This window comes from Pinus tabuliformis, chromosome 5_2 (assembly GCF_031772625.1).
Source record: "Pinus tabuliformis cultivar Carrire ecotype Pingquan chromosome 5_2, CPIR1, whole genome shotgun sequence".
NCBI classification, from domain to species: domain Eukaryota; kingdom Viridiplantae; phylum Streptophyta; class Pinopsida; order Pinales; family Pinaceae; genus Pinus; species Pinus tabuliformis.
In genome coordinates, this window is record NC_142306.1 from 1,051,686,220 (window position 1) to 1,051,758,308 (window position 72,089).

Below are 72,089 nucleotides of genomic sequence, written 5' to 3' on the forward strand. Positions count from 1 at the left end.
TTTGTCACATTGTAATATCGACTTTTTTCATCACATGGCAACGTTAATATTGTTAATCACATTACAACATCAAATTACTTGACCATGTTTGACCTTGTTTTAGCTTCTTTGTCCATGGTTAGCTATGGTCAACCATGGGTGACTATGGGAGACATTAGTGATTTCCAATTATTAACGACAAATGAATATGGTTAACCATGATTGTCAATGCTTAACTATAGATGGATATCGTTGACCATTGTTGAGAAAAGTAACGTTGGTTTAAAATTATTGAGTTGTTCTAGCCATGGTTGACCATGACAATTATGGTGGATTACGTTGACCATGGTGACCATGGTTAATCATGATTGACGACTATTGATTTGGTTTGACCATGGATGAACCTATTGACCATCTTGTACCAAGGTTCTCCATCGTGAGCATGTTTTACCATGGTTTAGTTTGTTCAACCATAATTAATTATGGACAACCATGGATTCCTATGGGTGTACATAATCGACCATGGTAATCAATGTTTAGCTATAGATGAAGTTAATGGGTTTTTCAACTTAGTAAACCTAGTAAGCCACTTTATTAATGTGGTTTCCATCATAGTAAGCCTAGGTGAACCAAGTTAATCAAATAAACCTAGTAAAACGTAGCTCAACCTAGTAAACCTAGGTCAACCTAGTAAACTAATAAACCTAACAAACCGAGGCTAATTTGTAAAGTTAGGTCAACCTACCTAGGTCGAATTTGTAAAGCTAGGTCAACCTAGTAAATCTACTTAACCTAGTAAAGCTAGTAACCCTAGGTCAACCTAATAAACCTAATAAACATAGGCCAACCTAGAAAACTAGTAAGCCCAATAAATCTAGGTGAGCCTAATAAACATAGGTCAATCTAATAAACCGAGTAAGTAAACCTAGTAAACCTAGGTGATCCTAGTAAACTAGTAAACCTAATAAACGTAGGTCAACCTAGTAAACCATAAGTTAACCTAATAAAATAGGATAACTTAGTAAACCCACTAAACCCAGTAAACCAAAGAAAGATAGGTCAACCTATTCAACCTAACAAACCAAGGTCAACCTAGTAAACATAGGTCAACGTTCTCACATTACAACATTGTTTGTTTTTCCATTGTGGTGGGATGTCATTTCTTTTTTTTCAAATTTTGACTTAGTAAACATAGGTCAACATAGTAAACCTAGGTCAACTTAGTAAACTTAGGTCAACCCAGTTAACCATAGGTCAACCTAGTAGACCTACATCAACCTAATAAACCTAGATCATCCTAGTGAATCTACTAAATCTAGGTCAACCTAGTAAACCATAAGTTAACCTCGTAAACCTAAATCAACATAGTAAACTTAATAAATCTAATAAACTTAGCTCAACCTATTCAACTTGATAAACCTAGGTCAAACTAGTAAATGTAGGTCAACAATATCGTATTATGACATTGTTTGTTGTTCCTCACATTGCAATGTCATTTCTTGATCATCAAATTGCAACATTGTTTCTTGTTCATTAGATTGTGACGCTATTATTTTGTCTAGTTCCAATGTTAATTTTTGTTCATAATAGTGAAAAATCGTTCTTTGTTTGTCATATACAACTTCATTTGTTGTTCATCACATTGTGTTGTTTTTTGGTTGTCACGTTCGAAACAATATTAAAATTAATGCAAATGATGACTGTGGTTCTCCATGGAACCTATGTTAACTATGGTTGACGTTGATGTTCATGTTGACTATGGCACCCATTTAACTATGGTTGATTTTTTGTTATGAATTTCAAGTTTTTATTTCTTGCTAGCATGGGCTATAAATTATATGTGATACAGGTCACCATTAGATAGTTCGAACCAAATACAAAAATTCAAACTTTTCAAAAGAGCCTTTTTCCAAAATCTAACCCTCTCAACTAAATCAAAAGTCTAAAAATAGTAGCTAATCCTCAAGAGCCTGTAGTAAATGGATACATATAGAAATGATGCATGAAATTTAACAAAAATAATGGTAAACCTGTAGAAATTATATGTAGATTCAATACTACTCATGTAATTTAGTAAAATAGAAAACTTGAATCTACACTACTCATATGCGGAAAGAAATTCATGATTGAGAAAGGAAATCATAAACATGTGACATGTTTCAAAATACATATACAAATATTTATCTAGGGCAAGAAAATTCTCAAAACCCCTTCCTATCTGTATTGAATTAATCAAGGAATCTAGATGAATACAATATGTTTTTGAAGCTTGAGCACAACCTACAAGTGTGTCATCTATCCTACTTCAACAGTGACTAACTCTGGTTAATACTTAACCAATTTTTTAGCATTCCAAGCTCCTATTTTCTTGCGTTGTTCCTTGAGGAATCAAGCCCCTATTAATTATAAATTCCTCAATCTAGATTACATAGTTCATCTAGGCTGATCCTCTGACTACATGCACCACCTGTACAACTTGGAATAGTTTACAATTGATAGTACATTTCCCTTGAAATCCAATCTCAACTAGGTAACTCATATTCTCTACATGCATGAGTTAATCTAGGTTGATTGATGAGCTAACTAGTTGATCACTGAGTTGTGATTAACTACACACCCCACGAGTAGATCCTTCCATTGGTTCCTCCAATAGTTGGAACTAGTTTAACTGACCATAACTCAATCTAACTAATTTAAATTGTTACAACTGAAATTAACTCAACCTAGGCTCCTAAAATTTAGGAATCACTTCACATAATTGATGTACATGCCCCTAACTTGAATTAACTAAACTAATTGAGTGATAACAATAATGTCACCTTAGTTAACTCATCCAAGTTGTCTGTTGATGTGGAATTTTCAATTTTTTCTCTAGTTTAACCAAGGGAAGTCAAAATGAGATTTTCTTGCTGCATTTTTCAACACTCCCTCTTAGCAAGAAATGGATTCATATCTACCCCCATCAAACACATTTGGAATGTATTTCATGAAAAACTTAACTATGTTTCCGTTGCTATTACAAAATCTACAACTAAGAAGCATAAATAAAAGTAAAAATATTCATTGAATTAATCCACAACTGTTTATTATGAAAATTGTGTTGTTGTTGTCTCTACTATGGAGCCTCCTCCTCTACTATCAACACTACTCTACACTCCTTAATATATGACTACAATTGATCCTCCTGATACTAAACACTGTGGGAACCTGCAGAAGGGATAATGATCCATGAGGAGGACACCTCAATGGACCCTACCCAAATTTACGAAACTCTTGGACTAAGGCTTCACATCACCCCACCTCACACCTAGAGGTATGGCTGCATATGCTCCCTCTTCCCACTTGGCCCGAACTCTCCCCCTACTAGAGGTATCTACTTTAGAGGATGTCTCCACTTTGCCTCCTTTCTACTTCTCCATTTGTGGCTGCTCCACAACTTCTTGAGGCTCCTTTTGAGGCTCCATTGTGAGAGGTAAATCATGCTCCCTCTCAACCACCAAGTCTCTAACCTTTTCCTTGCTCCTAAAATATTTGCATGCATCTTATACCTCAATTGCATACATGTTCTTGACTCGAGCACCGACCTTCGTCACCTGTCCCATGGCTATGTGTCTTGAGAAAACATTGCTTTCGCTGAAGATCACATCGTAACCATGATCTTCCAAAACTACAACGGAGATTAGATTCTTCTTTAGATCCAGACAAACACCACTTCCTTGAGCGTGAGAGGGGAGTTTGACTCCCTCTAAAAGGTTATTTACTAATCCCAGTAGAATTTTACCTTCTGTTGTCTCCAAACTCAATGTTCCTTTGAGATCTTTCTCCTCCAAGTCACTAAAAAGTATCTATTCCTTGTCATGTGGAATGAGGCTCCACTATCCAAGTACCACCCACTACCCATCATTATGCTCTCCATAGATGTGATGAGGTTGAAATCAAGATGGAACTGTGAAGCCAAAGATTTGACCATTGCTTCTACTGCAGGCTCATTCTTTCTCTCCTTCTTTTGTGGACACTTATGGCATAGTTCTTGAACTCATGATAGTTGAAACACCTGATTTTGGACAATTCCTTCTTCTTGCCCTCTTGGCTAGAATATACCTCACCTTGGGAATTATTCCCCTTGCCCTTCATTCCTTTGCTGGCTAATGCAAAGTCCTCTTCCACTTCTTTGGATGAGGTCCCATCTCTATTATTCTCCCTTATCTCCTCTTGTATCAAATCCGACTAGAGGCATTCTCAATTTGATAGCTTCTCCCTCCCATTCACCAAATCCTAGTAGTTGTACCAGCTCTTGGGAAGGCCTAGAAGGGCTAGGCTCATGAGAACATCCTCCCCAAAAGTAAACCCAACTCCTCTAAGCTCATCACGACATTGTGTGAACTGACTCAAGTACTGTTGAATAGATTCAGTCTTCGACATCTTGATATTCTGAATCTTTCCCTTAAGTGTCAATTTCTTGTGGTCACTACTATTCTTGAAAAAATATGTCAGTGCTTGCCAAATTGGATACGAATTTTCTTTCCCATGGAGAGTGTAGACTATGTGATCCATCACACTTTCCAATATGATTCTCCTTAACTCGTCTACACACTTATTCCATTCTGCTAGATCTTGAACATCAATTGTTGGTGGTTTCAGGATCTCAATATCTATGAATTCCTTTAACCATTATCTTCCAGCAATGCCTCCATCTTGTCCTTCCATGAAATGTGATTCCGGATACCCTCAAGGGCATACTTGAGTATCAGTCCATAGAAAGGCAACTTTCTAGCTCTGAAGAATTGATCATGCAAATTCGCTCCTCCTGTAAAGATAACTTCAAATTTTTTTCTCTATTGTGAATCCTTCTCTGATACCATGTTAGAAATTTATGTAGATTCAATATTTCTCATGTAATTTACTAAAACATAAAACTTGAATATACTCTAATCATCTATGGAAATAAATTCACAATCCAGAAAGGAAATCATAAACATGTGACATGATTCAACACACAAACACAAATCCTTATCTAGGGGAAAGCAACTGCTCAAAACCCCTTCCTATCCATATTGCATCAATAAAGGAATATCGATGAATACAATATGCTTGCTCAATCTTGAGCACAACCTACAAGTGTATCTTCTATACTTCTAGAACATTGGCTGAGTCTGGTCAATACTTAACCAAATTCTCAGCCTGCCAAGCTCTTATTTCCTTGCATTGTTCCTTGAGGAATTAGGCCCCTATTAATTAGGAATTCTCAATCTAGATTGTGCAGATCATCTAGGCTGATCCTCTGACTGCATGCAGCACCTTTACAACTTGGAATAGTTTACAACTTATAGTACATTGCCCTTGAACTCCAATCTCAACTGGGTAACTTGTATTCTCTAAATGCATGAGTTAATTTAGGCCGATTGATCAGTTAACTGGTTGATCACTGAGTTGTGACTGACTACACACCCCACTACTAGACCCTCCACTAGTTCCTCCAACTATTGGAAGTAGTTTAACTCACCATAACTCAATTTAATTGATATAAATTGTTACAGCTGAAATTAACTCAACCTAGTATCCTAAAATCTAGGAATCAATGCACACAACTAAAATTCATGCCCCTAACTTGAATTAAATAATTTAATGGAGTGATAAGAACCATGTCACCTTAGTTAACTCTTCCAAGCTATCTATTTATGTAGAATTTCAAATATTCTCTCTAGTTTGACCAAGGAAAGTCAAACTAAGATTCTCTTGATGCATTTTCAATAAAACCATGAGGAAGAATGATAAGAGTCAATGGGTCATTCTATCCAAATGTTCACAAGGAAACCTCTCTCAATGTTCCTAAGCCTTTTGTCTCTGGATGTCAGTTTCCTTTGCATGTGGTCTAAGGAATGTATATGTCTTCTCTCGTGGAATTTATATCAAGGAGCACCCTTCTAATGATGAATTTAAGTTTCCAATAGAAACCCAAAATATACATATATTTATTTAATCTTCCCCTGGTATGGCCTTTTGAGAGACCCACATTGAAAATTTAGATAACACTTTCAAGTGAGTAAGTGTGTGTCATTTATTTTCCGAATCATTTTCCACTTGAGTTATTTAATATTGAATGGGATGTTAGGTGAGTTCTCAAACCTTGACCATGAACCTTTCAACTTGCAATTGGGCCTGGATTTGTCTACACTCCTAGTAATAAGCTGCAACCTAACAAACCCGTGCTCATTAATACAACATAGTTACCTACTCAAGTTAAGGAAGGAGTGCTACAAAGTAAACATAAATGACCAAACCGGGGTCAAATATCTTGGAGACATCGGAGAAAGGAAGTGGGAGGATAAGGGGTTGAGCCCCCCACCTTGAAAGTGAAGTCTATGAGTGGCGAGGGGCTTTCAATCTCACACTCATGGGAGAACCTGACACTAAATCGATAGGAGACAGCTATAGAGCACATGAAAATAAGCAAAAAAATCAGTGAAAGGAATATGATAGGGGGATATACCATAAACCCGTGAAAAGAACCATGAACTTGCTTCATTGTTGGCATGGAGAGTGTGAAGAGGGAGGAAAAATAATATGCTCATGTAGTTGTTTCCTTCCATGTTCAAATAGTGAAGGAGAAGGAGTTTACCATGAGTGAGATACTTTAGGAAACCATAAAGGATGGCTAGTGATGCCAACCTATGAAGTTCAATTCATTACCATATAATATGTAGGTCCAAATTGTACAAAAAGCACCTAGCCATAACATCATAATAATTAAATACTTCTACACAAAATAAATATCATAGAGCCAAGGATAAGTGTTTCCCTTAAAATATGCTAGAGTGTGGAGAATGATTGAGAGACCACCTGAAAAAACACATAATTCATGCCTAGAGTGGGGTGATAGTGCGAAATGGTTTGGCAAATCCAAGAATGAGAACCACATTAATTAGGTTGAGCGACATGATAGATCTTATGAATGAGTTTAGCACCATGGCGGATACCCAATCAGTCAAGAGGAATGAACTTTTCATCAAAAAATGAGTGGCGAAGTGAGGATAGGCTCCCAACATGTGAATTAACATTCAACTGCCTTTCATGGCCTTTCAAACCACAAGTGGGGCATGTGCCTAGGTGGAACGGTGATATCCTGCCCAACCGCCCTTGTTTGTCTGACACCCCATTGAGGGAAACTTGGCTAACTTTAATGCTCATGTTGATGTTGATTTTTTATTTTCCATATTGCGATGTTGATTTTTTCTTTACTATATTACGACATTGATTTTTTCGTCACAACATAGTGAAGATTTTTTGGACAATTTTTGTTCTTCACATCAGGACACCAATGTTTGTTCATTAGATTGTGATATTGATTTTTGTTGAATACATTGTGACATTAACATTTATTTGTCATAACGCAATGCCAATTTTTGAACATGGCTGTCTATTTTCAATTGCAGTTAACTATGGGTGAGCATTATTGACAATGGTTGTCAATTTTTTACTACAAATGAATATGGTTGACCATGTTAACCAAAATTTGAGTTTATTTGAAAATATTGAATATGGTTCCACTATTGAAAAATGTTACAAAAGTATTACCAGTATTATTAAACTTTTTTAACCTCAACAATGGTTAACTGACTATTGTTAACCATTGTTGACTTAGTCTGACTATGGTTCAATGTAGTTAACTACGGTTGAATATAGTTGAATATGGGTGTATTGGGCATGGTGTTTATGGTTAAATATAATCATGTTGAACATAATTCCTACCATTAATCATGTCTAAACATGACACCCATCTTCACCATGGTTGACAAAGTCAATCATGATAAACATGCTTGATTATGGGTGAACATTGTTGACAATGGTTCTCAACGTTTAACTGTAGTGAATATGGTTCACCATCTTGATGATGGTTCACCATGCTAACCATGGGTGACCATGGTGACCATTGTGACAATGGTGACCGTGGTTAACCATAGTTGACCTAGTTTGACCATGGTTGAATATGGGTGCCTTATTGAAAAAAGTTATAAAAGTAGTATTATTATTATCATTGTTATTAAATCTTTTTAAACATTGAATATCGTTGAGTATGGTTGACAAAGGTTGAGAATGTGTACGTTGGACATAATTTCTATGGTTAATTATAGGCATGTTGACCCAATGCCTATAATTAATAATGATGAACATTATGTCCATGTTAACGATGATTGACAAAGTCAATCATAGTTAACATGTATGATTGATATTATTAATAAATGTTAGATGTTATTAATAAATCATTATTACAACTTAATATTAATATTAATATTAATAACATTATTAATACATACATTAATATCATTGATTTTAATATTATTATTAAAATAAGATATTGACATTAATGTTAATAAGATTAATAATAAGATTGAAGTAAAATATTAATAATATTAATGTTAATATAATTTTAATATTTAAATTTATTTCACTAATTTTAATATTAAATATTAACATTAAGCTAAAAGATATCTTTGAGTGAAAATGATTTGCATGGAAAAATGGTTATTTATTTGCAAATCAAGGTGATTATAATATATCTATGCATGGTTTTCAATGTGCTAGTTTGATAACTCATTATTTAAATTCATAAAAATATAGAATAATAGTTTTAGGATTAAATAATTGAGTTGTTTTTAGTGCAATTTTTTGGACTTTCTCGTGTTGGAATTTGGTGGAAAATTTTGAGGTAAAATTTTGATTTGTGTTATTTAAACTGATTTTTTGACTATACACATGGTTTCAGCGCCTGAAAAACACCTATGGCACTTCTATTGTGCAAAGGTTACCCATCAAACTTATGATTTCAATAACTTCATGTGAATTTTAGAGAAATTAAACCAGTTAACCCACCATAAAACTTCCAACATGTATCACCGAAAACAACTCGTTAAATAATTTGTACCTATTTAGTCAATGTGAAAAGCCTCCCATTTTGTATGATATAAATATCGCAGTGATATATGTTACCGAATTCAGTATATACCACATAGTTAAGGTTATTACCACCCGCACATGAAAAAATGTGCAATTTTTCATAATGGTATAAAAGCACGAGCAACTAATATATAGTAATCTTCCTGTGACTACATTTCGCACATTTTTTCATAATGGTATCAAAGCACGAGCAACCAATATATACTAATATTTGTGTGACCACATTTCACACCTAGTTGGCAGCACCAAAATAGGTCAATCCTAATTACTTTTGAATTAATCCATGTGCTGAAAAAATACGCATTACTCACCATACTCAGAATTAGATGAATGTAATGAATAACATAGACATTTGAATAATAATGCCGCCTATTGACATAACAATATTATATGGAGAGAACAATACATCAAAAAAAATCTGATAGCATGGAAATAACATCAAACTAATAAAACCCCACCCAGGTTGTAGAGTTTCGCCATACAAGTTTAAAATACCAATATATACCACAAAACATAAGATAAGATAAATCTCAACCCTCATACAATCACTAATGTGATGGAAGTGGACTCAGAAGTGAACCGGGACCATCCAACTAATGCTTTTTTTTCCTGAAAACAAAATTAAAATAAAATTATGAAAAACCATATTATTTAACGGAGAAAGTTCTAGTAAAGCCGTCGATGAGTTTGATATGTATTTGTTAGGGTTTTTCTCATTCGGTTATGTAGGAATGGAGAGTATGACAATTCTTATGTTATAAATAGAAAGAGAGAAAAATTACACAGAACACAAATGATTTCATATTTTTATTGATTATAAAGGTTACATATACATAAGATACAAATTACTCATTTCCACAAATCTAGATCCTAAGAAAATGGATCTATGACTTAGACATAACACGACTCCAACTCATAACATATGAATCAACAACTTTTAGATTGATACCCCAGGACACACAATGATAACCTATAGATCACATCATACACATGGAAGCCTTACTTCCAAGACCCTTCCTCAATACCTACATGAAAAATATAGAAAACACATATTACAACAACAAGGATAATCTCTATCTGACTGGTCTTCATCAGCACTCACACCCACTTTGGAATCTCGCAAACACCTCTTTTTCATCACCACATTTTCGAGTTATCACTTGACCTCCATTTAAAACGTAACTGCCTCTAACCATCATTGATTAAATTTGCAAGATCAACAATATTGACGCATCGGCTCGTTGGGGCTCCCACAATAAGAGCCATCAAGTAATGAATGATCCTATGAACCAACCACCAGCGGTCGGATATTTCTCTTTCAGGTACCCGTAAGTTGCTACAATGGAGGTTTGGATACTAAATGTGTTCAAAAATTGATCAAACAACTTGACCTTACTAACACACAAGCATTGATGTATATTTGAAATAAATATAAAACTACTTGACAAGGGAATATCACAACTACAAACTCAATAATCATCAAACTATTAGCTGTCATCCAAGCATAGACAAGTCACCAAGCCCCTCCTAAACACATGTAAAACGTTTTTCATATGGTTCAATCTTTATCTTGGAGTTTTCTTGTCGTCAGAAAGCATTTGTTAGAGTGGTGAATTCCAACAAACTTACACTCACATATTGAGTTGACAAGAATCAATATGTTTAAAATGTGATTCCATAATTTGAGATCGGAACAAGATTGCAACAAAAACATCTAACATAGAGATCAAAGTAAAAAATTATTGGATTTTGAAAATTGTTTATTGAGAATATTTTTTTGTTTGTTTGTTTTTTTAGCATATTTTTGACATTTTAAAATTTTTTTATGTATTAAATATGGATTTCTTTTTAAAATAATAGTAATTTTCATGGTGATTTTCAAAAGTGTTGATGTAGCATCAACCCTTTTTTTAGATGGTTTATTTTTGACAGTAGAAATTCTCTAATGTATTAAGTATGAATATTTATTTTAAATGTTGGTGATTTTCATGGGGATTTTGGAAAACATCAACAATTTTTTTTAAGGCATATTTTTGACAATTTAAATTGTTTTATATGTATTCACATTTCCTTTGAAATGTTTTAACCATTTTTCAAGTTGACTTATTAATACTTCAATACACATAAAATAATAATTGTAAACACTGGACCAAAACAATGTTAGAATTAATGGAGATTAGGTGATTCTTGTTACGCAGTTGTTATTCTACTTTTCTTAGTCATTTTGTTCCTATCATTCAAGGATATGATTTGTTGTCCCTAACAAATTGTATCTATTTAATATTGGAGTTCAATGTGAAGTCGTAGCGGTGTATTTGCTTGTAGGAGCTCCTAGTGATCCGCACCTCTGAGCTCCTCTTGTGTTGTTTGTCAATTCATGTCTTCTGTGTACAACTCTTGACATGGTATGGTATCGGAGCTGCAGGAAGGAGGAGCCTGTACGTTGAGTTGAGGATTATAAAAATGCGACATCGTCGCTTGGAAACTGAAGAGTAATTGCGTCGATACTCTTGGAGACTACTCAAATTTTTTATTTTGTGCATCGTCATAGGTTTTTAGTATACACTTGCAACTAGTCGTGAACCCGAGGTGAATAGCCGCGACAATTGTTTTGCTGGCTACGTTTTTCTTGGCTGTGTGTGCCTAGAATCTGCGTGTGGCTGGTGGTTGCGTGTGGCTTGTAGCTGGTGTTGAAAGCTTGCGGTTCTTGCATGTTCAGACTATTCCTTCTAATCGATTGAGTGGATGTTTGGTGTGGTGAGCATGGAAAACAATGGTTGCGGTGGGTTAAAAGCTGCAATTTCTTTTAAGGAGGTTGCATGTATATGGGGGAGCTCACCCCAACCTTGCCACATGAAGGAGCCAGTCGAGGAGCCCAGCCTTGCCACGTGAAGGAGCCAGTTAAGGAGCCCAGCCTTGCCATGTAAAGGAGCCAGCCGAGGAGCCCAACCTTGCTGCATGGAAGTAAATAGAGGCTGTGTGGACATGGCCAGCTGGACCTACGTCGAGAAGGAGGCCTGATGACCGGTGGAGGCTAATCGAGGCTGCATGGAGGTCAATAGAGGCTGCATGGAGGCTGACTGTGGCTGGTGTGGTCAGTAAACCTCATTACATTAATTACATCAAAGGAATTGTTAATTGTGTCCGACTGTTGTCTGTCTGGAGCGCGAAGAGAGTAAACCAAGTGTGTTGGTTGTTTGATGTTGGTTTGTTGTTTGAAGCTGGTTGTGCCAGTGTAAGAAGAAGAAATAATTTGTCTTGTGCATACCTGCTGTTGTGGCCCCTTGCAATTATGGTTCAGATAATTAAGGTTTTTTTTACTTGAAGTTTTTTTTTCAAAGCTTTAATTAAAAAAAAATATAAAAAAAATTTGGAGTTCTTTTGATTGAAGGGCTACTATTATTTTGAAGGAATTATTATTTGATATTGAGGGGGCGGTTTTTTTTTTAAAAGAGAAAATTTGGGGTCAACATTTTTTTTGTAAAGGAGATCTAGGGTTTATTTAAATTATTGAAGGTTTATTCATTCAAGATTAATAATAAAATCGCTGAAGCTTATCTTAATGACAGTAATAAGCTTGATGGTTCCAATTACACAAATTGGAAATTTAAGCTCTAGACTTTGCTTGAGGGACAGAATGCCTATGGCATTGCCACCGATGATGAGGTCAAGCCAACTACTGCAACTGGTGGATTGAATAAAACGATTCAAGGTTGGGAGAAAAGGGAGATGAAGGCAAAAGTTCTCCTCAAGTTATCAGTCAAAGATTGCATCATCCCTCACATTCGGGATTGCAAGACAACGAATGACATATGGACGATTTTCAAAGAGATGTACGAGATCAAGAACACTAGTCAAACCTTGTACCTCAAGAAGAAGATTCTCTCAATCAAGATGGAGGATAATGAGTTTGTTTCTTCATTCATATCCCGGATAAAGGAAGTTAAAGATAAACTAGTTGATATTGGTCAGACCGTGGCAAATGATGATCTGGTGACAATTACCATGAACAACATGATGGATGATTATCATATGTTTATAACGGAATTGAATGAAAGAGAAAAGCCTCCAGGCTTTGAAGAGCTCAGTGGGATTTTGCTACAAGAAGAGGAAAGGAGGTTATCTCTCAAAACTCAAAATACAGATCTTACATTGATGACAAAATTCAAGTCAAAGGGGAAAGCAATGGCTGATCACAGGAAAGGCAGTGCATCACGGAAAAGGACACCACAATGTATGACCTCGCATAAATATGACCATGCTCCTAAATGTTTTTGTTGTGGTAAGATAGGCCATATTGCTAAATTTTTCCATAAGAAAAAGGCAGATGGAGAGAGGTACAAGCAGAGAAGACATGCAGGTCATTTGGCTGATGCAGATGCAGATCAAAATTAGGATGTCAGATTGTTTATGGCTAAGGCTGAGACTACTTTAGCTATTGAGGAGGATGAATCAGAGATTTGGTTCGTAGATTCTGGAGCCTTCTCACATATGACAGATGAAAAGAAATGATTCAGAAATTTTAGAGAATCCAACACTGGAGTAAAAGTATACCTTGGAGATAATAGAGGGTATGAGATCAAGGGACATGGAGGTGTCCTTGTTACTTTGCATGATGGAAAGATCAGGAATATATTTGATGTGTGGTATGTTCTTGGTATTAAGAAGAACTTGATTTCTGTATCAAAAATTACAGATCAAGATCTCAAGGTAGAATTCTTTAAATCTCATTGTATTATTAAAGACTTGTTGGAACAGATGAAGCCTATTGCTATAGGTATTTGCATAGGAGGACTCTACAAATTGGATGTGAAGAGTACGCCACAGCAAACATTGATGTCATCGGATAAGTCTGCTGAAAATTTGTGGCATCAACGACTTGGGCACATCAATTTCAGTGACCTTCTTCTGTTGCAGAACAAAGGTATGGTATATGGTCTTCCTGTTTTGAAAAAGTTGCATATTGATTGTGAAACATGTGCATTTAGTAAACAACATAGAGATGAATTTCCTGCTGTTAAAGAGAGGAAAAAGAGGGATATAATTGAACTTGTACACACTGATTTATGGGGCCCTATGTAGACAAGATCGTTAGGTGGGGCCTACTACTTTCTAATCTTTGTTGATGATTGTACAAGATTCACCTGGCTATATTTTCTTAGACAGAAGAGTCATGCCTTTGAGTATTTCAAGGAGTTTAGGAACATGATCAAGAAGCAAACAGGAAACTTCATCAGGATTCTTTGATTAGATCAAGGTGGAGAATTCAAGAAAGAGGATTTCAACAAATACTGTAAAGAGCATGGGATACAGTAGCAGTTTACAATACCTTACACACCTTAGTAGAATGGAGTAGCTGAGAGGAAAAATAGAACACTGGTGGAGTGTGCTCGCAGTATGTTGAAAGGTAAGAATCTAACTAATGGTTTTTGGGCAGAAGCTGTCAATACTGCAGTGTATTTGAAGAATAGGAGTCCCACTAAAAGTCTTGATTATAAATCTCCTTTTGAAGCATTTTTTGGCTTCAAGCTTGCAGTAAGTCATCTTAGATTATTTGGTTGTAAATCTTTTGCACATGTTCCCAAAGAAAATAGGAAGAAGTTAGATTCAAAGGCCATTAAATGTACCTTCATTAGATACTGTAGTGAGTATAAGGCTTATAAATTGTTTGATCCTTCTACTCACAAGGTGTTTGTTAGTAGAGACGTAGTATTCCATGAACAGGTTGATGATGGAAATCCTATTCAAGGTAATGAAGAATGGCATGTATCCTTACTTTTAGATGAGGATGTTGAAACAGGGATCAGTCAACAACAACAGCAGCAACAGCAATAGCAGTAGGATAAAGAGGAGGAAATTGAGTTCAATCCACAAAGAGAAGAACATAGCAGAATAATTGAACCCCCACCACTTAGGAGATCTAGCAGGCTGAAATAGTTACCAGCTCGATATAGGGATTGTGCGCTCATGACTGGTATGTTAAACATTATAGAACCTTCTAATTTTGATGAAGCAAGTAAGAGTTCTAAATGGAAGGAAGCAATGAAGGAGGAATATGAATCTATTATTAAGAACAATACTTGGGATCTAGTAAAACTTCCTCATGGTAAACAACCCATAGGTTGCAGATGGTTATTTAAGTTGAAATTTAAAGCAGATGGGTCTATTGATAAGCATAAAGCAAGGTTGGTTGCAAAGGGGTATTCCCAGAAAGAAGGTACTGATTTTGAGGAAGCATTTGCCCCTGTTGCAAAATTAAATAGTATTAGATTGATTATTGCTTTAGCCACTAAGCATCATTGGAAAATACATCAATTAGATGTTAAATTTGTTTTCTTAAATGGTGATTTAAAAGAAGAAGTATACTTAGTGCAGTTTGAGGGGTTTGTTAAGAAGGAATAAGAGCACTTAGTATGTAGATTAAAAAAATCTTTATATGGTTTAAAGTAGGCTCCTAGATCTTGATATGAAAAAATTGATTCATTTTTCCTCTTGCATGCTTATAAATGGAGCAGAAATGATCCTAATTTGTATACTGTGTTTAATGATAAGGGGTAGATAGTGTTGATTTCTTTATATGTAGATGACCTGATCATGACAGGGAGTGCAGACAAGATCATTGAAGAAATCAAGCAGCAGTTATCATAGAAATTTGAGATGAAGGACCTTGGAGAAATGCATTAGTGTTTGGGTCTAGAAGTTTGGAGAGATTCAAGCCAAACTTTCTTGTCCCAGGGTAAGTATGCTAAGAGTTTGTTGACTAAATTCAAAGTGGATGAGTGCAAGGCTACATTTGTGCCTTTACAGTAGAACAACGAAATTCAAGTGGATGATGGTTTGAAATATGCAGATGCAACATTGTATAGACAGTTGGTTGGTAGTCTTATCTACTTGACTACAACGAGACCAGATCTAGCTTATGCAGTGAGTGTTTTGAGTCAGTTCATGACTCGGCCTCATGAGAACCATTGGATTGAAGCAAAAGAAATACTGAGGTATCTGCAAGGAACTCGAGACTTTGGTATTTTGTATTCTGACTCATTTGATCTTAGTTTAACAGCTTATACAGACTCTGATTGGGCGGAACATTTAGATGATAGAAGATCAGTTACAAGTTACACCTTCAGAATTGGGTCCGGGTCATCTCTTGGTGCAACAAGAAGTAGCATACTCTAGCCTTATTCTTAGCAGAAGCAGAATATCGAGCTATGTGTGCAGCAACATGTGAGGAAATTTGGTTGCACAGACTTCTCCAAGATGCAGGGGAAGAACAGACAGAATTTATGGTTATCAATTGTAATAATCAAAGTTCCATCAAACTAGCCTACAATCCCGTGTTTCATAAAAACACTAAGCACATAGACACTCAATTTCATTTTCTTAGGGAAAAGGTGCAGTCCAAAGACATTTGTGTTGAATATTGTAATTCTTATGATAATATGGTTGATATATTTACTAAGCCTCTAGGAAGACTAAAGTTTGAGTTGTTTAGGGACACATTAGGTGTGTTTAGTAACCCATTCTCCATTAAGGGGGAGTGTTAGAATTAATGGAGATTAGGTGATTCTTGTTACGTAGTTGTTAGTCTACTTTTCTTAGTCATTCTGTTCCTATCATTCAAGGATATGATTTGTTGTCACTAACAAATTGTATCTATTTAATATTGGAGTTTAATGTGAAGTAGTAGTGGCGTAGTTGCTTGTAGGAGCTCCTAGTGATTTGCACCTGTGAGATCCTCTTGTGTTGTTTGTAAATTCATGTCTTCTGTGTGAAACTCTTGACAAAAAACACATTTTGCATATATATAATTAAAAAACATGTATTTTCTATGACTTTTCACTAAAAATGACATGTTAAATAAAATATTTTTATGAAAAAATTGAATAAGAATAGTTGGAATAATAACAAATTTCATGAAATTTTTAGGAAATTTTTTCCAAAGATGATGACATTTATTATTTTTTTACTTTTTTTTTCCAAAAAAATTCATTGGGATAAAATTTTAAGTAAAAATAACAAAAAAAGCATACAATTAAAAAAAAAACAAAATCCTTACAAGTAAAAATGAAAAACATAAATACTTGATGATGATGGTGATGATTAACGCCCTTTAAGACCAATGCGGTTTATCAGCCCTAAATAAAAGAAAAAGAAAAAGAAAAATATTGTAATGGGGATTATTCAAAATCTTGTTTCTATGATAAAAAAGAAGGGAAAGAAGAGCTCCAAAATTGATATAGTTCGGTTGACTTAATAAGTCAAGAAGATTGTAAGTGTGGTAGATATTAGAGAATTGAGAGCGAATGTGAGTAACAGAAGATCCATCTAAAAGGAAGTGTTTTACATATTCCACCATCTTAGTATCAAAAATATGATAGATTATATTTTTCCAAGGAATCTTGGGAGTAGACCATCACCCAATTTCACTTCGAATTTCATGATATTTAGTTCTTATCCTAGTGATGTTCATTTTTTTCTTAGTGCTGGTCAACACAAAGAGATAATTCTGGTTATCGAGGGTGGGGTTGATCACCTCCTTATAGTATCTTATCTTCCTTTTACCCATCAACTCCTTATCATCCCATAACTTGTCCTTATAATTGAAGGTAATAACATATTTAACACTATCTTTTCTTCCCATGAAGATCTCCTCCTTAATCCCTCAATGGTTGAGCCAAGGTTGGCATCCTTATGCCACCCGCACTTGAGGAGAAGGTGGGGGTTTTGACTAGAGTTAGAAGCAATCATTGGGAGCCTCTTATATTACATGTTGTAAATCTCCGTTTTATACATAATATATCTAAACATAGTCGTACTTTCAATGGGGGATAAACCAACTTCAATCAAGAGGATAGGATTGAGACTATTTCCCTTGATCTTGAGGTTGTAGGTGATGAATTGATTTTGAATCATCTGATTTTTTCTCCAAGACTCTTTGGATATGCTGCAACCCCAAACTTCACATCCATATAAGACAACAAGGGTGGCGAGAGTCTCAGAGAGGAACCTTTTCTTACTCCAAATGCAAAGATCGGTCGACTTACAGTTGTTTTTAAGTTCATAATAAGCTCTCCATCCTCCAATAATCCTTTTCACGATGTTGTAATTCTAGTTGAGCTGATGAGGAAAGTCAATACCCAAATATTTATAAGACAAAAATTTCTCTAAGCAATGGTTATCATAGATGAAAATACCATGGGTGATATTTTTTGGATTTAATGATCATGACTTTAGTTTTGTCGGTATTAAATGTCATACCCATCTTGGAGTAGTAGATATGGAGACTCTTAAGCTACTTGTTTTGGTCATCATGGAATTTTTCAAGAAGAATGATATCATCAAAGTAAAGGAGAAGAGTAATTAGCATACCAGGAAGCTCGATGCCCTTGCATCCCGTAGTTTTCAGACACTCCTCTAGCTTATCGATGTAAATGAAAAAAAGGGTAGCGTGTAGGGGACACCCTTTCTTAACTCTGATATTGCATTTAATATCTTTAGACCACCCTTGGTTGGTCTTAAGCTTGGCAATGACAGTCTCGTAGAGGCAGATCACAACAATCCTTAGTTTAGGAGGAACCATTATCTTTTCAAGTCTCTCACAATTCTTATCTCGAGGAACAATGATGAAATTTATTCTAAAGTCCACAAAAAAACATAAGAGATCGAATTTACTATTACGAATTCCTCTGCAATGATCTAGAGAGTGACAAGGAGGTCGATAGTCGAGTGATGTCTCTAAAAACCAGCTTGCCCTTTAGCTCATTTACCATGATTTTTGAGCCAAAGATTAAGCTTCTTTTCCAAATTGATCCCATATAGCTTAGATAGGATGTGGCTAATCATAATGGTCGTGTAGTTAGAGGAAATGTTTTTCTCCCCATTTTTAAAGATAGAAACAATAAGGCTTCACATCCAATGCTTAGGGAAGCCATGCTTTACAACCAAATTGAGAAGCTTGTGGAGATGAATAATGAGGATAAATCTTGCCATTTTAAATATCTCAACTAGGTATCCGTCAATATTTTTAGCTTTCTCATTAGCGAGCTTATTAATCCCAAACTCAACATCTTCGAGAGAAAATATATCTTCTTTAATAGGAATGTTTAAGATGGTGTCCATGGTGTCTAGAGAGTGATACAAATTCTTAAGATAGTTGTCCCAATTTTCTAAGGGGATAGAATGATTATCTTTCGTTTTACGAACAAGTACATTTTGAAAGAACTTTCTAGGTGCAAGTTTAGAAAGGTGGAGAAGATGCTCATTAAAAAAAACTAAATTAAAAAAGAAGTTGAAAAATAAAAAACATCAAAAATAATAAAAAACATTAAAAACAAAACAAAACATTAAAACATATTTTTTGAAATAAAAGCAAAAAATACTAAATTGAAAAAATAACATTAAAAAAAGTACAAGGTTCCTCAAGCCCTAGGTTGGGCAAGGACGATGGCCAAGCCTCACCTAAGGCTAGTGGGGTTGGGACCCTGGGCGAGGCTTGGCCATGACCTATTTGATTCATCTTCTCAGACTTGGCCACATTCGTGAAATTGTGCAAAGCAGGGATCACCATATTAAATGTGCCTGATACCCTTGCATGCGGTGGGAGGAATGCAAGTTATGATATTTCTGTCAAAAAATTCTACAATTACATCTTTGGCACCCCTCAAACTAGCCCATTCGAGGATTTTATTTATAATATTTCTGTCAAAAAATTCTACAATTACATCTTTGGCACCCTTCAAACTAGCCCATTCAAGAATTGGACTATCTTGATGTGGAAGTGAGAAGGTTCGTGAAACTTAAATGCTTCTCCTAGTTAACTCTCTTCAATGACATACTCACTTAGGAAAACTTGATGAAAAGGGGACTAATTGGTCTGGTTGTATGCCTTATGTGAGGTGTTGCCTTTGAAGACTGCGCACACCTATTCTTGAAGTGCCCTTTTGCCTTTTGCTAGAGAAATTAGGTGTACAGTTGCTGATGTGATGCAGATTATGGTAGATAGTGATGCAGAAGTATTCGAGTGAAGAGGCGACAACTGGGAGATGTTTTTTATTTTCATTTTATTTTGACAGATAGAGAGGAAAACACTTCAATTTTCTGTTTCATTTTGTTTCATTTAAAATTAAGGCTGACTTAGCCATTGTTAGTTTTTAAATTAGACAAAATAGGATTAGTTAGGAACTTGTTTTAAGAAACTGTTTAGCAACTGAAAAGTAACTAAGAAGCAGTTCCTCAAACTGTAAAGGAACTGCTAATAATGTATTGAAAAGGAAAAATTAGGGGGGATGGAAAGGCTACCATCCAGAAAGGAGAGAGAGCCCAAAAGTTGTAACCCAAAATTATTTGAATTTCTATAATAGTTAGTAATTCAAAATCTGTCATTTAATAAAGTAGATTAAATTTCATTATGTTCTCTGTGCATAGATGTTTTAGGCATCAAAATGAAAGCAAGATAGTGAAACAATTATTTCCAAAAGATTCGAACAGACATCGACAAGCATTATGTAACAAGTAGCATTTCAAGACCGAGAACCAAATAGAGGTACACCACAATATAGATTTTTTTTTCAATAAAACAAACCCCAGGTACTATTACATTCTGCATTTAAACAAAAAGCATTTCCTGTACATGGTTTCATTTTTTCGTTCAATTAAAATTCGCTATACAAAATCTTTAATCTGGAAATCGTGGAGGGTTCCAAACCCATGAAACCAAAACACATTACAGCCCACAGGCTAGGCCTAAATCTAATAGCAAGGGCATGAACACCTCAAAGATCACATACAAACACAAAGGACCCAAAACCTCAAGGGTATAGCTGAATTATAGACAATAGCAAGCGACAGAATAACTGCAAACTAGTCGCACAACAAAGCAAGCAAAAAAACACTACAGCCATGGAAAGACCCTACCCAGGTTTCCCTAAGCCCGCGAACAGTCCCGAGGATGAAGCTGTGGAGCAACGCTTCCCTGGAAGGGCCTGTACACCACCACAGAGTAGGGCAATGGTCAGTTTGAGCCACGAAAGTAAAAAAACAACATTGAATAGCCAACTGGAAGGGGAACGATGACTTTACCTAGAGAAGAACTGATTTCATGACAGAGGACGAGAGCAGAGACCCAAAATAGAGGGTTTACACCAGTGGAAGAGCCATGGACACGTTTTGCCTGGCACCAAGGAGCCAGAGTGTTAGGACCTTTAAAAACATGGAATGAAATTAAAATCGGAAGGCGGAGCTTACATGAGACTGAGGGCGTCGAGTCATCCTGTGTAGCAGCCAAGCAGGGACCTGAGATTTACAGAGCCGAACCATAACCAGATCCAGCATCAACAAACAAATCACCACAAACAGAGTAAAGGCGAGCTTGAAGCAAATAACAGAGACAAACAGACTTGCGAGAGGAAGAAGACCTGAAACCCTCCAAACACTAGAGTAGTGAGTTGCTACAGAGAACGAGCAGAGGCACAACAAAGACAGACCATAGAGAATGAGCAGAGGCACAACACCAATAAACCACAGAGAACTAACAAAGCATAGTAAACCGCCATACGAAGCAAACAAGACATGATACTTACCGTCCATCGCAAATACCAGGTGAAAACACATAGCACCCGTAGAGCCAAACCATCGAAAAGGAGAAATGACTCCCAAACACCCTCTGTGAAAGTCATAACCTATAGTGGCAAGCCCGAGGTTAGTACAGAGGGCAGACAACAAACATTAAACCGCAATAAAGTCACACACCAAAAACCCTGTCACCAAACTTAATTTGGAACCGAAGAATTAAACAGTCACATCCATGTGTCCCTCCTCGGGATCGCCACCAGATAGGGAATGCCCATCCATTATTTCATGTCTCAGATACTAGCCAATGAAACATAAACCCTTCAGAACTGTCCCTTTGTATTTGCTCGGACGATCTCGAGAATCAGGAATGCAACTATATTTGAGGGAAGAATTAATTTTTGATGCACACTCCACAGGTCTTAAAATTGTTGGGCACTTTCTAGTGATTGGCCCTTGGGTGCCCAAATCCCTAAGGGCCCTGTAATTTTCAAGGATTTAGGAGACTCATATCTATTAGGATTCTTTGATGGTGCCTTGAAGAGAGGCAGATCTAGATGCGAAACACTCATCAATGGAAGAGCTCATCAATGTTATGGAGGAGAGGGGACAAATTACAGTTTGAGATTGTTACACTATGGGGATCCTAGAGTGTGCAAAATGACTTGCCATTAAATTTATCAATTTTGCTGGGACTCAAAATCGATAATTAAGAGGGTGTAGGGAAATAAATCCCTTGAGATCCCTCCATCACTAGATGGAGAACATTGTTCCGCTCACTCACTCTTTCTTTTGATGAGATATCTTTTATTCATATATACCGTGAAAAAAAATAAGGTGGAGGATGCCCTATCCAAACATGGGGTTTCCTTCTATTGTGGAAAGATGTTTTCTGAATCAATGATTAATGCCTCTGCCTGTGAGGAGGGTTTCTTCAAATTCCTATTTGAATGCCTGGGTTTCTTCAAATTCCAATTTGAATGCCTCCTGTGCATGGTTTTTTTAACCCTAAGCCAACTATTTGTTACTGTTCTATTTTTTTCCCTCTGTCCGATGTCAATTTTGAATTCCTTGGATTGTAAGCACACAAAGTACGATCGGGTTCATTTTCTAATTTTTTTGGGAAATGTGCAACACCGATGTAGCAATATTATTCTTAACCTATAGCAGTATTGTTCTCAACCTATAGGCTATCTAACAAAGGAATTTATCCTCCCAACATCTGTGAAACTCCTCTTATTATATAAAGAATGCTATGTTTTCTTCCTCTGAAAAAATTAAATGCCTGCATATTGTTTCAACCCGAGTTCTGTGTTGCTCCAATCAACCAAAAAAATATAACGAATAAATTATTCACTTCTAAATCCAAACAATAAAAATAAAAATTACATAGATTGAATCAAATATCCAAAAACAAAAGAAAAAGGAAAGCACTATGAAACTTTGTCGCCTACTCTGCTTTTTTACAATGGAATTTTATCGTTTTCGTTTTTGAAATTTACTGGTTGAAACTTGGTCAGCCAGCGTGGAGACTAGGCCTTTATTTGTTTTTAAAAACTGGTCATAATTCCAGAACAAACCATGCCAAGCCAACCGTCAACATGCAATTTGGCATGTCAACGACAATTTCTAACAAGTGGCAAAATAATTGGGTTTTAAATTAAATTTCTTAGGATTTCAAACTCAAAATTTGTTTACTTTTCATATTGGTAGATTATGGAAAAGAATTTTTTTTTTTTTTTTTTTTTTAAAATCAAATCCTATAAAACCATTTATTTAAAAATCAAAAGTCTTCAAATCTAATTTCAATATAGATGAAGCCTACAGCATAATTAAAATATATAAAAAATGAAAACAAAAAAATCAACATTATTATAATAAAATTAAGTCCTCATAATTTCCACACTGAAATTGTACATTAGATATTTACTACAAAAAAATATCGCTTAAAATGTTTTTCATATCTGTGAAAAAAGAAGTTAGAGAATAAGCAACACTTTCTTATAGAATATCTTAAGTATATTTGTGTCAAAATTTTAAAATATAGTAGTTAATTTATTAATTTCCTTAAGATTTTGAGCACAAAAATGATTTCTTAAAGTAAATAAAATATTTCCTTATGTTCCTAAACACTTGATAAAACAACTTAAATAAACATTTAACTATCATCATAATCATCAAAACTCTAGTAAATTTATATATTCTATATTTATAAATATATATTTTTAATAATAATTTTTTCCCGTGTTAATTTTTCTTTTTCTTTATTTTCAAATTTTATTTTAAATGGTATATCTGACCATCACTTATAATTTGTCTTATTAGATGTACAGAATAACACTTGTATGGCTTTGCAGAAACATTATTATTATCACACTACTCACTCTGCATCATCTATGTGAAAACGTTGCTTTCTATTTATATTAACTGGACTCCAACAATCTAGTGGGTGGTTATAAAAGGATTTTCCTTTCTTCTTTATTATTAGTTACCTACATGAAGGTTAGTTTTAGCGGTTATTTTAATTTGTTGAATCCTGATGTTGTAAGCAGAACTTCAGCTAATATCACATGAGGAAAGAGCTTTGTTGACGCGTTTCGGATCAACTAGTGTGTTTCATCGTCACGGCAAGTTGAAGCAACAGGTCCAGCTATGCAAGTTAAAACGCTGGATCTGTTTAACTATTTAACTTGCATAGCTGGATCTGTTTCTTCAACTTGTCTGAGGATGAACCACACTAATTGGTTCCGACAAAGGTCTTTCCTCATGTGATTTTTGCCAAAATTCTGCTTACAACTATTATGGATTACAAAAGCCTCAATTCAATAATCCTGATATTGTTAATAATGCGATAACAAAGTTCAAATTTAGATCAACCCTCTTCAAATATTAACGGTCTTGTCTTTGATTTAAGGAATGAGTTAATAACTTGAAGGTTCAAATTTAGATGAACCCTCTTAAAATATTAACAGTGGTGTCCTCGATGTAGGGAATGATACTTCTGACAGTAACGGTCTCAGTGCCATCTCTGAGACCGCCGAAGTGCCAATTGAACTCCAGCTCGTGTCAGAAAGCTTCGGAACACCAGATCGCGATTTTCTATATTGCGTTGTACGTTATTGCTTTCGGTGCTGGCGGTACAAAGCCCAACATCTCTACAATCGGTGCAGATCAGTTCGATGAATTTGATCCCAAGGAGAAGCTTCAGAAGGCCTCCTTCTTCAATTGGTGGATATTTTTTTCCTTTTCTGGAATGCTGGTTGCGTTGAGCTTTCTCATATACGTCCAGGACCAGGTCGGATTCGGTGTGGGTTACGGGATTATGACCACGGGATTGATCATATCGTTAGTAATTTTCTTGATAGGGACTCCATTTTACAGACACAAAGTTCAGAAAGGGAATCCATTCAATCGCATGGCACAGGTGCTTGTTGCATCAGCTCGGAAATGGAGAGTGAAGGTACCTTCTGATCCCAACCAACTCTACGAAGTGGATGTTAAAGAGTATATTGCTAAAGGAAGATTCCCCATTACTCATACTCCGACCTTAAGGTGAGTTCGAAACCAATTTTCCTATTTAAATTACTGTTTGGAAACCAATCAATATGAGGAACGAACCACGTAGATATGAATAGATTGCATGAGTGGATTAGCGAGTTGGGAAATAATGCAGATTTCTAGTGATTTTTTTGGAAGTTTTTTTTTGGGTTTTTTTGGTCAAAATTTCGCAGCAATTTATTGGAATCACAAGTTTGATCCAAATATGCAATTAAAAAACCATTTTAAATAATACAAATCAAGATTTAACCTCAATTTTTTCCACAGGATTCCGTTGTTGGGTATTTTTAAAGGGGAAAAATACCAAAACCAACAAAATAACCACCACAGAGACAATGCTCTGTTTCCTCTGTTCCAGGATCATTTGCAGAGAACCTCTTTTAAAAAATAACTCAGACCACAGCATTACACAGTCACAAAAACACTTCTATTGATTTAAAACAAAAATTGTTACACACATCATCCTCTGCGCAGAGAGGGATTTACCAAAATTACCTTCAGCCAAAACTCTGTTTTCACCTGAGAAATTATTGTGCTGGGTTTACTGCAGTAAAACCCTTTTTTTTATATTTACTGTATAAAACTATTTTTACACATACTGCTGTAAAAATATTTTACACATACTACTGTAAAAAAAACTTTTACATATGTAGCTCCAAAAAAAACGTTATGTGCTTCTGCACATTACAACATCTCACAAAATGCTTTCAAATACAATACCAAAGAATTGGCTTCATCTTACGCTGCATTTCTGGTTTTAAAAAAAAATCAACACTGATTTCTTTATACCCTCCTTGCTTCACACTACACACTGCTGTGCCTAAACTTCTATTTCATTTTGCTGCACACGGAGCTCTCACACTACATACTGCTGTGCCTAAACTTCTATTTCATTTTTGCTGCACACAGAGCTCTCACACTACATACCTTTTTTTATCACAATGAGAAGACTGGTTTTAAGTCACTTCAGCTCCCACACGCTCTCATTCTTTTTACAAAATGGTCAACATTTCTTTTTTTAAAACATAACACATATATAAAAACATATATGTATATAAATTAAAACGTGCCCCATGCCCATATTAAAAGGGCCTTCACCAAACACTACGTAAAACATTAAAGGCCATAACTTCATCACTTACGGCGGTCAACACTCCACGCGACGCATTGAATTGACGCAGGCCCGTGCACCTTCAAGGATCGACGGCTGACAACACGCAACCAGATCGGACGGCGGAGGTGAATATCGGAAGCCATACAACTGCTGAGGTTTACCTCCCGAGAACGTGACGTTGCGTTACGTCAGGTCAGAAACACGTGGCGGCTCCAAATTTTCTCGGGTTGAAGAGTACGGAGATTCCCTTCCCCGGAAACTGGCCCGAGAACTCTCCGGCGGGTTTGCTCGACGGTTTCTGGCGTCTGCGTTGAAATTACGATTTCAACACTCCCCTTTAATTTCAACTGCTGGGCATTCAAACATACCCAAGCACTTCCTCACATGGAGGGATTCCCCAACACTGCTGTTACAAAGATATCTTCCTCACATAGAGGGATTCACCAACTGCTTCTGATGCAGCTCCACAAACAAACAAAGTTGTCTTCCTCTTAGTAGAGGGATTAACCTGAAACTGTGCTTAAGAGCACCTTCCTCATGACAGAGGGATTCACCATAACAATGTGCTGAAGAGCACCTTCCTCTTTAATAGAGGGTTTCACCAAATGACTGCTTCAAATGCAGTTCCAAAACAAACAATCATTGCACTGCTGTGTGTGCAAACTCATTACAATGTTCTTTTATGCTGCTGCATATTCTCTGCTGCACTGTTGTGCCATCTTCTTTACTGTGTCTATCCCACACCGCTGTGTCTACACTTGCACTGCTTCTGCACTTTTCAAAGAAAAAATACTCTGTCTTTCTTGGAACAATTACGCTGTCCCAATTTACAAATTTACACTGCTGTGTGTAAACATTTCTTACACTCACTGCTGTTGCATATATTGCATTTCAACTCAATGAACAACAAATTCATTACATTTACCTTTACTGCTGTAAGGAAAATTTCTTTTGCATGTGCTGCTGTTCGAAACTTCTTGCTGCTGCATTTTTCACATTTGCATTGCTGTGTGCTTCTCCTTCTTCACGATGGGAAAACTTTTCTTCAAGCTGCTGCTGTCCATACACTTGCTGCTGCAATTTTTTTTATATTCACTGCTGTCCATACCCATAACCATAGACTGTCATCCCTGGGTTTTATTTGCTGCTGCGTTGCCTCTCCAATTTGCACTGTGGCTGCCTTTTGTTTTATCATACTGCTGTGTGCCCATACTCTTGGCACTTCATTCTCCACAAAAAAAAATAACACAGGCTGCTGCCTTTTCTTATGCACCCTTGCTTCACACAATCTTAGTCTTCATTTTTTTACACAATGCACTAGTGTGAAATTCCTTTGGCTTTCTGCTGCCACATACATTCTCATTCACCCATGTGCATTAACAATCTGCTGTCCCTGTTTTTCTTTATGCATTTCTTTGCATGCTGCATTGCATAAAAAAAATTAAACTGCTGTTCATTCTAATCCATGTGCCAAAAAAAATTTCCAAACTGCTGTCTTATGCTCTATTTTCCCACTGCTGTGAGGGTCTCCATACTTTGCATTTTTCTCTTATCTTGCTGCTGCTCTTTACATTTCAGCGCTACCATCTTTTCTTCTTTATGCATTTCTGTGCATATTGCATAAAAACAAAACAAAAAAAAAAAAAACATTGCTGATTTCATCACTGCTGCATATTACCTTTCAGAGGGATTAACAAAGATTTCATTTGCAACTGCTGTGCTGCAATACACCCTTCATCAACAAATGACTGTTAATACAGTTCAGCAAACAAAAATTACAAGCTCCCCTTTAATGTGTGCTTGTCCTCTTTTGGCAGACTCTTCTCAAAACAAATTTAGATCAGCTGGGGAGTTCAAGGGGTTTTCAGATTGCCTTTCCTTCCTTCTCCACACTTGTGTAACTTTCTTCTTTTGCATGGGTCTAGCTTGTGTGAGAGCCCATGTCAAGTTACAGTCACGTGCCATATGCCCAATGTTATGACACCTAAAACATTCTACATTTTTCATGAATGACATTTCATGATTTCTTCTAAAATTGTTTCTTAGAGGTTGTCGAAGACCACAACATCTATCTCCATGAAATGCTCTACAGTCTTTTGCCATATGACCAAAGTTTGAGCAAGCATAACAATAACCATAAAATGAACTTTGGTACCTGGGAGATGGAGGTTTCCTTGATGTACTTCTGAAGCCTTGCTGCCTTGAGATCCTTTGATGATCACCATTGCCTCTTGCCTTTTTGCCATCAGCTACATTTCTTCTTGGAGCTGGTTCTCTTCTTGGAGCAGGATTTCTTCTATTGCAGCCTTCATTTTTCTCCTTGCCTTTGCTGGAACTAGGAGCATCACCATCTCTTTCTGGCTTCTTCACATCTCCCTTGCTTAAAGCATCCTCATCCTTGTTTGAGGGTTCACCTACATACCCAAGTCCTGATTTATCAAATGGAGATCTGTGATAGCTGAGCATGTCATCCAGAGCTTGAGAGCTCTTCATGATCTTGTTCATCCCTTCAACCTTCTTCCTGAGGAGGACAATCTCTTCTTCTAACTTTTCACATTCATTATTTTTCTTTGCTAGTTGTCCCTCAGTTTCTTCCTTGCTACGAGTAGCTTCAGCTGCTACTATTTTGAAGGAGATAATGTCAGACTTCATCTTGGAGATTTCTTCATCTTTTGCCTGACTGCTCTTCATTTTCTTCTCAGCTCCTTGTGCCTGCTTCCTGGCTTCTTGTAGTTCGGACTTAAGGGAGGAGACCTCTACCTTGTACTGTCCAATCTCTTCTACAAGCTTATTCACTTTCTTGTGTCTTTGTTCAAGTTGACTTGTCAAGGCATCTGCCTGCTTCTTTGCTTCATTCAGCTGATTTGTCATGGATATGACTTCTTCATGATGTTTCCTCTTGCATTGATCAAGCTCCTTCTTAAGCTTGGTAAGCTCTTCATCCCTTTCTTTTACTTGAAGCTTGATGAGATCAAGCTTTTCATTCTCAGCTTCTATGATGGGTTCATAAGTTTCTTCTTGACTCATTGTCATGGTCAGTGCTCCCTTTGCATGAAGGTCATGCAGTCTGTCCCATATATCCTTTGCTGATGTATATTTTCCAAGATTCTTCTTCACAGAATCAGGCAGTCCATCCAAGATTAGTTTCGCTGCTTGTGCATCATACTCCATGGATTCTTTATCCATCTTGCTGTCATCAATCACTGACTCCCAGACTTCAATCCCCTCAGACATTAGGAAAGCCCTCATCATTATTTCCCATACATCAAAGTTTCCATCAAACTTTGGAACCTCAAATACAATGCTTTCAAATAGATTCCCTTCTAGTTTAGTAGAGGAGGGAGACACATTTTTAACAGCCCTGGAGGCTTTCTTCTTTGACCTTGCCATTCTTATCTAGGCTTTAAATACTTGACTGTGTTTTCTTTTAAAATCACTGACTGTTCCTTCAACAGTAACACAAAGAAAAGCTTTGAGAAATACCTTAATCCCTTTTGGCTGTGGCTTCACACTGCTGGAGAGGTTTGACTGCTGCAACAACACCTTCCTTCAGCTTCTTTGAGTCTTCAAAGAGCCTGGACTAGCTCTGATACCACTGTTGGGTATTTTTAAGGGGAAAAATACCAAAACCAACAAAATAACCACCACAGAGACAATGCTCTGTTTCCTCTGTTCCAGGATCATTTGCAGAGAACCTCTTTTAAAAAATAACTCAGACCACAGCATTACACAGTCACAAAAACACTTCTATTGATTTAAAACAAAAATTGTTACACACATCATCCTCTGCGCAGAGAGGGATTTACCAAAATTACCTTCAGCCAAAACTCTGTTTTCACCTGAGAAATTATTGTGCTGGGTTTACTGCAGTAAAACCCTTTTTTTTATATTTACTGTATAAAACTATTTTTACACATACTGCTGTAAAAATATTTTACACATACTACTGTAAAAAAAACTTTTACATATGTAGCTCCAAAAAAAACGTTATGTGCTTCTGCACATTACAACATCTCACAAAATGCTTTCAAATACAATACCAAAGAATTGGCTTCATCTTACGCTGCATTTCTGGTTTTAAAAAAAAAATCAACACTGATTTCTTTATACCCTCCTTGCTTCACACTACACACTGTTGTGCCTAAACTTCTATTTCATTTTGCTACACACGGAGCTCTCACACTACATACTGCTGTGCCTAAACTTCTATTTCATTTTTGCTGCACACGGAGCTCTCACACTACATACCTTTTTTTATCACAATGAGAAGACTGGTTTTAAGTCACTTCAGCTCCCACGCGCTCTCATTCTTTTTACAAAATGGTCAACATTTCTTTTTTTAAAACATAACACATATATAAAAACATATATGTATATAAATTAAAACGTGCCCCATGCCCATATTAAAAGGGCCTTCACCAAACACTACGTAAAACATTAAAGGCCATAACTTCATCACTTACGGCGGTCAACACTCCACGCAACGCATTGAATTGACGCAGGCCCGTGCACCTTCAAGGATCGACGGCTGACAACACGCAACCAGATCGGACGGCGGAGGTGAATATCGGAAGCCATACAACTGCTGAGGTTTACCTCCCGAGAACGTGACGTTGCGTTACGTCAGGTCAGAAACACGTGGCGGCTCCAAATTTTCTCGGGTTGAAGAGTACGGAGATTCCCTTCCCCGGAAACTGGCCCGAGAACTCTCCGGCGGGTTTGCTCGACGGTTTCTGGCGTCTGCGTTGAAATTACGATTTCAACATCCGTCACCGGAATCTCCAAAAAATCACATTATAGACAACTCCGAAAATAATTCCCTGCCAAATTTGAAAAAAAATTATTACTTCTCAGAAAGAATTCCATTGTGAGTGTAAATATGTCAAATTTGCTAAACTGTAACAAAGTGGAGGATCACTTTCTTTTTCCAAATATTCAGCAGTTTGTGATAATATCATTATATAGATTCTAATGTTATAGTATTAAAGATAGCATAACTCTTGTGTTATGTTTACCAAATCTTCTCAAATACATGTAGTAATCTTTCCGAATATATTTAATTTGTTTATTATATGAGAGAATTCTTGCATTGTATCTATCAAATCTTGTTAATATCTTTGATCTGCACGGAGATTTTATGTAATTTTTTAAACGTATGCATTAAATTGAAGATCCATCATTCTTTTCATTATCATCCCTCTCTCTTCCTTGCTTTTCTTTGACCATCTGCTAATGAATAAGTTTACGGGTCACTAGGTTTGCAAAATTCCAACTCAAACTGAAACATTTAAAGTACTTTTACAACTATAAAACCATGCCTAATCGTTATGGATGTATCAATCAAAAACATAGCTATGAAATATACAAAAGATCAAAACCAGATGCACCATTGTCGTAGGTGAGTATTTGTTCACTAAGAAATGTGCTTCACTTGGATCTCATTAATGGTGAAACTAAACTCACACCATATGTTATATCAAGTACACTACTTTGACAGATACACATAGTGGCAACGTGTTAGGAGTATTGCTACAAAAACAAATATGTATATTCCAAGGTAATACCCATTAAATAAATTTATATAATTAAACAGCACCGTTAAAATTTTTAGCGAAGAAAATAATGTAGTCTCATTCCCTTCTATATTACACTACATACATAATTCCTTGCTCTCATTCCACCATAATTCCCCACCATTATCTAACCCTAACGCTTCATTTTATTTTCTCTCTACACCCCACAAAAGCCTTGAATTATTTAAAGTTTCCACACAAATTAAATTTATTCTAGTTGAAACAAATCTATATATTCCTCATGAAATAGTCTACGAATGCCACACAATAAACAAATTTTCCTAATAATAGAAATGGCACAAATCCAAACACGCTACTATGTACTATTTACAAAATTATGTACTAATTACAAAATTCCCTTAGCCCTTGTAGCACCTATTGATAATCTTACTTGATTTTTTTACCATGAACACGAATTTCATATATATTAATATCTATAATGAAATTAGAAACACCTTCAACCATACCTTTATTATCTAGTGCTCAAAGGCCCTTCTCTCTAATATGGTATAGTCCTTGGTGCAAGGACATTTCCTTTTCTCTGGAGGCAATAGGCATTTTAACTCTATTGACGATGTTAGAAATCTGTCAACCAAGGAGGTATCCACAATGTGAAGTCCCAATTAGACCTCACATCATTTGGAGTAGGAGCCCCATCTAGAGTACTTGCCCAGATGCCATGTATTGTTGTAGATTTTCCTTGGCTAAGAATTTCACCACAAGAGAATAATACAAAAGTATTTTCAGATCAACAAGTGAGTATGCCTTGTGAAATGTTCAACTACAGAAAGTATCAAGGCCCTTCTATCGAAGGGGAGAGAAAAGTGGACCCTTTAAAGACAAGTAACAATACTAATCTAGAAAAGTCACATGAGCACATACATAAGAATGAATCTTTAATCAACCAATGAAATAGTTCACAAGGAAGCAACGATCATTAAAGAAAATACAACACGCGTTTAACAAGATAAGTACCAAAGCCACCGAAATAGTTCTATTTCCTTAGTAAATATGGAAACAACATACATCACAAACATTCAAACAACAATCCTACAATATTCACGACATATGCATGACAATGTGTTGGCTCAATGAGTTTATGAATTAAGTAAAAGTTCCAAGACACATCAAGACAATGAATGCCACTAGTGCCAATAGTGGGGCACTAGAGTAGTCACTTTCTCCTCCAAAACAACTATCTTCCTCTATAATGCCTGGTAGGAAGAGCCAAGGTGAAAAGTTATTTGCATGTACAATGAGGGTATATACATAACAAATGGGGTGATCATTCACCTCCCATGTAACTCCTGGGATACCATCGTGATTGTTTGACTTCTCTATAAAATTTTTACTCCCACATGACTTTTCACATTACCTAGAATACTCTTGGACTTCCACTTTACATTACATTTTCCAATATAGAATTTACATAATCCAAAAATGATGTGGTACATCATGACTCGTGACATGACATGACACTGATGTCATGGATTTCATGATGACATGGCAATGTCAAGCCACTCTTTTCTGCAAATTTGTCTTCAATAAGAGATATGAAATTATTCATCTTCATGAGAGATATGCTTTGTTCTTCATATCTTCCCTCCAAAGGGTTGTGAATCAGATGGAGAATTCATATGGTCTTAATCTTTGATTTTTTGTTGTAATCAAGTGTTCCTTGGTCTTCTCACATGATGATCATCTTATATATTTAGTTGCACATGAACCTTCTAGCAAGGTCCTCCTTTCCTTTTTCTCCATCATCATCCTGTCATCATAAGACATACTACATGTAATTGAAAACGATTCATAACAAGTCGATATTAGTCTGAGAAACCCCTAACCTAGCATATTTCATTAACTCACGTGTTAGGGCTGGAAATGGTGAGTGGTTGAGTGATTAGATAAGGCGATTTTGCAATTCCAAAGGCCAAGGTCCATGATTGTGGCTTGAGACTACACAATGTGTAGTTCAAGAGATTGCACAATTGAGAGAGTTATGAGCTCTAAGAAGGGGATTTAGGCTTGAAGATTCCCACTTCGCAGTTCTAGAATGATAGAGGCCAAGGCACTGAATAGTTTAGGGACACAAGGACTCAGTGTGGAGGCTTGAGCCTTGAGACTGCGTAATGTGCAGTTAAGGAAGTTCTAGACAGAGAGATTGTGTAGTTGAGGGGCTCAAGGGCTTAGGCTAGAGGCTTGAGCCTTGATTTTTCTAATTGCACAGTTCGAGGAGGCAGGGAGACCATGTCATTTCACAATTATGTAGTTCAAGAGCTCAAGGCTAAAGCTTGAGGACTGAGACTGCGTAATGCATAGTTCAGGCTTGGCTTGGGAGAAATTTTGCGTAGTTCTAGAGCTCAAGGGTTGGGTTTGAGAACTGAGATTGTGCATTGCACAGTTCTGGAAGGAAAAGACAACACATCATGTAATTATAATGGAAAGGGGTTCTGCTTGAGGGATGATACTATGGAATGCATAGTTCAAGCTAGGTAGAATGAGGCTCAGTGGCCCCGTTGAATTCCTGGTCAGATAAATTGTTGGATCATTGACCTGAAGATGGGTAAAAGAGAGACTCTCAGCATGATCACGCACTTATATCACTTGAAGATATGACAAGGAACACCTAGAATATATGAACAACATACCTTCCTCAACGCAACAACTTTGCGACAACTCCTACCAAGTGCGACACTGAAGATACACTTTGTGACGACAATGGCGACACTTGTGCAGCAATGCTAAAATTTATGGGAATGAATGCAATACATGTTTACATGATAAGAACAACTCACTATCACAAATATTACCACTTGAGACAAACCAAAAAACCACTTTATGCGATGAGTGAAACTTCCCATGCTAGAAGACGATATATGTGATATGGAAAGAAAAATGTGAATGACACTTGCAATACATGAACAACGGTGAGAGATACACATGCGAGAGAGAATATAACATGATTAATAAAATAATTGAAGTGAAAGAAAGAAAAAGAGATAGTAAAAAACATGAAAGTGACACTCCCGAAAACGAAGGTGCTTAAAACCGACAGTTTCAAAAGTGACCAAAATAGAACTACAAACGCAACCGAAAGTGAGAGACTGTCAATGCTAATGTGCATTAACTATCGACATGGGTTGAGCATGGCGTAAACACTACCTTAACTAACTGCAGTAGGTCTGTTCAAGCTTGTGTAAAATAATGCATTCATGAATTCATTACAGGTTGAGAATGTGCGAGCAGGTGACTTCGACACTTACAATCCAAGAAGGAAACCAAAAATCTTAACAAAGCATCATCAACCAAGAAGTGACTACGAAACAACCAATTGCAAGATCCTCGGTACGATCCAAAACTAGAGTATAGACAAAATTGTGGAGGGTGTTCTCACGACAACAACGCTTGGTGACACAGTGGTATAACTCTAGCTTCTTTGCCTCGATAACTTCTTTAAGCAAGTTACAGTTCTTCAAGAACTATTGATTCATCATTCAGATTATCATGGCTTCCCCACTTACCCCGTGCATGAAAATAGTCCCATTTATTCCTTTTCTTAGCTGAACATAAAAATAAGATCAAAAATGACACAATGTTTCAAATAAGGAAAAGGGTAATGTAGTTTACAAACTTTGGATTTTCAGAGTGTAGATTTTCTTCTCTGGTGTTGCTCCACTACTAGTAGGCCTATAAGTAAGATGACAGAGTCACTTCAGGGACACAAAGATTTCTTTGCTATCAATAGGCATGGATAGTACCTCGAGGGACTTGCTTACTTCACCTCTCTCCACATGAGTCCTTTCTCTTATTTTGCCTTTATTTATTTATTTTATATAGGACTATATATTGACACTTATTTATTTCATGGGTGGAAGAGGGATCCCAACTTATTGAGAGCATGAGAGATTTTCCCTTCAAAGAAGCATATATAAGACCTCTAATATTGGTTTTCTTGTTTAGATGTTCCCCTTTTCCTTTTCTATTTAATTGGATCTTCTTGAAAACATTGAAACATAAAGAACCAAGTGAAGGTGTAAGTTTTCTAGGAGAGACATAGGTAGCATGGCTCGACAGAAGGCTTTCCTTATGCAAGGATCGAATTTTTTGTGAGAAAATCACTGACCAAAAGTTTGTTGAAAAATGTGCAACAAGAAATGTTAAATTTAGAAAGTGATAAAAATAGAATTGCTAAAAATAGCACTTTTAAAAATAGTAGTTTGGCCAATGAGCATTTTGGCCACCATGGGTGAGAGGTGAAACTGCTAAAAATAGAATTTTTGAGTCCCTTCCTATTTATAACAGTCCCTGGTCTATCTATAGGAAGTAAATTCGAATTTGGTCTTACCAGCAGTTTGGAATATTAATTAATTAAATCTCCATGAGTTAATTAGTTAAGGAAAAGCAAACTTGAAGTCTTTGTGAGAACATGCAATTATTTCTCCACTAATTGGGGAATGTGTCCTTGATTTGCTCCACTGATTGAGGAATTAAGGATGAATTCTATATTGAGAGGATCAGTTGACTTAATTTAACTTAGTCAAGTTCAGTTAGATTAATTTAACAAGTTGTTAAATTAATGAGATATAGTTTGTTGATGCTTGCACGCATGTGACAACTATTATTTTCAGATAACTATGTATTCTCTCATGAATAACTGATGCATGGATGTTTAGACAAAGACCCAGTTGAGATCAGATGAGGGACAATGTACTATCAGATGTTAGGATATTTCTAGTAAGTATTCCTTTCATGAGGAAGGAATCTATTTTCTTCTATGACTATGTAGTTGGACTTGAGGTGACAACAGGTATGATTAGGCCAATTTACAACCTATATATTGAGGCCTAGGTAGTCCATGATTTTCATCTTCTGATTACAGAGGGATAAGGATAGCTATTGAGCTGATTCGTTTTGTATGTTGTTGAGGATCTCCACTTGATTGATAATACAATGTTGGGGTTTTATGCTGGTGCTTTCCCTAGTGATATATTATGTGTTATGTGTGATTGATTCCTTCTTATCAGTTATATGTGTTCATGCTTGATGTTGCTCATGGTTGATTAGCTTCTGCAAAGTTTATGGTAGATGTAGATCTAGTATTATGCTTTAGTACATTGAATATATCAATTTGATCTGCAGTTGAAATTTGTACATGATATCAGTGAGCTAGCTAATTTGTAGAGAAAATTCTACATGGTACCAGAGCACAGGTGATCAAGGAAGAACAGTATAAAAGAAGGAATTCGAAGTTTATTATTCTGGATATAGATCTCAAGTTCTTATCACATCTATTTCACTGATGGTGTTCTATGGTTTGAGGCTTGAGTATGCCCTTGATGGCAGCTCAAACTGTATAGCTTGGAAGGATCGTATGGAGGTAGTATTGGAAGATAACGGCCTTAAGGACTTCATTGATCAAGAAGTCCCTAAGCCTATTAATGCTACTAAACTAGCGGAATGGAAGAAGTGTGTGGCTAGAGCTAGGAGAATTCTCTTGGAGGGAGTGCGAGATCACATTGTCTTGAGCCTCCATGGGAAGGATATTCCGCATGCAATGTGGAAAACATTGAAAGATTTATATCAAAATAGCAGTGATTAGAGGAAGCTGGAACTGAAGGACAAACTTCGAAAGATCAAGTGTGAAAAGGATGAGACGATCTTTGTGTATCTGACCAAGCTCATCACATGTAGGGATGAGCTTTCAAGTGTAGGGGTCATGACAACTGATGATGATGTGGTAAGTATAGCATTCCTTGGCCTTCATAAGAGTTGGCATAACTACGAGACTCGGTTAATGGAAGGGAGAAACTGCCAGATTGGGAACGACTATGGTCAGATTTGATGCAGGAGGAGATCAGACGGAGCACCAGAGACGGTTCTTCATCCATGCAGGGTGAGGAGAACTGTGCTTTAGCGAGTAAGGCAAAGAAGGGGAAGGAGAAGGTTTCTCTTTTGGAATCTAGTTCTTCTAATGGTGAGAAGAAGGTTGACAAATCGAAAGTGCGATTGTTTTGTTGTCATGAGGTGGGCCATTATGCTGCAAATTGTCCCTAGAAGAAATCCAAGAAGGGATCTGGGGAAGGATCTGAAGGTGAGGCACTCGCTTCATAGTTTGAGTTGGATTTCACACTCTTCGCATGCATGGTTTCATCCATGGTGGGAAGTAGTTGGTTTCTTGATAGTGGAGCTTCTTTCCACATGACTGGCGAAAAGAGTTTGTTCAGTACTTTGGAGGATAAAGATCTCCAGATACTCACAGCGATGGGTAATGATGAAAAGTATAGTGTCTCAGGTGTAGGCATGGTTATTTTTCAGAGGGAGTATGGATCTCACCTTACCTTTACCGATGTCAAGTATGTACCAGGACTGAAGAGAAACTTGGTGTCGATCACAATGTTGGAAGACAGAGGCTATGATGTAGTCTTCAGTAAGGGAATGGTTTTCCTTAGACATCATCACTAGACAGGTGAAGCAAATCGGTTCACGGGTCAAGAATTTGTATGCTCTTGAGGTTCAAGATGCATGCAAAGCCTTGAGAATCAAGGAAACTGATGGAGACTTGATGGTTGAGAGGGAGGGTATGTTACCTCTCAATATGCAGCACCAAAAGAAGTCTCAGACAATTGTGGAGGAGCCACGATTGGTGCAGCAACTTTAGGAGGTTGTGGAGAAGCCATAACATGGGAAGCTGAGTGGAGATCAAGTAGAGACATCTACTCATGCAAATACCTCCAGTAGGGCGAAAATTCGAGCCAGGTGGGCAGAGGGATCACATGCTGCCATACCTCTAGGTAGGAGGTGGGGCGATATAGAATGATCGTCCCAAGGATGAGGGGTAGGATCCTTGAGGTACCCAACGTCTTGGATGAGACCTTGCTATAGGAGCCCCGATGTGGAGTAGTAGAAATTGATTGATTAGGTAGAGACAGATGTGGATGGAGCGACAGAGAGAGCTACAACGCAGGGAATCCCAAGGCAGCGTAGAGCATGCAGGCTATAGCAATGCGAGAGGCACAAGTGTGTTGCACGGTGTAGGGTAGCACAGAGAAGGGTGAAATGGTGCGACATGCATGGAGATGTTGCAGTAGCGCAGAGGTCAGAGAGGGAGCACTTGTCAGTAGCAGGTAGAGCTTCAACATCAGAGTATGTTTCTAGCCCAAAAGAGTGGTTAGTTGGGAGTTTTTTTTTTTGTTCCGAGTGTTACTGGAGCAACCGCACTTGGTAGATGTGTTGCATGTAGTACATTCTAGAGTTACAGGATCAGGTTCGAGAGGAAGCCTTTCCTGTTGAGAGGGAGTGTTGAAAAATGTGCAACAAGAAATGTTAAATTTAGAAAGTGCTAAAAATAGAACTGTGAAAAATAGCACATTTAAAAATAGTAGTTTGGCCAATAAGAGTTTTGGCCACCTTGGGTGAGAGGTGAAACTGCTAAAAATAACATCTTCTAAAAGTAGCATTTCTGGGTCCCTTCCTATTTATAGTAGTCTCTAGTTTATCTATAGGAAGTAAATTCGAATTTTGTCTTACTAGCAGTTTGGAATATTAATTAATTAATTCTCCATGAGTTAATTAGTTAAGGAAAAGCAAACTTGAAGTCTTTGTGAGAACATACAATTTTTTCTCCACTAATTGGGGAATGTGTCCTTGATTTGCTCCATTGATTGAGGAATTAAGGATGAGTTCTATATTGAGAGGATTAGTTGACTTAGTTTAGCTTAGTCAAGTTCAGTTAGATTAATTTAACAAGTTGTTAAATTAATGAGATATAGGTTGTTGATGCTTGTATGCATGTGACAACTATTATTTTCAAATAACTATGTATTCTCTCATGAATAACTGATGCATGGCAGTTCAGACAAAGACCTAGTTGAGATCAGATGAGGGACAGTGTACTATTAGATGCTAGGATATTTCTAGTAAGTATTCCATTCATGAGGAAGGAATCTATTTTCTTCTATGACTATATAGTTGGACCTGAGGTGACAACAAGTATGATTAGGCCAATTTACATCCTATATATTGAGGCCTAGGTAGTCCATGATTTTCATCTTTTGCTTACCGAGAGAGCAAGATAGCTATTGAGCTGGTTCTTTTTGCATGTTGTTGAGGATCTCCACTTGATTAATAATACAGTGTTGGGGTTTTATGCTGGTGCTTTCCCCAGTGATATATTCTATGTTATGTGTGATTGATTCCTTCTTAACACTTATATGTGTTCATGCTTGATGTTGCTCATGGTTGATTAGCTTCCACAAAGTTTATGGTAGATGTAGATCTAGTATTATGCTTTAGTACATTGCACATATCAGTTTGATCTGCAGGTGAAATTTCTACACGATATCAGTGAGCTAGCTGATTTGTAGAGAAAATTCTACAAAGTTGTGACCAAGACAAAGAATACAAAGAGAAGGTTAATGGAATGTTGTAGTGTCACAAAGTCCTTTTATATTTTTCCACATTGCCTTTTGAGCCAACAAAGAATCTTCTTGCAAGGTCTCACAAAATGAAAGAACATACAAAACACAACGAGAAACCAAAACCAGAAGACAAAGAAACGGGAGTCTAAACCAAAACATGATGCGAAACCTAAATGAGAAAACAAAAGACAAACTAAAAAAAGTAAATGCAGGATGGATGTGTAGGAAAACTAATATGCAACTAGAACTACTCCTAACCTAACCAACTAAAAGGACAGGGTCACGTATAATGAAATTTCCAATGTAGCCACCGCAACTACTCTTGAATTGCATACACAAAGATATGATGTATTAACTAAAAAATAAAGAAATGTGCAAGTGAACAACTAAAAACTTGAATAACTTGCACAAAAAAATGAAGGCATTTCCTGGCGGCAGAAAGATAGGCCATAGCCAAAACTCCTAACCAGTTCATATTCTTACATTTTCAATGAAAACCATCATTCAACATACCTCAAAAGTGTCTTTTGAATGTGTCTTCAACTACATCGAACTCAACAAGGATGCAAAAATATCGAAACTTTTTATTTACAACAGAGCCTGCCATGTAGGATTTCTCCAACCATTTAGTGATTAGATTTTAAAATTCATGACTACCCTCTTGAAAACCCCAAAATATTTGAAGGATGAATTTTGAATTCGGGGCACGAGATTACTATCTAGTCAATTTAGAGTCTTAAATTGCTCTACATAAATTATCAATCCGGGTATCGTAAACTGACGAAGTGTGTGCACCATATGTGCTTAGTTAACCTTTTTCTTACTTTGTTGTTTTATAGTTTTTGTTTTGTTTTGGGGTTTTTTTCTTGTTGATCTCCTAAAGTGTCTAATGCAAATGGAAATCCTATTCCTAAGTCTCTAGAAGGCAAGTATGGATACATATTTTAAGGCAATTATGTCCTCTATAATGATTTCCAGAACTTAACACTTTAGAAGGTCTTAGAATGTACTAGTGATGACAGTAATGCTTGAACAAGAATGAAAAATGTGCTGCTATTTAAAAGAAGTAAATAATGAATTACTAATCATGAAACTATTATCTCTGCTACTGTCTAAATACAAAAAAGTGATTTAAGCTATTGCACTCAAAGAATCCAAAAATTGCAAGTAAAGTAAATCTAAAATCAAATTACATCAATTCATATTCTTACCCCTCGCCAGTTAGTCCCGCTATGGCTTTCGGAGGTAATCATCAACAACTTGAGCAATTTGATATCTAATTGCAGAAAAGTAAAACTGAAATCAAATCACATCAATTCATAGTCTGACCCCTCGCCAATTAGTCCCACTATGGCTTTTGGAGGTAATCATCAACAACTTGAGCAATCTGATATCTAATTGCAGAAAAGTAAAACTAAAACCAAATTACACATTCATACTTTAATCCCTCGCCAGTAGTCCAGCTATGGCTTTCAGAGGTAACTGTCAATGATATGAGCAAGTTGATTTCTAAACTAACTAACAAAGAAGGTAAAGAAGACTGAAATCAAAACAGAACTGGAATTTAAAAAAATAAGAAAAGCAAAGTCAGCAGAGAGGTTAATCTCATGTCACTAGTTGATACAAAAACATGTAAAGAAAAACTAATCTACAATCAACCAATTGAACACACTTACATGAATTAAAATTGCATGAATGAAAAATCTAATCTATCAAACTTGAAAGCAATCAAACGACATAATGAAATCAAAGCAAAATTACAAAATGAAATATACTCTACCTCACATTCTAATATGCTCCATGACATCTACTTCACATCTCCTTCCATGTTGAGAACATCAAAGCTTTATTCAAATTCTTCAAAATTACAAAATACAACAAAGCTTTCTAAAGCTTCCAAAGCCATCTCACAAGCTAACAAGCTTAAGAACTAACAAGCTAAGGACTTAAGAACTCCCAAATGAAGGAGAGATATATCCTATTTATGCAAAAAGATGAGAAGCCATCTCATTAATGAGAGTCCATGAATCTCTTCCTCTACCTCTAGAGTCTTAATCAAAATAGGAACCGATAAGACACATGTATTCTTAGAGTTACACTATAATTAGGAGATGTGACACATATCCTCATGATCCCATGATTCTTTCCACTCAAATTCGAATTTGGCCTTAGAGTGCCACATAAGGGTCTCCTAGAAGCCTCCATTTGACCTACACATGTCAACAATCTCAACTCACTTGTTAGGTGTAAGAAAATGCACATTATTTCCTAATTTTTAACCACAAATTCACTTAAAAGGCTAAGAATTAATAAAGATTGGAAAAACATAAATGTGGCCTAATGATAATGAAAGTGGGATGAATGTGGTGACATAGTAGTGAAATGGAGGTGATATAATGGACATAATAGTGAAAGTGTAATGGAAATGAATGACATTTTCAAGACTCAACAATTACGATGAGAATCTTGTGAGGGAAACAAATTTGATCATATTCAGAAAGCATGCCAAGGCAACAAGGATTTGACATAACCATGAGTGAGTGTGTAAGTACCTCAACTACTTGCTAAGTATTTGGATAGTGAGATGTTAAACCATAAAAATCAAAGGGTGTAAAACACCTTTCATTGCATTTGCTGATGGGAAAATTGTAAGTTGAGTGACATTCATCAGAGATATAATCATGATTAGATGGGCTCACTAAAGAATCATATTCCCATTTTGTAATTACCAAATATAAATCAATTTCAATAGATTCGAAAATTATTTGCATAATAGAATCATCTTCCTTGCATGATGAGTGTAACAAATCATTTCCTCGTAACTGGTCACACATTGCGCCAACATCACAATCATTGAAAGAAGTAAAAAGGAATGCTAGTATAACAAAGACATGGAACTAGTCAGGGTAAAATGAATGAAGAAGAATTTGATTCATCAAATAATCCATGCATTGAGTAGCACTCAAGAGGATTTCAAGTGCAATGAAGAAAAATATTAGCATCATAGTATTCACGAGAAGGATAAGGAGCTGATTATTTTGAAAAGAATGTGACAGGTATGGCTCCTTTGGCCAAAGATAATCTTTAGAATAATCAACTTCACAGTTCTATGAGAGATACACTCTCCAAACCCGATTTAAGAGAAAATATTTTTCATGGAGATGCATCAACTGAAATAGAAACTTGAATCTGATCAGAAATGAAATCTTTAAAGTTTGAAATATTATATCCAGAATGCCAAACATACTTCAAGAAGGAATTTACATCGAGTGAAACCATCCAAAAATAAGAGTTTTGTGAGGAAAACCAAATCTAATTTGGTTCAGGGGATCTTACTAGAGTTGCGATATCCTGTTTTAACGATCAATGAAAGTTGAAGTCTGTTGCCTCCCTCAAAAGTCCCGAAACTCCCAAGGATTGTAAAATCACATTTTGCATGGTGTGAGGATGGTTGATTTCACTGATTTCAATGAGATTAATACTGATGAGATGAAAACCATCTTGGTCATTTGTTTGATCAAATTTTACAACTTTGAAAACAAGATTACTCACGTCGAAATATTCTACTGATCACAAATCTAGAGATGTATGAATTGAAGAAATTTCATGAGCAGGTTGATTTGAAGAGTTGTCTTAATCTAAAACAAGAGATGCTACATGATGGAAAGGATACTCAATGATATAATTATTTTCTATTTCATCATTGACAACCTCACTACCTTGTGTCATTTGATAAGTCACCTCGTCTGATGAAGAAGTTGAAGAACATGGAGTATTTCAATCGCATGTAAATGCGTCATAAACAGGAGAGCACAAGGGATAGTGGGATGAAGAGGAAGCTTCAGTAATACCATTTTATTTAGATGGATTAAATTCTTATCTAATTTTGTCATATAAACATCTTCTGAAGGAGCCGAAATATCATTTTTGTACTTAGGCATACATCATCTGATACAATAATGGAGTCATAATCATTGGGATGATGCTTGTCCAAGAATTTAAGATTGATCAGGAAAATTGATTCTATTCAATTCTTCATAAAGACAAGAATACCTTGAACAAGGAATATAACAAAAGATGATCAATATCTAGTTTTTACTCAAGTGGAATAGTTACCCTCTCTTTCATTATATCTTAGCATAAATATGTTCAAACCTTTCTATGGAAATGAAATTTTGCAAGTATTTGAGTCGACAAAAGTACATAACAGTGAAGCAACAATTACTAATACTCCTCCCATTTATGTACATTTATACCTTTTTATACTATGGCTCTTTAAATCCCGATTTGAGCTATAATTTGACGAATTATTCTATATACTCTTGGAAAAATGTCTTCTTGTGTCTCAAATTTTAGCACATGTCTACATGAACTATAATGTTACTAAACATATAATAAATTCTTCATCTTACTCGCCATTTTTTCCACATCTTGATATTTTCTTGTCATCTCTATACTCTAGCTTAGTTACAACAAAGAAACCTTTGGGGTCTTGAATCTCCTTCAACATGCCTAGCTCTTAAACTCTTCTCTTTAATTCCTCTATTTTTTTTTATCTTTTCTATTAATTTGTCTACTCTATCTTTAGCTTTGTTACAACAAAAGAACCCCTATTGGGGTCTTGAATATCCTTCAACATCACTAGATCTTCTACTCTCTATATCTTAAACTCTGCTCTTCAATTCCTCCACTTCTTGGTTCATCATGCCTCCTTAGGCAACTCCTTTTCACGATAGAATCCTCATAGTCCTCAACTTGTCTTCCATTCACAAACATTCCTTCACATCATTGTCTTCCAAGAGCTACACTTATAGTAATTAACACACATTGAGACAACTTTGTCTGAGATCACAAAACCACAATTTCTAACTGAAACAAATATGAAAAGGAACAAATTCATAGGAATAGAGATTTCTCTTATACCACTTGATGCAAGGCCAAGAAATGCAGACTCAAACATTTTCTGTTGCAAAAACAAGCTTGTAGATGCAGACTCAAACATTCTCTGTTGCAGAAATAAAATTACAGCCACATAATTTTTACTTACACATGGACTCATGAAAACCATAAGACAAACAACAACAAAAAGGCACCATGAGATTGTAGGAAAACACAAACAACCAAGGATAATGAAATTGGCTTGTCATAGCTTTATCTAGAAAAACTATAGATATAAGCCAACACCACTTGCTAACATATATAGTGAGCACAGAATAAAAATTAAACAAGTGAACTTATTTTATTACAAATGCTAATTTTATACTTACTCTCAGATGCTTACAACTGCCCATAGAAGAAAATGAGAGAAGCTCCTTTATGTTTCTACACAAGTTAAACATAAACAAGTTACTTCATAACCAAAATTCAAGGAAATTTGTTACCTTCAAATTTCAATGTTGAGATATCGAAGACACTACAAATGGATATAAAAACATACAATTGAAAAGGAAAGACAAAAAATATGGGTCACGTCCTCTTGGACCAAGAGGGCCTATTGAATCTCCATAGTTTCTTAGTAGCTTGGTATTTATTAAGGACTTCTAATCTAAACTTTTTTATTAGCTTCAGTATTTATCTATATTATTGTAAAGGGTAAATATTAAATATGGTTTATTAATAAATTGTTGACGAGCTCTATAATTCCAAATTAACACGGTTTAGACTTCTGTAAAAGTTTTGTATAACAACGACGCAAAACACCGTGCCCAATGCTAATCTTCCCAATATCAAACTTCTTATTTTGGGTTATCATTTAGATTTACAATGAACCTCTATTTGATGAAACAAAAGTCTCATTGTCTTTTTACTAACTGTTTTTTCGGTAATTATTGGCTGACTATTCATGCGATGACACACAATTCATAATCTCAGGCTCAACCCAACGTTGCAGACTAGTACAGAGTGAACCTGGAGGAGTTCTCAAGGAATGCCTAATGGCATAATAACTCTAAATTTAGACTTGTCAAAGTATACTTATTAATTAATATTTTTTTTCCTTAAAATTTAATATTTAAATTTCCTCAAACAATTTCCAAGTCAGTATAAATTTGGCCAAACAATTTAAGTTAACATACAGTTCATCCGTCAGTTTTATTTCATCAGAAATAATGTCATTGTTAAATTGAACAAATTTGAAACCGGAACACTCCCAAATTCATCAAAATACTACATTGTAAAATCACGTTAAACTTGCGTATTTAGAAAATACTTTCAGTATTTCAGAACACTGATATTCCCATTCTGATATAAATAGTTTTTTCAGAGCTCATGAAAATGTTACAATATTACTTTGTTTTGCCTCTTGCAGATTTCTAGACAAAGCCGCAACAAAGGATGGGTCACACAGTCCATGGAAGCTGTGCCCGGTAACTCAGGTAGAAGAAACCAAGCTTATGATAAAAATGCTTCCTGTTTGGGTTACCATGTTCGTTCCAAGCTCTGCGTTTGCACATGCCAGCACACTATTCGTAAGACAAGCAACGACACTGAACAGACATATGGGTCCGCACTTTCAAATCCCTGCAGGATCCCTTTCAACGTTCACCGCGTTGTTAATACTGGTATCCCTTGTACTGTATGAGAGAGTTCTTGTAAGGATAATGAGAAGAATCACGGGCAATCCCAGAGGTATAACAATGCTACAGAGACTGGGTATTGGCATGGCCATCCACGGTTTAACCATGGCAGTGGCCTCCATAACTGATATGAAAAGGATTAGTTTTGTGAAACAGCACGGGCTTCAAGGAAGCACGGAAGCAGTTCCACTCACCGTTTTCATTTTGCTTCCTCAATTTTTGCTGGCAGGTATAGCAGAAGCCTTTTTTGAAGCGGGAAAGTTAGAATTCTTTTATGATCAGGCCCCCGAGAGCATGCAGAGTCTAGGAACTGGACTATACATCACCACTGCAGGAATTGGGAGTTTTCTCACCAGTATTCTTCTGAATGTTTCGAATGACATCACTGGACGAAAGGGCCACACTAGCTGGATTCTGAGCAATCTAAACGCATCTCGTATTTACGACTATTATGCGCTCGTCGCTGTTCTCAGCTTTCTAAATTTCAGTTTATTCCTGGTTGTATGTCGGTTTTATTCGTACAAAAGAGAAACCAACAAGGCATTTGGCACTGGCAGTCACAGCCATGCACATGAAGGTGAAGGAACAACGGAGGAATGTCAGGTGCCGCCAGTGGGTGCCAAAGACGACGCAAATGAAATGGAGATGCTCAAATACACTTAAAAATGTAGAAACGAAATATGCCGGGTGACGGAGATTGAGGTTATCTTCCAGTTTAGTGAGTTTGCCTTTCTGTTTATGTATTAACTCAGAAGTTTTTTATTTTTTTATTTTTTTTAAATCCGAATTTTCATGAAAATTTACTGTGATAAAGAAAATTTGTTACTCTAATTGTATGGTTTATATCAATGAATAACCATTTTGCAATTGTATGGTTTATATCAATGAATAACCATTTTGCATTTCTAAATTTATGTTCAACTTATAAAATTGTCATACAAATTAGCAAATTAGCTTGATTAAAATTTCAAATAATTAAATAAAAAAATTAATTAAACCTACAAACCATTGTTTTTTAAATTTTGATAAATGGTTGGTAATTATTGATAATGGTCAAATTGTTATATCATTTCATTTATTTGGGCCAAGAGATGTGTGATTCTGTCTGTAGATATTTTTAAAAATAAAAATATACGAGTTATAATAAAAAAATAATAATAAATATGAAATTTTGATTAAAAAAATAATAATAAATATGAAATTTTGATTAGTTTTTATTAAAGGTATTATAAAATATTAATATTTTAGAAAAGCTTAAAAATATTAATATTATTCATGTTGACATAATTTTACTATTTTTTTAAAAGACATATTTTAAAACCAAGATGTATCGTTTTATTTGTACTCTATTGTTCCAAGAGGCACATTTTAAAACTCAATATGAGGATGATGTGTGATTCTATTTATACTCAATATAGAGTTGACATGTATTCTTTTAAAAATAAAAATAAAAATAAAATATATTGTAAATAGAAAAAAACAATATCACTTATAATAAAGACAATATATACATAAAAAACAATGTCACTTATAATAAAAATAATAGTATATGGATATGTGGTTATTTTAATTAAAATAATTATAAAATATCAATAATCCCACTCTTATTCACTCACTCAGTTCATTGTTAATAATACAACTCTCTAACCTCACTCTTACTTAAATTGCTCACTTCATTGTTAATAGCTCAATATTTTACATTCACTTTTAAGACCATAAATAAAATATTTCGATGTATTTCTTAAGTAACATAATTTTATATCAAACTTATAAAGTTAAAATAGAAAAAAAAAACCAAAATTTTATATTTACCTTATAAATATTTCAAAGAGTTAAATAAATTATTTGAACATCCAAAATAACTAATATATTTCAATATAAACTTCATATATATAGAATTAGAGTTTATATATATGGAAGGGTTTTGTCTATTAGTTAGATTACTAATGTGTACTAGTATGTTTAAATACCTCAAATAAGGAAGTAATTGAAAGTGAAATAAATCATGATTTTCTAAAAAAAGAGACGTGTAATTCATTCAAGCATTAATATAAAAATGATATGTAGCATTTAAAATTTTTTTATTAATAATAAAAATATTCAATGTGGATCACATGTGTGTGTGTTAATTGGGTTTACCTTAGTTGGTTTGGAGGAATGATTGTTATCCTCCTGACCTCACAAACGATATTAATAAATATTCCTCCCATAAAATCTATAAATATTTATCTTATAAAAAAGTGATATTGATGTGTATTTAAAAATATATTACTAACTTAAATACAAGATAAAATTTTAATATCAATAATATGCTCTATAAGTAGAGTATTTCAATACCATATTAGGTATAATATTTCAATATTATCTAGCTATATATGTATATTTTATATAGAATAATTGATTTCTTATTTATTTATTTTATGATTAAAACATTTTTAAACATTTCAAGTGATCTCATTATTTAGCATTTTTGTCTACTGTCTAGTAATGATTTTTTGGAATTGCAAATTTAAGTTATCAAGTTAGTCATTGAAAAATGCAATTTGAACAATGAATGTGTGTGTTGATGTGCCTATTAGGTTTATGGTGGGTAGTTGGGAGAAATGACTAGCCAAGTATTTTGATGTAATAGATGGAATATATATATATATATATATATATATATATATATATATATATATATAGATATATATATATGTATATATATATATATATATATATATATATATATATATATATATATATATATATATATACATATATATATATATATATATATATATATATATATATATATATATATAAACAACAAAAAGGATAAACCTATTGACGTGCATTTCCTCAAATTTATACTTTACATATCTAGAATTTTGATCCCTCTCAAGTGTTAGTAGATTCATGATTAAAATCAATACATACTAGTGTAATATTGATACATACCGGTGCAATGTTGATAATATGCCATGTCAACATAAAAGTGGAGATGATAAACATACAACATACATTTTGAAATTCTAAAACACTTGAATTTTTTTTAATATCATCCATTAAATTATATATACCAAAAATTATATTTTTAAATTATTAATTCAAAGCATTAATACATTTTTATATATAAAAAGTAAAATTATGTTGGAGATCAGATGCACAGCAATTAACCAAAATACTCAGCAAATAAATCAAGCATAAAACAGAGAGGAATTTAACGTGGTTCACCCAACCAATATGGGCTACGTCCACCAAACATAGGCATCGACAATTCTTATTAATCAAACAGGAGATTACATAAATCAAATCCTCACAAACTCAACAATCCGTATGAATACCTGTTTTATAGCAAGGAGGATCTAACTGCCTCATAAATCCTCTCAACTCAAATTTAGGATGCATTAACTCCCTCCCAACAAACTGGAGCTAATCTAGGAACTAATTCCTATTGTTGTCATCTACTGAGATTTTGCCTATTTTATTCAAAACAGAAAATCTCAACAATCTCCACCTTGACAACAATTAGCCTGATGCCCTGTTATTATTATTTTATCTTTTCTGCAAGCCAAGAGAAGCCAAACACCAACGTAGCTTCTCTAACAAAACTGGTTTCGTGAACATGTCTGCACAATTCTCCTTTGTATGCACCTTTTCAAGAGAGACTCCCCTTTCAGTGATAACCTGTCTTACAAAATGATACTTAATTGGAATATGCTTTGATTTACTATGATAGGCCGGATTCTTAGCCAAATGTATTGCGCTTTGACTATCACAAAGTAACCTGATGTTGTCCTGTAACCTACCAAACTCACCAAGCAAACCTTTCAACCAAACTGCCTCTTTCCAAGCATGCGAAGCATCAATGTATTCTGCTTCAGTACTGGATAAAGCGACAATGTTTTGTAGCTTTGACATCCAGCTTATAGCTCCACCTGCAAGAGTAAAGACATACCCTGAAGTTGAACTTCTCTTATCCAAATCACCTGCAAAATCGGAATCAACATATCCGCAAACAAATTCACTACTCTTATTGTAAGTGATACAATAACTACTTGTGCCTCTCAGATACCGAAGCACCCATTTCACTGCTGACCAGTGTTCTTTACCCGGATTTGCCATGTACCTGCTGACAACCCCAACTGCATGTGAAATATCTGGTCGCGTACACACCATCACATACATTAAACACCCTACTACATTTGCATATGGAATTCGAGACATATAATCCTTTTCTTCATCTGAATTAGGACATAAACGTGAAGAAAGCTTGAAATGGGAAGCGAGAGGGACTGACACAGGCTTCACATTATTCATACCAAATCTCAAAAGTATTTTCTCAATATAATTTTGTTGTGATAGCCATATCTTACCATTGCTTCTGTCTCTGAAAATCTCCATGCCCAAAATCTGTCTTGTTGCTCCTAGATCTTTGATATCAAATGTCCTTGCCATCTGAGGCTTCAACCTGTTGATTTCTTCTATGCTTTTGCTTGCTAAAAGCATATCGTCAACATACAATACTAAGATAATGAATATGCCATTATTTAACTGTTTAAAATAAACACAATGATCATATTCACTTCTAACATATTTCTGACTCAACATGAAAGAATCAAACTTCTTATACCACTGCCGAGGCAACTGCTTCAGGCCATATAATGACTTCTTGAGCATGCAGACAAATTTCTCATTGCGATGCTGAACAAACCCTTCCAGTTGTTCCATATAAATTTCCTCATCTAAGTCACCATGTAGAAATGCAGTCTTAACATCTAATTGCTGCAACTCTAAATCAAGCAAAGCCATTAATGCTAACACAATTCTAATTGAAACAATTTTAACCACTGGTGAAAAAATCTCATGAAAGTCAATACCGGCTTTCTGAGAAAACCCTTTTGCAACCAGCCGCGCTTTGTACCTGTCTTCCATATCATTCACACCCCGTTTCAGCTTGAACACCCATTTACACCCCACAGTTTTCCTGCCTTTCGGAAGCTCAACCAGATCCCATGTGCCGTTCTTACCCAAGGCCATCATTTCGTCCTTCTTGGCTGCTTTCCACTTATCACTTTTCGAACCTTCTATTGCTTCCTGATAGCACAGAGGTTCATCGTCATTAGCAGTAAATACAATTGAAGTAACATAATCATCATACCTTCTCGGTGGCTGTTTGATTCTTGTCGACCTCCTTAATGATGTTTCTGGTGCTTCCTCGATTGGCTGACTACCATCTGTAGGAACTTCTTGATGACCAGTATCTGAAACCTGTTCATGATCTAAACCTGAACCCTGTTCATGTTCTGATTCTGAAACCTGCTCATGACTAGTATCTGAACTATGGTCATCATGACTATCATTAGAAATGCTATCAAACTAAATGTGTTGAAAGTCAGATACATCATCCTATTTCAATCTACTATCTACATCTAACTGTACAAGAGAGGATTCATTAAACTTTACATCTCTGTTGATGATGATTTTGCGGGTAGTAGGATCCCACAATCTATATCCCTTTGTTCCAACACCATACCCAACAAATATATACCTTTTGACTTTGGATCTAATTTAGTTCGTTGATTTTTAGGCACTAGAGCATATGCATCACAACCAAACACTCTGAGTTTAGAATAGTCACAAGGGTGTCCTTTCCATACCTCTTGCGAAATCTTGCAGTCTATCACTGTCGATGGAGATCAGTTTATCACATAACAAGATGTTGCCACCGCTTCCGTCCACAACTCCTTTTGCAACCCAGCGTTACTCAGCATACTCCTTGCTGTTTCTAGAAGAGTCCCGTTCATGCGTTCAGCAACTCCATTTTGCTAAGGAGTATAAACCGTGGTCTTATGTCTCTCGATCCCTGCATCCTTGCAATAGCTGTCAAACTCCTTGGAAGTAAACTCACCACCATTGTCAGTTCTTAAACATTTTATTGTTCTACCAGTGTTGTTTTCTACCAATGCTCTAAACTGCTTGAAAAATGAAAAAACATCAGACTTCCTTTTCAACATGTAGACCCACACTTTCCTAGAGAGGTCATCAATGAATGATATAAAATAAGACGAACCACCATATGAAGTTGTAGGAGCTGGACCCCAAACATCTGAATGGATATAATCAAGTATGCCTTTACTAGTATGTTTGCTTGTTTTAAACTTTTGTTTACTTTGTTTTCCAAACAGACAATGCTTACAAAAATCTAACTTTCCAGACTTTAGATTTGGAAGTAACTTGCGATCAGCCAAAATTTTTAACCCTTTTTCACTCATATGCCCCAATCTTTGATGCCATAAGTGAATGGAACTACTGTCATGCTCAGACACCGTAGACACATAATCTGACCCTGTACTTCCTTCTAACTGAAATAGATTTCCTACCTTCTTAGCTTTCATAACTAGTAAGATGCCTTTGTAAATTTTCATTACTCCACCTTGAATTACAGTTTTATATACATTTGAATCAAGTGCTCCTAATGAAATCAAATTTTTTCTTAAATCTGGTACATGCCTCACATTAGTTAATATTTTTGTTGTCCCATCAAACATTTGCAGTTGTATACTCCCAATTCCCACAATATTACATGTTACATCATTACCCATGTACACAACACCATCATTAATTGATTTATAAGTCTTAAACCATTCTTTATGGATACACATGTGGTTTGATGCACCAGAATCTAACAACCAATGTTGACCATGATTTGACACATTAACTGATAATACTTCATCACTCATACCTGAACCAGATGTCGAACCTGTATCTGTCGTATTTGCCTCCTTCTTCTCTGTCGAAGAATCTGCTTTTGAAGTTTGCTGCTGTCGCTTCCAACAGTCCTTCTTTAAATGCCTTGATTTGCCACAAAACCAACACTTTAGCTTACTCTTCTTCCCTTTCGACTTTGAACGTGAGTCGCTCGGCCTCCTGGAGTGTCTTTGTTTCGAACGACCTCTAACCATCATAGCTTCTGATGTAGAGGTTTCAGAATGCGACCTTCTCCTTGTTTCTTCCAATAATAAGGATGCAACTACATCATCAAACTAAATAGTTTCTAATGAACTAAGACTTATAGAAGTAACAAAATGATCCCATGATTTGGGCAACGAGCACAATAAAGTAATAGCTTTATCCTCGGATTGAATATTTACCTCTATACTTTGTAATTGCACAAGAAGAGTATTAAAAGCATTTAAATGATCAGCAATCGATGTACCTTCCTTCATTCACAAACTGTACAACTGTCGCTTCAGGAGAATCCTATTGGTTAAGGATTTGGTCATGTATAGTTTCTCCAGTTTCGTCCACAAACCAGCAGCTGTTGTCTCCGACACGATATTAAACAAGACATCATTAGCTAGACACAGTCGAATAGCGCTTATTGCTCTTTCATCCATCTCGGCCGACTCATTATCTGTGATGTTGTAAGGCTGTTTGGATTTGCCCAACAACGCCTTTGCCACACCATGTTGGATAAGCAAATCGTACATTTTCACCTTCCAAATCTCGAAATTATTTTTGCCATTAAACTTCTCAATTTCAATCCGGGCACTTTGAGTTTTTGCCATTTTGTATCAGCGAAAAACACAATAATCTCCAAAAAACCAACTTTAAATAAATGAAGTTTGTTCTTTAAAAAATGCCTTTGCCTTTAAAAAACAAGCAAATATCTGCCCTTGTACTTCACTTACAAATTTCTGCCATATGCCTTTGCTTTAAACAAAAAAACATTTGTTTTTGTTTTGTTGTTGTGCAACTTACAGTACATTGGGCAAAAAATTCATCTCAAAAAACAAACAATTCCTCCACGCAGCAATAACTTTAAATACCAACACGCATTGCATACTTTTTCTCTCTGCTCTCACTTTACTTTCAATATTTTTGTCTCTCTTTGTAAATCAAAATGCAATGGAGCAATGCAAATACAATATAATAATGTCTGCTCCATCAGCTTATGGCAAAGAAAATCAAATGCTCAGAGTTTGAATATCTTTATCACACCCTTTTGCTTGGTATTGCAAATAAAGCCGAAATGCAAATATTAACAGTTGGAACCTGCTAAAGTGAAAAGCTAGACATTTTTTTTTAATAAAAAATATTGAAACAAGGGCTACGCAACTGGCTAAAGTTCCAGCTGTTGACCGGCAAGCTTACAGATTCGGGCAGTCCATGGACTGTTAAAAGTCGACGCAATTGCAATTCGGCCAGCAACAGGCAGAAGTATCGCCATAGCGAGTCGATTCTTCCCGAACAGTCTCCATTCATCAACTTGAGATAATTCAAGCAGGTTCGTGATTGTATCACCTCCAGGCAGCAATCGATTAATACACTGCAACCTCCACGCACGGGTTTGAATAGTGCCCTCCACGCAGCACACCAGGCAGCACTAACAGCTATCCACCACAACACCGTTCAACGCTGTCAGGTAGCTTTGGACCACGCACACAACAATGTATTAATTCAACGGTTATACGTAGGCAGCTTTGGCCACACATGCAGCAATGTATTAATTCAACACGCAGGTCACAGACACAAGGGTTTGGAAACTCGCCATCGTGTGTTTAACCTTCAATCTGCTCCAAATCAAGTGCTGGGCAGCGCCACGCTCCAACATGCTCTGATACCACTTGTTGGAGATCAGATGCACAACAATTAACCAAAATACTCAGCAAATAAATCAAGCACAAAACACAGAGGAATTTAACGTGGTTCACCCAACCAATCTAGGCTACGTCCACCAAACATAGGCATCGGCAATTCTTATTAATCAAATAGGAGATTACATAAATCAAATCCTCACAAACTCTCACACTCACCAAAAAACAATCCATATGAATACCTGTTTTATAGCAGGGAGGATCTAACTGCCTCATAAATCCTCTCAACTCAAATTTAGGATGCATTAACTCCCTCCCAACAAACTGGAGCTAATCTAAGAACTAATTCCTATTGTTGTCATCTACTGAGATTTTGCCTATTTTATTCAAAACAGAAAATCTCAACAAATTATAAACCCCTATGCTAAAATACTCTCACATCTGATTGTAAAAAAAATTATTAAATTTTCCATCTTATATTTATGGTTAACTATGCAAGACAATTATGGAAAGGTTAGAGAATTCCATATCATGACATATAAAGAATAGACATAAAGGCTTACACATAATTGTCAAATCTTAGAGCCACAAAAAAAAATATTAAATTTTCTACCCTAATTAATTACACTGCTAATTAACTATTAATTTCATCCTATATTTATTGTTAACTATGGTTAACTATGGAACATATTGTTAACTATGGAACACAATTATGGAATTCTAACTATGGAACACAATTATGGAAAGGTTAGCGAATTCCATATCATGACATGCAAAGAATAGATATAAAGGCTTTTATTGCATGTCACGGTGGTGTATAAGGAAATAACGCATTAATTTTGATTTTTCTCCCACGAGTCATGATCATGCAATTACACACCAAGAAAGACAAAAATAGTGTCACTTAACGAATTAACACCAAGAAAGAAAAAAAAGTGCCACTTGACAAATTAACACCATGAACGGAAAAAAAAATTCCCATTCAGCTGTATTTAGTACTGCATAGTAAGCTTGAGGGGAACTCAAGCCTACAAAATATTAGGCGCATTGTGAGATATTTGTTCAAATAAATTATATGAATTTATTTATTAAACAACGTGGAAAAACTTTTCAATTGCACTGACTAAACTACCTTTGTCTTGACATTTATTTGTCTACACCACCTTTTTGCTCACCTTTGTTTTGACATTTCATTAGCTACACCACCTTACTCATTCAATAGCTTCATTATCTGGTATAATTTTATACATTTCATTTATTTTGGAGGTCATAGTTTTGGAGTTTCATATTGTTTGTTTTTTGGAATTTCATATTGTTTGTTTATTATCTATAGCATAATGCAAAATTAGATTCATTATTCAATTCGAGTTATACGGAATTTTTCACACTAAACAATTTTAGTCAAATGAAAGAAAACAAATATAAATGGAATGTAGAATTATCATTTCATATTTTTCCTTCAAATCATATGGACATAAATAATTTCATTAACAATTTCTTTATTACAAATCAAACATAAGCTTTGTTTTTGTATATTATAAGATCATTCCTCATTCGAACCTACGAAAAAAAATAAGCATATGACTATGTAACGAGAAGGGTATTTATGAGAAATAATTATGATCAAAACAAGTAAAACCTAAAAAACATAATAGCTTTATTTTTATTCTCTAAAACTTAAACTAAAAACTATATAGGAGAAAAATGAGATTAATAGGGTTTTAATGATATTAGATGCATAGATACGTGTTGGAAAACAAATCACTATTGAGAGGTGGGTGAGTTACCAAATTATAATCGAAATAAACTAGAAATGAAAAGAAAATCTTGTGCACTCTCCGTGAGCTTATGCACCTCCTTCCTAATATGTAGATCTGTCCACACACAATGCTTCTTCCATGGCTACACTTTCAATGATCTTTCATGCAATTCGAGGATGTTTCCATATGGTGCCCCGTGAGACTATGCAAGTGTAAGTTTCTTATTTAAGTCTCTTGCTCTTCCTTCTTCTTCAAAAGTTTGATGCGCTAATCTCTGATATGCACATCTCTTTCTAACCTCAGACGATTTTCTTTGAATGAAATTCACCTTTTGAATGGATTCCTTAAAGTAATAGGGAAACTTGCAATCTTGAGCCATTTGGCCAAGATTTTCACACATAGAACATCTTATTATTAGGACTCAGAATTGACCAATTTTGACCTTATATTTTTGCCATAATATTATCCTTTTTCAGTCATAGGTTGGAAGCTTTGATTGTATAATGACTTAATCACCCCAAGGTACAAAGTAACTTTCTGCATATCTATATGTTTAATTCTTCATTGCATATTCATGAGTATCTTTATATTTATCTTTGGAAAAGTTAATTAAGTTGCCAAGTAATCGCTGGACTGTTTAAAGTCTGCAGGAATTATAATTTACAGTTGCTGTAACACCAGAAACAACAACTACGCAGTTGCTGCAACACCGGAAGCAGCAACTACGCAGTTGCTACAGCCAGCAACGGCAACCATCTAAAAGCAGGAGAATGCTATTTTTGCAACAACTGGAAATAACAAACGACAACTATCTGGAGATTGCCAGAATTCCACGCTGATGCGGCATAATCAGCAACTGTCCAAAAAGGGCAAAACACAGTTACGATTTCTAAAGTATCAGGAACAGCACGGGTTTACTAAATCAACAACCATGGGGAAACGACGAAGGATAATACGAGGATCCCAAGAGCATGGGTGAAGTTCGGGTACCAGCTGTGTAACAGAAACAAACTCAAGAAGGAATACATGGTCGCACTGTTATAACAACATTCTGTAACTCTTATTTTTGGTTAACTAAATGAACTGTGATAATCTATTGTAATAGATGTCTCCTCTATAAAGAGGAGACATCTACATTAGAGAGGGGGGGGAAGCAAAATAGTTTTGTAAGGGGAATTTTTGAAAGACAACAGCAAAGTCTGAACTTTTATTGTACTGAATCTTTTGGCAGATGAATAGAAGATTGTTCTGAGTACTTAATCCAACAGTTGTGTTCTGGGTCATCTTGTGAGAGGGACTGGGCCCACCTTCTTCACAAGATTCACCCATTTACTTTTCTGTCAAGTGTGTAAGTGTGTTTGGTGATTTCTTTATGCTGATACTCTGTTTTGGATTCTGTAGCATTACCTCTGATAATTTCCTTTTTGTTGGCACTCTGTTTCATTAATCGTTTGAAGCTGTACTTCACCGGTGAATTAGAATTTCAGTGTGTATTAGCAATCTGGTTATAGGGGCAGGTGTTGAACGTCCTTGCTTGGAGGATAGGGTCCTGATCCTCTGATAACAGAGCATCCATCACTCTTCTTTTTGGATTGGTTATCTTAAATTAACTGCTTTCATTTTATCTTTACAGTACACTGTTATGAAATAACGTGAGAATTACGTATACTACAACTTTTTAATGCTTTTAGAGTTAAGTACATAGAGTACGCAGTAGCCTTTGAAATAAAAAGACTTTCCTAGGTTGACAATTTAATGTGGTACTTGATTGTTAATTAATAAACAATTCAACTAGCCAACATTTTGGTGTCGTTGCCGGGGAAGGCAACTAGAGATTTCTAAAGGCATTAATGATTTCTTTTTGAGAATAACAGGTGCATGAGAGGACGCAAGAAACCTAATTTCACAGGCGGCAAAGGCGGAGGAGGAAGAAAAACTTATATTGACGAAATCATCTCAAAAGCTGAAACATCACAGAGGACAAGTTCCCGGAGACCTCAGATCCAGTATTCCTCACAAATAGATCGATAGATGGAGGAAGTACTAGGACCTGAAAGGAAGTTGGAAGTACCAGAATACACTAAGGAACCGGTAGAAGAACCTGAAGAAACAGAAGATACAGAAGATAAAGCAAGTGATTCAGGAAAAAGACCAATGGAGGATAACAGAACAGAAGGAAGAGGGGAAAATTCACTCTCTACCCTGGAATTCCCTATTGGGGAGCTCCCGAGAGGGGCAACTCCCATGAAAAACATTCCACTCTCAGCATTACCCAACTTTCATGGGTTATCCTCTGAAGATCCAGATGAATTCCTCTTTGAATTCGACATACTATGTAGAAGTTATGATTATGTGAGCCCTAATCAGAAACTAAAACTGTTTCCAGCAACACTGAAAGGGAATGCGTTAAGATGGTTTATGAGCTTAGGAGCTCAGGCAATCTCTACCTGGGATCAGACGAAAGAAAGCTTTCTGGCTAAGTATCAAGATTACTGCCGGACAAGAGAAAGGAAGGAAGAATTGTTTAAAATGGTTCAGAAGGAGGACGAGAATCTGGAAGATTTCGTGGAAAGATTGCAGTATAATCTGCAGCAGTCTGACCATCCTAATATGAGTAAAGATATTCTGAAGACTAAATTGCTGAAAGGGGTACGAGATGACTGCTTGGACATGTTAAACATGCTGGGAAAAGGAGACATTTCCAAAGAACCATTTGATGAAATTATCAATCTCTGCATGAGATGTTCAAGAGGAGCAGTAAGCAGATCAAAAAGCAGGGACAATGTATATTCAAGAGTTCAGAAGTCAGCAAGCGGAGGAGCAACAAGGGCTGAAATAGGTAATTTATTAGAAGAATTTAAAACTGAGATGTTAAGCTCTTTTGCTTCACAAATTGATGCTCTGCAGGTAAAGAAGAAACAGGCAGAAGCAGAAGCTGCCCTAGCTATTTTTTGTTCCAAATGCAGAGAAAAACACCCACTCAGGGAATGCCCACTAGATAAGGTACCAATCTGCACGATCTGCGAAAAGGACCATGAGACCCAGCAATGCCCCTCTCTGCCTGGAATTAAAGCAGCATTGCAGTCAACTGAAGAAGAGGCTGAAGCAGTGTACCTGATGACACAGAGGAGGCAATGGCCACAAAGACAAGGTATGAATTCTAACACAGCATTTAATCGTTGGAATAATCATTCTCCTTTTCAAACAAATTACCCACCCATGAACCAAATGCAGTACCCACCCTTTAACACAATGAGTTTTCCACCTATGCAACAACCAAATCTCCCTTTTCCTGATCCTACCATATGGAATCCTTGGGCTCCCCAACAACCATATTTCAATCAATGGAACCCAGGCTGGGCAGCCCAACAGATGCCATTTCCTCAACAACAACAGTCTCTTTCCTTACCATCTAATACTCCTCCAAATAACCAGGCAATTAGACCGCAGCTGCATGTGCAACCCAACCCCAACCCAAATAATAATAAAGTTTTGCAAGTAATTGATATTCAAAATCAACCTGTCTTCCCCATGCAATGTAACGATATCCATCCTCGTTCAGGGAGAATTGTTGAACCCATCATTGATGACATCACTGACTCTGATAAAGAGGAAGTTAGAAAAGAAAAACCTACTAACAATAATGCTGAAGCAGTCGAATCAACATCTAACAACATTGATCAGACAACAGATCCACCATTCCCTGAACGATTGGCTCTCACTAAAACACTGGAGCAACCTGCTTTTAACCTTTTGGGTGAACTACAAAATTTATACGTTAAAATTCCATTGTTGCAAGCGCTAAGAGATGTTCCCATTTATGCTAGGACTATTAGAGATATCTGCATAAAAAAACCTGGAAGAAAAGCTAAGGACCCCCTCACACTTCATGTGATGGGAGAACTGACTGCTTTAATGATAGAAAAAGATCCTCCTGTGAAATATGGTGACCCTGGTCACCCTACAGTAACAATGCAGGTTGGAAAAACTCTTGTCTCTAAAGTTCTAGTAGACGTAGGAGCTGCAATAAATATTATGACACTGGAAACAACACAATTGCTTCAGTTAAAAAACTTTATTAGGGAAACACCAACCATCCTAGAACTGCCTGATCGCTCTACAATTAAACCTGAGGGGGTCATTGAAGATTTAATAATTTATGTAGAATCCTGGAATTACCCAGCCGACTTTGTGGTGTTACAGACTAAAACAAAGTTGGGGGGTCATCCGCTGATTCTAGGAAGACCTTGGCTGGCTACAACAGATGATTTCATTAGCTATAGATCAGGATCAATGACCATCTCTAACGGACAGGAAACAAAACAGCTTACCCTTTATCCTCATGCTACACCCATGATTAATAATGACAGCTCTGTATGGGTGGATTATGAGGATGAAGAAACCCAATCTATATTGACTATCGGACAAGCTTTAACTTTCAAAGATTCTACCGAAGATGAATTAATCAGCAGCTTCATTTTTGAACCTTCTTCGGTCAACCGAGAAATGTACAGTCACTTTACTGCAATCTTGGAATCTGAAACTCAGCAGAACTTGGAAGATAAGAATTTATTTCAGACAGCAGTAGGCAGCCCCTCCAAAAGTACAACAATAGAAATTGAGCCTGGCAAAACATTAAATATAAATCCTAATTTAAGTGACAATGAAAAACAAAAATTAATAAAGTTACTCCAAGAAAATAAAGAAGCATTTGCATGGGACTATACAGACATGAAAGGGATCTCCCCTGAGCTATGCACTCACCAGATTTATATTAAAGAAGGATCCCGGCCAGTCTGTCAACCCCAGCGGCGAATGAATCCCAATCTAAGGGAAATTGTGAAGGAGGAACTTCAGAAACTCTTGAATGTAGGATTTATATACCCTATATCTGATAGTGAGTGGGTTTCCCCACTTGTAATTGTACCCAAGAAAAATGGTAAATGGAGAGTATGTGTGGATTACAGAGCACTGAATAAAGCCACTCAGAAATACCATTTCCCTTTACCATTCATCGATCAGGTATTGGATAATTTGGCAGGTAAGAAGTTCTTTTCATTCTTGAACGGGTTTAGTGGATATAATCAGATCAAGATTGCACCCCAAGACCAGGACAAGACCACGTTTACTAGCCCTTAGGGGACCTTTGCTTACAGGGTACTTCCATTTGGGCTATGTAATGCTCCAGCAACATTTCAAAGAGCAGTGATAGGGATTTTTTCTGATATGTTAAATGATTCATTAGAAATATTTATGGATGACTTTACTCCTTATGGAGTGACTTTTGAGGATGCACTGCAGAATCTTGAAAAAGTACTTAAGCGGTGTATAGAAGCACACCTTGCCTTAAGCACTGAAAAGTGTCATATGATGATGAATCAAGGTATTGTATTGGGTCACTTTGTCTCATTCCTAGGAATTCAAGTCGATCCAGCTAAAATATTGGTAATTCAGACTCTCCCTATCCCCAAAACACAAACTGATGTAAGAAGCTTTTTAGGACATGCTGGATACTATAGAAGATTTATTAAGAATTTTTCCAAAATAGCTTCTCCTTTATTTGTGTTATTAACAAAGAATGCTGAATTTAAGTGGACCGATGATTGTGAAAAAGCATTTAATGAACTTAAACATCAGTTGTCTGCAACTCCCATTTTGAGAGGACCTGATTGGGCACTACCCTTTCATATATCCTCTGATGCCTCAGACACTGCAATTGGAGCTATCTTGGGTCAGGAAGAAAACAGTCTTCCCTATGCCATTTATTTTATCAGTAAGAACATGGTACCAGCTGAATTAAATTATACAGTCACTGAGAAGGAATTCCTAGCAGTTATTTATGCAATAAATAAATTTCGACATTATATTACTGGCTACACTACTTTTGTGCATACTGATCACTCGGCCATTAAATATTTGATGAATAAATCAGTTACAAATGCCCGAGTCACCAAATGGTTGTTATTATTGCAAGAATTTGACATCACAATTGTAGATAGGCCAGGAAAAGAAAATGTAGTTGCTGATTTCCTTTCTCGATTAAAAACTGATGAAAATGCTCTAGTAGATGATTCTTTTCCTAATGAATATTTATTTTCAGTATCTGCTCAGTCACCTTGGTATGCAGACATTGCCAATTATCTAGTTGCAGGAAAATTACCATCACACCTATCACACAGGGAAAGAAAAAAGATCATCCAGCAAAGTGCTAGGTACAACTGGATAAGTGGGTGTCTTTTCCATACAGGAATTGATCAGGAAATCCGAAGGTGCATTGGTGAAGATGAAATTTATGATGTACTAAAAGCTTGTCATGATGGCCCTTGTGGAGGACATTTTGCAGATAAAAGAACAGCACAGAAGGTACTCAGAATGCGTTATTATTGGCCATCACTCTTTAAAGATGCTAGAAAATATGTCAAGGCCTGTGATAGCTGTCAAAGAATGGGCCAACCTAATCACAGGGATGAAATGCCTCTCAATCCCCAGGTAATTCTTGAACCTTTTGAGAAATGGGCATTAGATTTTATAGGTCCCATTAATCCTCCATCCAACCAAAGAGTGTATATATTAGTATGCACAGATTACATGACTAAATGGGTAGAAGCTAAGGCACTCCTGAAAGCTAATGAAGAAGCAGTATTAACATTTTTATTTGAAGAAATCTTTGTTAGATTTGGATTGCCTAGAGAATTAGTCACAGATGGAGGACCTCCTTTCAACTCTCATGGCTTCAAAAATACGCTTCAGAAATATCATATTAAGCACAAAATGACTACACCTTACCACCCCCAAGCAAATGGGTAGGTAGAAAGCACCAATAAAGTCATAGAAGCCATCTTAACAAAAACAATAAAGGAAAATAGAAGGGACTAGTTTCAAAGGTTGCCCGAGGCATTGTGGGCCTATAGAACTACTTGGAGGAATACCACAGGTTTTTCACCCTATGAATTAGTTTTTGGAAAGAATGTTATTTTCCCTGTAGAGTTTGAGATCAAAACTTTACGAACTGCTTTAGCTGTTAACCTTGATTTGACTAATGCACAGACAGTCAGGTTACAACAACTTCAAGAATTGGATGAGAAAAGACTGGATGCCATCCATCAGACAACCATGATACAACAACAAAGGAGCAGGTGGCATGACAGAACCATCAAGAAAAAGCAGTTTCAGAAAGGTAACTGGGCTCTACTCTATGATTCCCGTTTTGAGAATTTCCAAGGTAAGTTAAGAACAAGGTGGTTAGGGCCTTATGAAGTGGATGCTATTTTTCCAAATGGGACAGTTAGACTTTTAACAATTGATGGAAGCAGAACACCGCTACTAGTGAATGGCTATCAACTTCGGTTATATCAGAGGCCTGTTTCTAAAGAAGATTTTAAAGCCACTTGCATGGCAATTAAATAGTATTCTTTTCCGGGGGAACTTGTTGTCCCTCAAAGCACTTAAATCTTTGTTTACTTATGCATTTTTTTCGTTTTTTAGATTAGATATTATTTTTATTTAACTACTAATAATCCCTGCCAAGGGTTACCATATTATGTTTTAGTATTTTGTAGATTTGAGCTGTGGGAAATAACTGAGAACGAAAGCTTTAAAGGAATCACTTTGCGGATTTGGAATTCCCATTGCTGCAACACCAATTCCTGTTTCTGCAACACCGATCCCCGTTGCTGCAACACCTTTTCACGTTACTACAACATCTTTTCCCGATGACGTAACATCATTCCCAGTGGCTGCAACACTGATCCCCGTTGCTGCAACACCACTTCCCGATCCCGTAATACCTTTTTAGCAATCCTCTCATTTGCAAAAACACCAGTCTTATCACCTCAGCCCCCAAGAAACGAGTTTTTATAAAATACACCACTTTTTGTGATGATTACAATCCTTCACTATCACTTCCTGTCATTATTATTAGAAATCACCGGTATTCCCATGCTCCTAGACCCGTGGTAATCATTATCATCCAGCAAAAGATAAGACAAGACTTTTTGACATAGCAACCAAAAAGGTAAAACATAAAGGTATGCATGATTATGTATGGACATTAAATAATAGTTAATGCGGAGAAGCTGATAGGACTACCAAATAATTGTACTTCCAATCATATCACTTACGCGTAGGGGGGGATTACCAAAGCGCTCTCATAATTACATACTATGCCAACTGCCGCCGTCCTTAAACTCTCCCGGCAATATGTAAAAGTCACCTTATCACGGCATGTTACCATTTGCAACGGTTTACTCTGAACTGAATTCGGAAACTCGGCTCTGAACTGTGAAATTCACTGGAACAACAACTATGGGAGGAAATCTCATCACACATGAACCTGGCACAACAACACTTCTTGAGCTCTATCCCGAGGTTTATCAAATCTTTCTGCAAGCGGGATGGCTAGATTATTTCCGGAGACTTCCAGACTTTGACGAGCAACAAGTCCTCGAATTTGCATGCAATTTAACAGAAGGATTCTCTGTTGTTCAAGGAGTCCAAATCCCAGTCATGGAGGAAGTCATAGCCCAAGTTACCGGGCTACCAGCTAATGGCATACGGTGGTTCAGTAGAAAGCACTTGATCCTTAATGTGCAGCAGGATTTTCTTCAACCTGGCGAGCAGGTGGAACCGAAGGGCAGAGGTGTAGCACTTCAGTCATTGCCTCAACCATGGCCGAATGTTGCTGAATTTGTAAAGCAATACCTGATGTGCGAAGGCCGGTACCAGGTAATTTACCAACACGATTTCGTCTTGTTGAATCATTTGAGAAATCGTCAGTTAATAAACATGCCATATTATTTATTGGGATGTCTTAAAAATATGTCACGTTATACTGTTAATGCAAAGCGTCCGCTTCTTTCCTTGAAACACCACCGTCTAGCTCAATTGCTGATAAATAGAGGCCTTGCTTTAAATAACCCTCCACCCCCATTAATCCCCATCAAGAGGCAGAAATTCCCCAGCCAGAACATGAAGTCCCTCATCAAGAAGAGGAAATCCTTCACCAAGCTGAAGATATACCTCAACAAGAAGAAGGAATACCTCAGCAAGATGAAGAAATCCCTCAGCAAGCAGAGAATATTCCAGAGAAAATACCTGAAGAAATCCCTCAGCACGCAGACGACATCCCAGAACAAATTCCCAAAGAAGTCCTCCAGCAAACACCCCCACAAGTTGCTGAAAATGAACAATCAGCAGTAGAAATACCCGCAGAAACAACCCCATCCCCTGATAGAACCAATCCATCCATTCCCATACTTGTTATTTCTACCGATGACTCTGATGATAACATCCCTATTACCTTGCTCAAACGAAAAATGCAGAGGAAAATAGAAACCCCACCATAAAGAAGAAGAACTAGGGCTTCGGCTAAAGCAGCTACTACTTCTACCATTGTCCATATCCTAAAGAAAGCCGGTCTGAAAAGAAAAAAGCCTGAATTCCCTGCTTCTCTACCCAAGCAAAGGACTCGGTCGTCTGCAATAGCTGAATCTCCTAGCCATACCCCTCCCAGTTCACCGCCCATCATCCTGAAAACCCGCATTTCCACCAGCCCTCGAAACTCCTCTCCCTCACCCTCGGAGGCCGAGATGCAGAGTGTTCACAGTTTCGTGACATCATATTTTAAGGCAGCTGACACACAAGAACCAGCTGCCGACACCCAAGGTAATATTGGCCAAGAAGCTGCAACTCAAGAAACAGCCACTACCCCAGGTGACACACAAGAACCACCTGTCGAGAGTATAAGGGATCAAATTAATGATGAAACACAACCTCTGCCTCCACTGGAACCTGCTGCTCCACAAGCTCAGCCCACCATATCGGCTCTGCAGGAAGAAATTGAATTTTTAAAAGCTCAAATTCAGGACTACCAGGAGGAAATTATAAGGGTCAAGGAAGCCTATCAAAATGAATTTAGCCTGCATATTTTAGCACGAGTAGCATCTGCAGCAGAGAAGAGTAAGGATAATGAATATGTGTGTACCAGTTGTGGTGACATATATACTCAAGCAGGATACAAGATAGTGGCAGAACCAATGAATGAAGACCCTGCTGTTGTGGTTGAAACAAAAGAACCTGTTGCTACACAGATGGAAACACCACAACCCTCCGCTCAGAAAGAAGAACCTGTTGTCACACAAGAACCAACAGGCTCTCCAGAAAAGGTGCAGGAGCAGACAGAAGAACCTGTTGTCACACAAGAACCAACAGGCTCTCCAGAAAAGGTGCAGGAGCAGACAGAAGAACCTGTTGTCACACAAGAACCAACAGGCTCTCCAAAAATAGTGCAGGAATAGAAAGAAGAACCTGTTGTCACACAAGAACCAACAGGTGTTGGGACTCACAATTGACCTATTTTTGACCTTATCTTTTGCCGTATTATTATCCTTTTGCAGTCATAAGTTGAAAGTTTTTATTTTATAATGACATATTGACCCCAAGGTATGAAGTAACCTTCCGCATATCTATGTTTAATTGTTTATTTCATATTCGTGAATATCTTTATACTTATCCTTGGAAACGCTGACTAAATTGTCAAATAATTGCCTTAAGTTTGCAGGAGTTATAATGTATAGTTGTTGTAACACCAAAGACAGCAACTACGCAGTTGCTGTAACACCAGAAACAGCAACTACGCAGTTGCTGCAACACCAGAAGCAGCAACTCCGTAGTTGCTACAGTCAGCAACAACAATTACCTAAAGCAAACTATTTTGTAACAGCCACGAACAACAGATGGCAACTATTTAAAGAACCTTGACATGGCATAATCAAGCGGAAGTCTAAAGAAAGGAGAACACAGTCAGCATGGCCCAAATCAGGAACAGCATGGGGAAATGGCAAAGGAATATGAAGATCCCGAGAAGACGGTCGAAGTCAGTTACCCGCTGTGTAACAGCCAAAGCTCAAGAAAGAATGTATTATCATACTGTTGTAACAGCACCCTGAATTGCTTATTTTTGACAAGATGGGTTAACTGAATAGGCTGTAATACTTTATTGTAATATATGTCTCCTCTATAAAGAGGAGACTACATGAAAAAGGGATTAGTCAGTGTCGATGGTCGGTTTGTAAGAAGAGATTCTGAGAACATCAGCAAGTCTGAACTCTACTGTATTTAATCTTTTTGGCAGATGAATATAAAACTGTTTTGAGCACTTAATCTAGTCTTCGTTTTCCTGGGGAATCTTGTGAGAGGGACTGGGCCCACCTTCCTCACAAGATTCACCCATTTACTTTCTTGTCAAGTGTGTAAGTGTGCAATAGTTCCTTTTTGGTACTCTGCTTAGATTTGATAGCATTACCTCTGGTATTCTTTGTTTTGCTAGTACTCTGTTTCATTAATCACTTGAGTTTGTTTCTCACCGGTGAATGAGAGTGCAATGTGCATTAGTAAATCTGATTACAGGGGCAGGTGCTGAATGTCCCCATCTGGAGGATAGGGTCCTGATCCTCTGCCAACAGAGCATCCATCATTTCGCTTTCCAGATTCGTAGTTTTAATTAATTGCTTTTATTTTAACAAGTACTGTAATGACATAGCGTAAGAATTACGTATACTACAACTTTTCGATGCTTTTAGACTTTGAGTACATACAGTACGCAGTAGCCTTTGAAATAAAAAGACTTTCCCTGGTTGACAATTAATGTGGTACTTGAATGTTTAATTCATAAACAATTCAACTAGCCAACATTTTGGCGCCGTTGCCGGGGAAGGCAACTAAAGAATTCTAAAAGCATTAATGGTTTCTTTGTGAAAATAACAGGTGTATGAGAGGACGCAAGAAACCTAATTTTACAGGCGGCAAAGGAGGAAGGAAGACTTACATCGACGAAATCATCTCTAAGGCCGAAGCATCACAGAGGACGAGTTCCCAGAGACCCCAGATCCAATACTCCTCACAAACAGACCAACAGACGGAGGAAGTAATAGGACCTGAAAGGAAGCTGGAAGCACCAGAATACACTGAGGAACCGGTAGAGGAACCTGAAGAAACAGAAGACACAGAAGATAAAGCGAGTGATTCAGGGAAAAGACCAATGGAGGATAACAGAACAAAAGGGAGAGGGGAAAACTCGCTCTCTACCCTGGAATTCCCTATTGGGGAACTCCCGAGAGGAACAACCCCCATGAAAAATATTCCACTCTCGGCATTACCCAATTTTCATGGGTTATCCTCCGAAGACCCGGACGAATTCCTCTTTGAATTCGACATACTGTGTAGAAGCTATGATTACATAAGTCCTAATCAGAAGTTGAAATTGTTTCCAGCAACACTAAAAGGGAACGCATTGAGGTGGTTTATGAGCTTAGGAGCTCAGGAAATCACCACCTGGGACCAGATGAAAGAGGGATTTCTGGCTAAGTATCAAGACTACTGCCGGACAAGAGAAAGAAAGGAAGAATTGTTTAAAATGGTCCAGAAAGAGGACGAGAATTTGGAAGATTTCGTGGAAAGATTACAGTATAATCTGCAGTGGTCTGATCATCCTAATATGAGCAAAGACATTTTGAAGACCATACTGCTGAAAGGGGTAAGAGATGATTGCCTGGACATGCTAAACATGCTTGGAAAAGGGGACATTTCTAAAGAACCCTTTGATAAGATTATTAGGCTCTGTATGCAGTGTTCAAGGGGAGTGGCAGGCAGATCAAAAAGCAGAGATAATGTGTATTCAAGGGTTCAGAAGTCAGCCAGTGGAGGAGCAACAAGAGCTGAGATAGGTAACTTATTAGAAGAATTTAAGACTGAAATGCTAAGTTCTTTTGCTTCACAAATTGATGCTCTGCAGGTCAAGAAGAAACAGGCAGAAGCAGAAGCTGCTCTGGCAATTTTCTGTTCAAAATGCAGAGAAAAACATCCACTTAGAGAATGCCCACTGGATAGGATGCCTATATGCACAATCTGCGAGAAGGATCATGAAACACACCAATGCCCCTCTTTGCCTGGAATCAAAGCAGCATTGCAGACAACTGAAGAAGAAGTTGAAGCAGTGTACCTAATGACACAGAGGAGGCAATGGCTGCAAAGACAAGGTACGAGCTCTAATACAACATTCAATCGATGGAATAATAATTCTCCTTTTTACCCACCCATGAATCAAATGCAATACCCACCCTTCAACACAATGAACTTTCCACTTATGCAGCAACCAAATATCCCTTTTCCTGACCCTACTATGTGGAATCCTTGGGCCCCCCAGCAACCATACTTTAATCAATGGAACCCAAACTGGGCAGCCCAGCAGATACCCTTTCCTCAACAACAACAATCTCTTTCCTTACCATCTAACAATCCTCTGAATAATCAGGCAATGAGACCACAACTGTCTGTACAACCTAACCCCAATCCAAATAATAATAAGGCCTTGCAAGTTATTGACATTCAAAATCAGCCTATTTCTCCCCTGCAATGTAATGATATCCACCTTCGCTCAGGGAGAATAGTTGAACCTATTATAGATGATATCACAGACTCTGACAAAGAAGGGACTAGAAAAGAGAAACCAGCTAACCATAGTACTGAAACAGTAGAATCAACACCTAACAATAATGACCAAACGGTAGATCCACCATTCCCTGAAAGGCTGACTCTCACTAAAGCACCTGAACAACCTACCTTCAATATTTTAGGAGAGTTACAGAACTTGTATGTCAAAATCCCATTATTGCAAGCACTAAGGGATGTTCCTATATACGCTAGAACTATTAGAGACATCTGTGTAAAGAAACCTGGAAGGAAGGCTAAAGACCCCCTCATAGTTTATGTGATGGGGGAATTAACTGCCTTAATGACTGAAAAAGATTATCCTGTCAAGTATGGTGACCCTGGTCACCCTACAGTAACAGCCCAGGTCGGAAAAACCTTTATCTCTAAAGTCTTAGTAGACTTAGGAGCTGCAATAAATATCACGACTCTCGAAACAGCTCAATTTCTCCAGCTAAAAAACTTTATCAGGGAAACTCCTACTATCTTAGAATTAGCTGACCATTCTACGATCAAACCTGAAGGGGTCATTGAAGACCTTATAATCTCCGTAGAATCCTGGAACTACCCGGTTGACTTTGTGGTCTTACAAACTAAAACAAAGTTGGGGGGTCATCCGTTGATTCTAGGGAGACCTTGGTTGGCTACAGCAGATGCTTTCATCAGCTGTAGATCTGGATCAATGACCATCTCCAATGGACAAGAGACTAAACAGCTAACCCTCTATCCTCATGCCACTCCCATGATTAACAGTGACAATTCCATATGGGTAGACTATGAGGATGAGGAAACCCAACCGATATTAACTATTGGGCAAGCTTTGACTTTTAAAGACTCCACCGAAGATGAACTAATTAGCAGTTTTATTTCTGAACCTTCTTCGGTTAATCCAGAAACCTTTAATCACTTCGCTGCAATCCTAGAACCTGAATCCCAGCAGAATATGAAAGATGAAAACTTATGCCAGACAGCATTAGGCAACTCTTCCAAGAGCACAACAGTTGAAATTGAACTTGGTAAAACGCTGAATATAAATCCTGATTTGACTGATGAGGAAAAACAGAAATTAATAAAGTTACTCCAAGCAAACAAAGAGGCATTCGCATGGGACTACACAGACATGAAAGGAATCTCCCCTGAATTATGTACTCATCGTATATACATTAAGGAGGGATCCCGGCAAGTCTGTCAACCCCAGCGAAGAATGAACCCTAACCTCAGAGAAATTGTGAAGGAGGAACTCCAAAAACTTTTAAATGCAGGATTCATATATCCAATATCTGACAGTGAGTGGGTTTCTCCACTCGTAATTGTACCAAAGAAGAATGGGAAATGGCGAGTATGTGTAGACTATATATCACTAAATAAAGCAACCCAGAAAGATCACTTCCCTTTACCTTTTATTGATCAAGTATTGGATAATTTAGCAGGTAAGAAATTCTTCTCATTCTTGGATGGGTTTAGTGGATACAACCAAATCAGGATTGCACCCCAGGATCAGGACAAAACCACATTTACCAGCCC

At 36.6% G+C, this 72,089-nt stretch overlaps 1 pseudogene across 1 annotated transcript; it reads left to right on the top strand.

The window, feature by feature from the left end:
• Nucleotides 1–24,493: 24,493 nt before the first annotated feature.
• LOC149162850 (protein NRT1/ PTR FAMILY 5.3 pseudogene) lies at nucleotides 24,494–47,510 on the top strand (annotated as a pseudogene). The gene is made up of 2 exons (XR_016261462.1): nucleotides 24,494–25,053; nucleotides 46,471–47,510. The product of XR_016261462.1 is annotated as a protein NRT1/ PTR FAMILY 5.3 pseudogene (transcript).
• The last annotated feature ends 24,579 nt before the right edge of the window (nucleotides 47,511–72,089 follow it).